Raw genomic sequence first — 72,089 nt, 5'->3', positions numbered from 1 at the left:
CCCCAACATGCCTAGGGCCAGATTTTATGCCACCCAACAGGACCCTCAGTCATTAGGAGGGGTCATCGAGGGTACTCTCCCTGTTTCTGCATGCATTGCACGTGTATTGTTTGATTCTGTGCATCGCATTCATTTGTGGCTGATGATTTCTGTCGATCGACCGGGTTGTCGATGGAGTCTGCCCGTGAGGGTTTGTCAGTATCGACGCCCTTAGGGAAGACTGCAGTGTTGGGCCGATTTTGTGCATCTTGCCCCGTTCTGATTGGGGATATCTTCTTACCTACCGATTTGTTCATATTACCGATGTCCGAGTTTAATGTCATCTTGGGCATGGATTGGCTTGCCGAGTACCATGCCATATTAGACTGCTCCGCGAGGACAGTCACGTTCTATATACCCGGTGTGCCAGAGTTCCAGTTTATTGTCGAGCCCAGAGGAGAGTGGCTTTCTTGCCTGTTATCATGTGCCATTGAGGAGTCAGCTGCTTTGAGTATCGACCACCTGCCGATCGTTTGTGATTTTCCCGATGTGTTCCAAGAGATTTCGAGATTACCACCTCGTCAGCACACTGAATTTCAGATTGATCTTGCGTCTGGTACCACGTCTATTTCGAAGGTCCCGTATTGTATGGCACTGTTGGAGTTACGGGAACTACTGAAGCAGTTGGACGAATTACGTGAGTTAAGCTTTATCCGTCCGAGCAATTCGCGGTGGGGAGCACCAGTACTCTTCGTGAAGAAGAAGGATGGCTCGTTAAGGCTTTGCGTAGATTACCGCGAGCTCAACAAGGTCACGATCAAGAACAAGTACCCGTTCTCGAGGATCGATGATTTATTTGATCAGCTGCAGGAGACATAGTTCTTTTCGAAGATAGACTTACGGTCCAGTTATCATCAGGTTCGGGTTCGAGATGAGGATATCCCGAAGATAGCCTTCAGGATGCGCTACGGTCATTTTGAGTTCCAGGTCATGTCCTTCGGACTGACCAATGCGCCCGCAGTATTCATGCAGTTGATGAACGAGGTCTTTCATCCATATCTCGACCAGTTTGTTGTGGTGTTCATCGATGACATTCTAATATATTCGAGGACCCGTGAGGAGCATGAGCGGCATCTGGAGATTACCTTGCAGACCCTCCGTGCACACCAGCTTTACGCGAAGCTGGAGAAGTGCGAGTTCTGGCAGGAGGAGGTGAAGTTCCTCGGTCATGTGGTGACGAGGTAGGGTGTCACAGTGGACCCCTCGAAGATTGATGTCATTCGTTAGTGGGGTCAGCCTACGAACGCATCCGAGATCCGCAGTTTTCTTGGTTTAGCAGGCTACTACCGACATTTTATTGAGGGATTCTCTTGCATTGCAACCCCGTTGACTAGGTTGACCCGGAAGGGTGTTGAGTTCGTGTGGAGCGACGCTTGTGAGCAGGCATTTATTAAGCTGAAGGACCGCCTCACGTCCGCTCATATCCTCACTCTTTCCTCTGGGAGTGATGGATTTGTTGTATTTACTGATGCCTCACGAATTAGCTTAGGTGTTGTCCTGATGCAGCACAGGAAGCCAGTGGTTTATGCATCTCGCCAGCTCAAGGTCCATGAGTTGAATTACCCCACGCACGATTTGGAGCTGGCAGCAGTTGTCTTCGCACTGAAGCTGTGGAGGCACTATCTTTATGGGGTGAGGTTTGAGCTCTTCTCTGACTACAAGAGCTTGAAATATCTGTTCTCTTAGTCCGAGCTGAACATAAGGTAGAGGTGTTGGATGGAGCTCCTGAAGGAATATGATTTTGATCTTCAGTACCACTCGGGCAAGGCGAGCGTAGTGGCGGATGCCCTCAGCAGTCAGTCACGAGGCCTGGTGGCGCACATGATGATTCAGGAGTGGAGGATGTTCGAGGATATAGCAGAGTATGACTTCGAGTTTGGTTTGCAGTCATCTATCGTTCAGCTATCGAGCCTATCGATTCAACCCTCTCTTGTCACAAAGGTGATCGAGGCTCAACAGACAGATGAGTCATTCCAGGATTACCGAGCAGAGGTAGCATCTAAGAGTCAGATAGATTGACAGATTGGTTCTGATGGTGAACTTCATTTCAGAGGCCGCTTATGTGTCCCGAATATTCCTAAGTTACGCAGAGATCTTATAACCGAGGCACATCGATCGCGGTTCTCTATCCACCCTGGCTCGATGAAGATGTATCGCGATATGAGGCGTCAGTATTTTTTGGGCAGGGATGAAGCACCAGATAGCCAGTTTTGTGGCCGAGTGTGATACAAGCCAGCATGTCAAGGCCGATCATCAGAGACCCCCTGGTCTATTGCAATCGTTGAGCGTCCTAATGTGGAAGTGGGAGCACATATCTACCGATTTTGTCATGGTTTGCCGAGGACTCAGCGCGGTCATGACGCCATCTGGCTTGTTGTGGACCGTTTGATGAAGTCGACACATTTTTTTACGATTCATGAGACCTGGCATGCGGACCGGCTCATTAAGTTGTTTGTTGATGAGATCGTAAGACTGCATGGTGTTCCTGTCTCAATCGTTTCAGACCAAGACCCGAGGTTTACGTCTCAATTTTGGAGGAGCTTCAAGAGAGCGATGGGAACTGATTTGCAGCTCAGCACTGCGTATCATCCGCCGACCGATGGCTAGACCGAGAGGGTCAATCAGATCCTTGAGGATATGCTTCGGGCCTGTGAGATTGATTTCTCGGGTAGTTGGGACGAGCACCTGTGATTGGCTGAGTTCTCGTACAACAACAACTATCAGGCGACCATTGGCATGCTCCTTTTGAGGCATTATATGGCAGACCATACAGATCTCCGAGTTGTTGGACCAAGGTTGGAGAGCGGCGTCTCGTAGGTCCCGAGCTTGTGCTTTAGACATCAGAGGTTATCGATGTCATCAGGCAGAGGATGCGCACAGCTCAAAGCCGGCAGAAGAGTTTTGCTGACCGTCGGCGTCGTCCCTTAGAGTTTGCCGTTGGGGACCATGTGTATCTTAAGGTCTTACCCATGAAGGATGTGGTTTTTTTGGAGCGAAGGGCAAGCTTGCCCCGAGATTTATAGGACCTTTCGAGATCATCGGACGCGTTGGCGCCATGGCCTATCGACTTCCCTTGCCATCTTAGTTGTTTAGCATCCACAATGTTTTCCACGTCTCTATGTTGAGGAAGTGTGGGTCAAAAATCGTGCCTGTTATTGATTGGCAGTCGTTGGAGGTTCGTGAGGATGCTTCTTACATTGAGCAGCCAGTTCGTATCCTCAATCGGAAGGAGCAGGTCCTGCGAATCAAGGTCATTCCCTTGTTGAAGGTATAGTGGAGCCATCATATTGTGGATGAGGCGTCTTGGGAAAGCGAGACGGAGATTCGAGAGTGTTATCCCCATCTTTTCGATGTTTGATTGTATGATGTATTGTGTTTTGATTATATATGATGTTACGTTTGCTATTCCTTTATGAGTTATGGTTAGTTGCGATAGTAGTATAAATTTCGAGGACGAAATTTTTATTTGGTGGGGAGAGCTGTTAGACCTATATCCTAGTCCGTACTATTCCGTCAACTCCCGTGATCCTTCCTGTCGAAGTCTGGCAATCCACAACCTATAATCGATGTTTGCACACGACCTTAAGTCGTATCCTATAGATTTGAGTCGGCTTAATCCGAGACTTATACCATTACGACCGTACCGTCGTCATGGTTCCAACGCTACGACTCGCGCACCGATCCGATACCCTGGCAGAGAGATGTGGGCTCACGTTCAGTTCGAGGAAAAACACCACGTGTTTGCAATCCCAAAAGAATCTCTACAACATGTCCCATCAATTAATCAACCAAAGTACACACCCATACTTTTTTTCTCCCCAAGTCAAGCAACCACCAAGTCAACTCTCTCTCACCCTCTCTCTTACACATCCATACATGTCAAGTACCACATCACCTCACATCCATCACTCCATCACCCATCACCTCCCTTACAACCCTCTCTCTCTCCCTCATTTCTCAACATAAATTCCAAGCTAGCAAGAGAAGTGCACGTCCATGCATTCCAAGAGAGAAAAGTGATTTTGGTGGCCCACCTTCCTATCCTAAAAACCTTCATCCTAGCCATTCATTTCTCATCTTCCACCATCAAAGTGAGACATAAGGAGATAGGCTTTCCAACGGACCAAGAAGATCAAACGGTGGGTGCTTATTAGGCTAGATTTTTCATGTTTTGATGATGGGCCAAGTGAAGTCTTCCAATTGATGGTATGGATCTCACTTTGGACCCTAGGTGTGGCCGATGGCCCACCTTGATCCTCATGATCATTCCATGATGGGGCCATTCTCCATGGACCCCATCATGATATTTATTTTCCTTTCATAAAAAGAGGTCATCTATACCGTCCATTTTGGGTGGAGAAGGAACCTCCACCGTTGATCTTTGATTTGGTGGGCCCACATGTATTGGGACCCACTTGATGTATGATTGAATGCAAGGGAGGGCCCATAGTGTCGGGGTCCCTCCATCACACATGTCCCTTTCTCTCTCTCTCCCTCCATTTTTCATTTGTTTTTGTGGTGTGATGATGTGGCCGTGTGGCTCACCTAGATGAACCCCATCTTAATGTATGTATTACCCACGCCATCCAACCATTTGGTGGCCCACCCTGAAGCATGTTTATGGGTGGGGCCCACCTTAAATATATGTGTAACCCAACCATCCAGGGTCTAGGGACGCTGGACATTGCCAAACAGTGCAGGGTGAGCTGATAGTGGGGTACTAACGGCAACAGCAAGGTAAAAAATGGTTTTTTTGGGAAGGGCTGTCCATGCAGGCCCCAACTTGATGTATGGGACTAATCCACATCGTCCATTCCATTTCCCAAATCATTTTAGGTGTTGAGCCGAAAAATGAAGCTAATCTGATTTTCTGGTGGGCCATAGCATAGAAAACAGTATTTTCGACCGTTGAAATCCACCCTGATGTTTCAATACACCAAAATACCTTGAATATTGGGCTCGTTTGGACGGTCTTGAGCTATGGAATCCAATGGGTGGAGTGGATTTTCTGGATACGGGCCCTGCATATGAAAAACCACAAAAGGGAAAAAAAATACACAAGTAACAGAGGCTGCTGCCGCTGGACAACAGCAGCGTCCTGCGCTGCTATGGGTGGATGGGTAGGGACCCACGGTCCCAGCCATGGGCCCCACAGTGATGTGTGTGGGGCATCCATACCATGCATCTGATGGACCCCTTGGGGCAGTGGACCCCCTCTAAATTTCAGCTGTATACGTGGCTCAGGTGGCCCACATCATAGGAAACAATGGTGATTGAATGGCTGCCATTGAAACCCTTTTGGGTATCATAGAAGTTTTGGATCAGTTATGAAATTTGTTTTTCCTTTCATCCAGGTCAGCGTGACCTTATCAACAGGTTGGACGGCATATAAACATTATAGTGGGCCCCACGTGGAACCACAATGATGTATGTGTTTTATTCACACCGTCCAGGTGGACGGTGGAACCCACCACGTTGTATGTGTTGTATACATGCCATCCACCCATTCTCTGTAGAGATGATGGGTCCCACTGCTGTTGACTTCAGCAAGGTTTGTGGGACCTATGTATGATGTATACCACATTGTCCATATCACTGGACGGTGGGACCCACCATGATGCATGTGTTGCATCCAAGCCATCCAACCACTTGAAAGCTCATTTTAAAGCTTGAGTTCAAAAATGAGACAAGATCTAAGATTAGGTGGACCACACTATAGAAAACAGTGGGTTTGAACCTCCACCATTAAAACCCCTTTCAGGTCAGTGTGACCTCATGATCAGATTGGATGGGAAATAAATGTTATCATGGGGCTTGGGAATTTTAATGGTGGAAATCATCATCGCCACCTATATTTGGGTGTAGCCCATTTGATATGCATGTGGCCCACGTAATTAGGCCCATCATTTTGATGTATTATAAGGCCCATGGGTTATGGCCCATTGCAATGTACATAAGGCCCATTGGTGCGGCCCATTGATGTGGCCCACTTGATGAATATAAGGCTCATGTGATATGGCCGATTTGATGTATTTAAGGCCCAATGGGATGTACCTAAGGTCCATTGCAATGTGTGATTCCACCATGATTTATGTAATGATATTTATGGCGGGCCGTGCTTGGGGAACAATGATGGTTTGACATCCACATTGTAAGTATAATGTTGGTTAAATGTCCGCATTACGACTCTCCCTAAGGCCCATTGATAGGCCCATACTTGTTACGTGTAGGCCGTCTAGGCCCATCTTCGTTGCGAGGATAGTTCATCACTTTATAACATGCTTAGTATAATTCCATACCTCATGCCATACGCATCATATGTATACTTGATATGAGGAATGTTTGATCATAGCACAAGCCGTTGGGCTGAAACATTTAAGAGACTCCTTATAAGACGGAGTGCCCCACATGATCATGCGGTACGCACAGGATTGCTGCATGACTGACGGTGTGACTCATGCATTTCGCATTATGTGTCGTGATCATTGCACGCCCTAACGACATCAGGGTCGTGGCGTCCACAGGCACATCGTGGATGGTTGTAGCGAATACTGAAAATATTGGCTCTAGCATTATGGGCACTTAGGATGTCCTTGGGTGAAAATCTCAAAACTTTTTTGGTATTAGGAGATGCTCCAACGTCTAGACTGAGTGGATACACGAGCGCCCGAGTACCGAATACCAGTAGACCGCTCCTCCCACTATGTCGTGGTCGGTTGGAAGGGGGTGTAGCCTTATCCGCCCGAGTGAGGGGGCTATATATAAGCTAGGCTGAGTTTGACCAGCTCACAAATGAGTCCGCTATCGACGAGCCGAGTAGGTATTGACAGACTACTGATCAGGCGGATAGTGTGGTCTCTTCCACTTGCTTGGCTGTGCAGCTAGGGAAAAGGTAGTCAGTGTGAAGTGTATTAGACCCCGGTGATATCAAGAGAGGAACTGTACTGATATGTGTACTTGATAAGGACTGGCATACTTGCTTTGCATCTCGCATATGACATTTAGCTACATAGGCCTCACATCGCATGGCCTTGGTATGGCCGATAGCATTCATGCCTTGCATCATATAGCTTTGGTATAGCTGATAGCATTCATGGACTTACAGCATATTTTCGCATTACTCTAATATTGTACACTTGGTGCTTGCCTTGCGCATACACTTACACCACCCTCTAAGATTTTGTAAGCTTATACACGACCATTGCATGCAGGTGGCATTGGATCGCAGCAGCGCTGAGCAGAAGCGCACATCAGATCATTTTGGAGTTTTTGATCACCCTGTATTTTCCTTTTTGCATTGTACTTAAAGTTTTTGATATAGTGGATATGTGGTGATGTTGTTTTGTGATTTGGTTATGCTTGTGGTTATGCTCCATTACAAAAAAAAAAAAAAAAATCATACTGAAAATCCTCCTTGTAGGATCCTAGGATCGGAATCGGGCATGTGAGTGCCGGGATTCGAGAATGGAGCACTACGGAGGTTGTCGGCGCCGGATTCGGCGATCGGGAATTTTGTGAGCCTGTTTTCTGAGTTTGGGGCGTGACACCAAAGCCGAGCTCACTGTTGGTGTTCAATCCTCGTGCTATTCGTAGAGATCTTACTTGCTTGTTGAGGCCGAGTTCTTATCTAACCTCCCTTACTTGTGCTTTATATCCTCTCTCATTGCGGTTCTCTTGATCAATCCATTTTTACCCATAACACTAAGGTTTCCTTAAAATATCTAAAAATATCAATTAATTATGGAAAGTAGAGATTGCATAAGTGTGGGGCAGAAAGAGTACTTGATCCCTTTTCGTTCCATGACTAAGGCTAGCAAGGAATTTATGACTGCAAACTATTTTACGAGAGTCATTCGAAATAAAAATTCCTAAGATTTCTAGAATTTGAAATTGTTCTACTATGTTTGGTTAGGCTGTAGATATCGGAAGTTATTTTGGCTAGTGGTGTTGCACGATCAAGAAGAAAAAAGGCAAATGACGCCTGTTTAACTTAAAAGGGATTTTGACCATACTAAGCTCCTCCTATGGAGAAATTCTCAGAATGTTTGGAGGTTTCAAATATTACAAAGAGTAGTCATCTAACAAGCTTTGTATATTTTTTTGGACCAACCTACCCTTGCACACAAAAAATGTTATTTATGATGAACAGAGGACGACGGTTATAAGTCATGTGGTGTATGTTTTTGCCTACTTGTGGGCCCACTATGATTCAAGGTTTCAATCCACACAATCCATCAATTATGTGATTTCATCTGAATATATGTACCAAAATTTGAAGGTTACGTACAAATGAATTGGATCACACCATAACAAAATAGTATGGGTTACGCAAAACCATTAAAAACTACCAGGTGGGCCATACACCTTTCTGATTAATATGATATTTCTACTTTCCCTTCATAGATGTATATGTGATATGATGAATAGGTTAGATGAAATATAAACATCACTGTGGGCCCCACAGACCTAACTTTGTACCATTCTAGTTAATCGCATGTAGGTACAAAAAAATGGCAGAGTGAGAAGCCGAAGAGATTCATGATCCCCGATGCCCAAAACCAATGATTGATCCTATCGTTTTGATCAAGGGCTGCATAAAAAAAATAGATCTAATCTGTTAATAATATTCAAGACTTATGATTTCCTTAAAAATGTGTAATCTTCACACCGTATCGAGCTATCAATGGCCCACAGTGAGGAAAAAGGACCAATGGTTTGCATGTACAATACATATTGTCTTGTTGTGTTGTGGGCCATCAGATTTGAAGATTTTGATCATTCTCTGGACATTTGCCTTCTTAAAAATTAAAAAGAGAATGAACGGAGTGGATTTGACTAAAAGCCCAAAATGAGACTTAGAGACGTCACACAAAGATATGTACATAAGGCCAAAACGACCGCAAGGCCCCATACCAAACCCCGACCCTACCACTGCCTCTTGAAGTTTCTTCTCTGGGACCCTCCATTGCTCCTCACCGTGATTATCTTTATCTTTGTCTTTCCAACTCTAGAATCTTCTAGCTTCCGTAGAAATGGCAAACGAAGGTATGTGGACAAGATCTCATATATGGATGGTCGAGGTTGAGGTATTCTTACAGTGGATGTCAACCTTGATCCTCAGTGTGTGGACAAGATCTCATATTTGGACAAGATCTCATGTTTGGACAAGATCTCATATTTAGTGTATACCAACCTAGACCCAATGCGACCTAATATGGACGAAAACCTCAAACCAATGTGTTTGCCAACCTCAACGCAATGTGGATGAAAACCTCAAACCAATTTGTATGCCAACCTTGACCCTCAGTGGATGTCAACCTTGTAAAGGGTCAAGGTTGTCATGCACAGTTGGTCAAGGTTGTCATGCGTAGTGGGTCGTGGTTGTCATGCACATTGGGTTGTGATGTCATGCTTAATGGGTCGTGGTTATTATGAACAATGGGTCGTAGTTGACAGTCTTGAAAAGTGTCATGGTTGTCATCCACAATGGGTCTTGGTTATTATGAACAATGGGTCATGGTTGACAGAGACTTGAAAAGGGTTATGGTTGTCATGCACAATAGGTTGTAGTTATTATGAAAAATGGGTCGTGGTTGACAGATACTTGAAAAGGGTCATGGTTGTCATACATAATAGGTCGTGATTGTCATGCACAATGGGTCATAATTGATAACATTGACCCATTCTGAATGAACACCACGACCCATTGTGGATGACAACCTCAACCCTTCTCAATCTTCTGTCAACCATGACCCACCGTGCATGACAACCACAACCCCTTTCAAGTATCTTTCAACCACGACCCATTGTTCATAATAACCACGACCCATTGTGCATGAAAATCACGACTCTTACTATCCCACTGTCAACCCCTTCCACTATTGCACGACCATCTTCTACTATTATTAGATAATAATCTCGACCTTTATTGGAATGTAGGTCGAAACTAACCAAGAAGGACTGCCTGCTTGGACTACGAGAAGGTTGCGGTCTCTCCAAAGTGTTTTATCAAGTTCTTGAAGTATTACATGCTAGAAGATTTTGACAACAATCTTACCAGAAAAGAGTTGTTTAAGAACACTTATTTTGGATATCTACTCAACTTTCTTGTGTCTGGGTGGATGGCCCATGCTCAACTCATGCACTACCTAATGCAGAGGCATATTAATGACCTGACCTTCAACGTTCAGGGCACCATACTGAAATTTACTGAGCTTAACTTTGCCCTAATTATGGGTCTTAGGTTTGGATATTTAAGGCAAATGATGATGGAGAGGATAAAACCACAAAGGAAAAGAATAGAAAAATAATTAGGGAGAGATACCTGAAAGAAGGTGGTGTGACGAAGGACGATTTGAAAGAAACTTTTCTATTGCTACTAGGAAAAAACAACATTTGGATGCGGTAAAGCTGGCACTCATAATTTGTGTGGAGAATCTAGTAGTTGCATCTCCACGGAAGAATATTTGTGTAGATAAGTATATTGACATAGTCGATAATTTAGATTATTTCAATAGTTACCCCTGGGGCAGCGTACGGTACGAATATTTGAGGGAGGGAGTTAATATTGCAATTGGCAGTGTTCGCCTGAATTGTAAGTACCCCCATTCATACAACATTTACGGATGCACATATGCCTTACAGGTAAGTTATTGTTTTCCCCAGTTAGAGATTGTGTTTGACTTGTAATTTCTTACATGTCAAATATTCAATATACATCCAAACCGACGTTTAATGCATGATACTGGACTTTAAATAGATATGGGCATACGAGCGATTGCCTACGCTAACTGGTGATAAGGGGTACGCTGTAAGAAGACTACCTATAAGGATTCCTAGAATTCTCAATTGGGATCCTTACAGAGTAGGCTGGTATTGTTCAATCTCAGTCATCTTCAATATCATGCTGATAAGAGTGATTCAATTATTATTGTCTTCTAATAATGCATTATGTTTATAAATAATAAATCATTATTGTTCCTACAGGTGGTGCTTGCTCCAGAGCTTAAACCAACGGTCAAAGAAGAATAGACCGAGGTTGTTAAAACCGTATAAGATAATACCTACAAAAAGGACAATTCTCTACTAGCACAAGCTATGATGGAGGAGAGATGGTGGAGGAGATGTCTGAAAGACATGTTGCTTGAAAGAAGCTAGAGAGAAGAGAAGTCAAAGTAGAAGTGGAAAATGAACTCAAAATATTTAAGAAGAAGAAGTTGAAGAGGAAGGCAACGAAAGTGGAAGATGGAGGAGAAAAAAGACTGGAAGAAGTTGAGGAAGTAGGAATGAAAGGAAATGGGGGAAGTAAAATTGAAGTTGAATTTACTACCTGAATTAAGACACTTGCTTGAAAGGTTTTCAATCAAAATAAGAATTAAAGATTTGCCATAAAAAAAAATTGACCATAGACTTGAGTTCCTCGGCAAATAAGTGCAACAAATGAGAGATGATATGAAATGTATCAATGGATTGAAAGAGGAAATAAATCATCTTAAGGAGGAGAATGCTTCTATAAGTGCAGAGGTGAAGCTATTAAGAGAGGAGTCTAATGTAAAAAAGATATGTGAAATTGCATTTGGTTTGATCTTTAATAAGATATTATGAATTACATATCTAATATATGATTTTAATACAGGTCACCGACACTTCAACGCAATTTGAAGATGAAATGAAGCATCCCAAGGAGGAGAATGCTTCATAAAGTGGGGAGGTGAAGATATTAAGTGAGGAGTTTAATGCAAACAAGGTATGTGAAATTGCATTTGGTTTGATCTTTAATAAGACATTATGAATTGCATATCTAACATATAATTTTAATACAGGTCACCAGCACTTCAACGTAATTCGAAGATGAAATGAAGCGTCTGAAGGAGGAGAATGCTTCATTAATTGTAGAGATAAAGCTATTAAGGGAGGAGTTTAATGCAAACAAGGTATGTGAAATTGCATTTAATTTGATTTTTAATATAAATTTTGAATTACATATCTAATATATGATTTTAATACAGGCAGCCAGCACTTTGACACAATTGGATGAGACTGTTGGTTAGCCTGGTTTGGAGGAAGAGGGAGGACACCCTACAATTATAGAAGATGTGAGTGGGGCAGGATGCTTCTGACTTACGTGTACCCATTGTTACACCGGTTGCGCCTGTCCAGAGGCCCCAACGCAATGCACCCACATCGAAATGAGTGTCCTCTCCTTATACAGCTCCACGTTCTTCTCTTAGACTTGATCATCGTCAGGGATATGTGGATCCACATAGAGCCCTGGCCGATGAGAAGACAATGAGTTGAAACTTATGAGGGAGACAAATGCCCATCAATGGTTGAATAACATGTACGACTTAAATTATTAGGTCGATTCTGAAGTAAGTTTGTATCGCTTCTCTTTTTTTTTATTTAATATGAGTCCTTGTATATATATTATATGACACATTTTTCTCAATACGTAGGGCATGGATTTATACCTAGCTTACTAGTCCGAGTGTCAGGTTAAATTTTCAGAAGCCTATACACAGGACTGCGTATTCGTACCATCTTTTTTTAAGGTAATGTGAAATTGCAGAGTATAGTTTTCTTTTTATAATCATTAATTATTAATGTTTCTAACAATATATAATATTATAATAGCAATTCATGGAGTTTCAACTTGAATTATTGTGTAAATATGGAGCTGGCAACCACGAAGTTCGAAACAGTATAGAGATTGAAAAGGTCAATGAAAATCTTATGACTATGGTTGTAGGTGTCGGTAAGTCAAAGCCATGGTGGAGATATGAAATGGTAAGCTCATACTTACACATGTACTTAGTCAAAATAATATTATTCACTTGAAAGAGGCATGTGTTTAATTGTTGTCTTATTTGTTGTGCTTGATAGTTATACGGCCTCTTGAATGCAAGGCAACATCACTGGTTTATGAAGATGTATAAAAGCGAGAAGCTCAAGTTGAAAGGACAGTTAGAATTGGTTTCCCGAATTAGCCTGACATCAGATTTAATGTTAATGTTGCTTAAATCTCATATTTATTATATGGTTGGCTAATTGTGTTCAGTCATCACTATATCTTAATTATTTATGTTGTCATAACCTAACCAGATATTTTTCTTTTAAAACAAACACTTGTAGATATGTTATCGGAAGATGATACATTGGCATATATTTGATATTATGGAGTCCAGGTCTATTCCCAGGACGAAAAGATAACGTTATAATGCAAGTTGTGTGAAAAACAATTTATAAACAAAACAAATTGGTTGAAATTACATTTGGCTTCTCAGGGAGGAGATACTGCACCATGTAACAAAGCTCCTCGAGAAGTTCGAGATTTATTTCATGTCATTCTCGACTAAAATACAAAGACTTTCTCTTTTTCTACCTCTCCCCCTACAACTACAACCAATACAACCAGCTACAAAAGATATAAAAGTAGGCCTATTATAAATGAAGAATGGTTAAGTAGAGGAATTGCCTCCAGGCCCTCCACAGTTAGTAGAAAAGAACAAGAGAGAATTTTAAGGGAACAAGAAGAACAAGATTATAAAGAGGTCATAAAAGAAAGTTTGAAAATGGCATCTAGTACCAGATAACAACATCCACCCCCTCCAGGACAACATGATGTTGAAACAGGCATGAGTAAATCATTAAAGTTTCTTAAAAGTCTCGCAGTATTTTATAGGCGGTCGGGAATCTTATACAAGTCGGATCATAAAAAGCAGTTAAAAAAAGTTGTTAAATCTATTAATGAGGACGATGGGAATGCATCTCCACCATCCAATTTAGCAAAGGTAAACGACCATCTTTTGGACACCTCCAACTCAGAGTCAGCCCAATGTTCTTCTGCAGTTGAAGCCGTAAAAAGAGAACCAAATGATGATTTTGACGATGAAGGTGGAGGTAAAGGAGGGGGTTATTATTATGGACGAGGTTACTCTGGTTACACACCATAAAGGCATTCATCATACAGAGGTTATTGAATGAATGAAAGCTTTATTTGTCCACATGTGCATGTTAGGTTTATTTACATGTGATTTTTGACAGAGTTTATTTACTTTGTTCGTTTTATGGACGTAATTTATTTACTTTGGAAGTTGGATCTGTGATATTTTAACAGTTGAACGACTTAGCTAAATAGTCCAACGTATTGATATCATACGTCTCACCATGGATGATGCTTCATAAAATCTCTCAATTTGAAAGATCTTACCTTGGATCTGTGATATTTTAACAGTTGAACGAGGACTGCTGTCTAATTTCTTTATTGAATGGCTAGAATTTTCAAATACGGGATATACATCGGTGGACCCTTGGTCCCTGTGGCATGAAATGTTTCAATCTGTCGACATTAAATTGACGGTGAAAACAAAATGTTCAGGTTTGTTGGGTGGAGTTGAGGTCAACTTGTGTCAATACACAACAAAGACCTACATTCACAATATGCTCCCCACACCGCCACACACGCCATAGTTAGGGTTGCAACTCGGGTGTGTTGGGTGGAGTTGAGGTCAACTTGAGCCTAATTTAACCTCAATAGGACCCAACTTGGAAATCCGGCCCAAGGTTTCTAACCTTAACCCCACCTAAATTCCTTCATGCTCAACCCACCATAAGAACCCAACACAGGCTAAGTATTTTGTGATTATTCCTAATTGGACCCAACCCAACATTAAAATGAGTTAATGACCCATTGACCCGATCCGAATCGTAGCTAGCTCGATTCGATTCAGTATCTCTGACTGAGTCAGACTCGGCTCAGGTCAGCCCAGCCAAGATTTAGTTCAGATCGAGTCAGGCGTGCTGGACTCGGTCCCGAGTCAGATCGAGTTTGGGTAAGGGAGTTGGCAAAACCGGTTCGAGTCGAGTTCGTCCGACTCGACTCGATGCCCACCTCATTATTACAAAGATGCCAGTGCGGTGAAAAGTATCCAAATTACATGCGAGCACATGTGCCAAGGAAACCGATGTTCCGTCTCCCACGAGCAGTAGACTTCGCACTCTTCCTCCTTTGGCTGATTACGAAAATACCCCCAGCTTATATAAATTGATGGAGAAGGTAGGTTTTTTCTTTTCTGCTCTTGTTCTCTCTCCACCTTTGTTCGTCTTCTCGGAGGGAGAAAGCAACAGCAGAAGCAGCGGCTGTAAGTGCTATTTCTTCGCCATTTTCGGTTTTTTTTTTCTTTATAATCTATGGGAATTTTAGGACCGGTACCTTCAACGTGGGGCCTGTCAGATCAACGGTCTGGATTGTCGAACCATGGGCCACACTTATACGGACTTGAAATTCTGGGACAAGCCCCATTACCTAGAGCTGAATCATATGATTCCTCTCGATGTTGGTGGCACCCAAGCCATTGACCTGATCGATGATTTGATAGCCCGTTAGAAGCATGCTTTGTTTCTGCCTGTTGCATTGAGAGAAGCTTTCTGATTTCGATTGTTTGACCGATCGCGGGTTTTATTTCTAGTTCTATTATGTTGGGTTTTGTATGCACATATGGTCTCTTGATAGAAATTTGCATTGTTCTTCCACTTAAGTAATTGTTTATCATTTCTTCTTGTATCATGTAAAGCAAGTTATACCTTTGGATGTGTTTGGATGGATATTGAGATATTTTATAATTGGTATTCTGCCTAGAAAATGTTTCTATCATGAAAAGAAGTGGACAGACATGCATCAGAGCCATTAAATGCTTCACATAACCTAGTATGAGATAACATGGGATTTGTATTTTGTGGGTTTGTTACAATCGAGGCATTATCTAAATTAGGTTTGGTGTGCTTTCCTGGGTAGCTGCTCAATTTTTGGTGGATTTGACCGTTTCAAGTCTTTGTTTTGAAAGCTTATTTGTTCTGAGGAGCAAAACCCAACCGACTTTTTATGTTATACCTGGATGTATATTAATGCATGTTGTTTAACATGGGTTACCACTCTTTCTTGGTAACCCCACCTTTGTATACATTCAGCGAATGGACATGCCACTACACATGCCAGCGTTGCATGTAGGCGCAATGTCTAAGCCATCCATTAGAAGGGTACCCCAATCTAGAATCCCTATATCAAGAATCTGGTCGGTCAGTCAGGTGGGCCACAATTAACTGAACAAATTTATGGTTGTGAAAGTCGGCCAAAGTTTTCTAACCCGTCCAATTATTTCTAATATCATGGCACACCTATTGAGTGGACCACCTTTATCTTTAGTAGTAGCATCTACACTGTGAGGTCCACATGATCAATGGCTTGGATACCTCACCTATGTGCCATGTTGGCATATGTGGTGATGCACGGATTAAGTATAAATGTGTCATAATAAAGTTCAAATCACTCAAGTCACATTATCCTTCACCATCGAAATAATGCCAAGAGGGAAGAAAAAAAGCAAATATTATGTGTTTTCAAGAAGTTTACCTTCAGGAACAAATTAAGGAAAAGTGACACGAATCCTTCAATAATTTATGTTATTTTCTACCTCCTTTAAGTGTAGAATCAAATTGGAAAAATAGGAGATTGATTTCGTTGAATGATGGAAAAGTTATAATTTCTTTATTCTGGGTTTTGAATATTAAAATCCTCAAATCTCCTCTTGCTACTCAAAAGACAAAAAATAATGGTTTATTTTAATATGGAGGGCATTTCATATGTTTTGAAAGAAAAAGCAACAAATGAAATCATTAAATTCCATTTTAAAAATAAAATAAAATTGGGGACACCTAAATATTTGTACAAATGAATCGTATGATTCATGCATGATTCGTACAATTTTTACAGGTTTGCTATTTAGGCATACGATACATATCATTTATGCATCGATATGATTTGAATCATATGATTGTAGGATTCAGTTTGTGAATTGTACGATTTTGATAGCATTATAAAACTTTATTGTGTGCACTTAGTTTGTATTAGAATGACTTACATCATCCTACCTCTAGCATTCCATGTATTGTAGGAGTTGGGTACTGTGTAACCTTTCCTGTGCCATGTACCGAAGCGACCCACAATCCAAATAACCTTGATTTGAGGTCTACTTCTCATGATTTCTTGTCAGCATTGATGACTGGTTCCTCGCTTGACATCAACCCTCCTTCAACTCTTAGGAATGTTGGCACTTGGCGTCATCATCATCATTTAAGCCATTCCACTTTATCAAGGGTCATACCTTCAGCTAGACCATAGGTCATTAGGTCTTCTCTTACTACTTCCATCCACGCCCTTTTGAGCCTTCCTATTGCATTTTTAGAGCCTTCAAATTGTACCAACTCACTCCTAACCTGTGCGGTCCTTGGTCTACATTGCGCATATGGCCAAACCATCTAAGTTTGCTTTCCCTCATCTTATTACCTATTCGTGCTACTCCTATGTTCCCTCAAATGTATTTCTTTCTTATTCTATCCTTTCTCGTCTTACTACTCATCTCAACATCCTCATTCCAGCTACAATCATCCTATGGACATGTTGTTCTTTAACTAACATTCTATCTTATAAAGCTCCTATAAGATATCCCTTTTAGTTTGAGTGGTACACGAGGATCACATAAACCCCCACAGGCGCATCTCCATTTCTTCATCCTAGCTTTGAATTCTATGGGCAACATACTTCTCAATCTCTCCACTCTCAAGAATTATCAACCCAATGTATCGAAAATGGTCATTTTGGGAAACTTATTAGTCAACAATCGTAATTAATTCCCCATTTTCATTCCTACTATTACTAAAATAGCACTTCATATAGTCTGGTTTAGTTCAACTTTTTTTATTATTTATTTTTTTGGGAAAGCAAACAAGAAATGACTCTCTTCTTACAAACCTAGGGCAAAAGTCCGAAAGGAGTACAAATCAAAAGGAAGGGGGGAATCCCTTAAAGAAAAGAAAAAGAAGAAAAGAGATAAGCCCATACCTCAAGCCAGGGAAGGAAGGAAAATGAAATAAATTAAGACAGGCACTTGTTGGCAGGGAAATCAATTGACTGCACATAAGGGAGCGTTAGCTAATCTTGCAATAAAAGCCTTTTGGTTCTTTCTAATAATTCAAATTTGACATCCAAGGTGAGAGCTGTAGTAATGTACCGAACGATCAAACAAAAGCATGTCTCATGAAGAAAAGTTTAGGTCAGATATTGCAGATAACACATTATTATGAACTTTACTGAGAGCACTTGAGATATAGGTAATATTTAATCTAGAGATGCCCAGGAAAAAAAGGTTTCAAAGCTTTTGTCTTGTCCCATGTATGTTCATTTCTAAGATAACTCCTCAAATGGCTTCTGAGGAATGATGAGAATAAAGGAGGCTAATTCTAGTATCTCTAATTTCAACATAAAATAGAGCATAACAAGGCCCATGACCTCTTCGATCACATTTTTGAAGCTTAGGAGGCCTTATAATATCCGATGTAGGGACATCTCAAGCAGAGAGAGCAACAGTAGTTGGGCCAAAAGCAAAAATGACTCTAGATCTCAGGTCATTAATGATAATGTCTAAGAACGGCTTCTTTTGGGAAGGATTTAGAATTGAAGATACGGCTATTTCTCTCCCTCCAAACATTCCTAGCAAATGTTGAGATTTGGGAAACAAAGCCTGCTCAGCAAGCTAGAAAACTGACCCATAGAGTTCTCTACAAGATCTCTAACTGATTGGATAGAAGAGGAAAAAGTAGAAAATTGAATGGAGAGCTTTAAGTGAAGGTTTCCCCAAATCCAAAGGATAAAGCCACATCTAAAGAAATGATGCTTAATTATTTCAAGCCTATATGGGCAAAAAGGGTATCTAACATCATCCATAATATTTAATCTAATAAGCATATTCTTTGTTTTGAAGTGTCTCAGAAAAGTCATACAAGCAGTGATGGAGTGTTTGGGAATGCCAAACCAGGTCAACCCAAGGGGGGTTGGGATCCATAGGCCAATAAGCCTCAAGCATTGAAGTAAAGTTAAGGGAGCACTTGGGGCATAAGGTCCAAACTATCTCGTCATCTATGAGAACAATATGACAACGCTTACTTTCTTCAAAGATCCCATCTAAGGTTGTCAAATTTGGGTATGGAAACTGCCATTTAGCATCTTCGATGAAAGTACTAACAAGAATGTTGTGCCCATTCTAAGATCCTGGACAACTTGCGCATGAAAACAGTCAAAGAGACTATTTTCTCCTAGTTAAGGGTCATTCCAGAAGGTAGTAAGATGCACATTTTGAACTAGGAATTTAGTCATGGTTTTGAATGTCAGTATTGGTCGGCATATCGGCCCGGGGGAAAAATGATACGATACGGTGTCGCGTATCGATATCAGGCCGTATCGGCCCGTATTGGTCGGAATTTTTTTAAAGCAAAATAACATGGAAAAATATTAGAAAAATAGGAATCTATCTTCTTTTTTTTTTGACCATGTATTTAATGGTGTATCGGACCATTCTTTAATGAGAATGTAGTCTGTTAATTTGACTTGTTGAAGGTCAACTAAATGGACCCAAATTAAACAAAAATTAAGCATGATTTGGTAAACAATGGCCCATTACATTGAAATACAACAAAAATAAAATGAAAATATAGAAAAGAAAGTGAACGTTTACCATTCTTTTCAATTTTTCCCATAATGGTCTACTTTGCTTTGATTTGTCGAATCCGATTCAAATCATTTGTTTTGATGTCAAAATAGGTTTAGACCTAGCCTAAAATAAGTTTTTAAGTTTCTTTCATGATTTAAATGAAAAAAAGAAGAGAAGACGTGTGAAATTTCGGAAAAAAAAAATCAAAATTGGGCTTTTATAGGCATATTAGCCTGTCTCGGCCTCATATCGGTGCCGATACGCCATGTATCAGCTGTTACCGGTCAATTTTTTCCTGTATCGGACTGATATGACCGCATATCGCATATCGGCTCATGATGATATGGATACGATGTAGCCGTATCGGCCGATACGATACCGATATTCATATCCATGAATCTAGTATGCCTCTTGGCAATGTCGTAGACGTTAAGGATACTTTGCTAGTCCCACAACACATGGGAGACTGTTTAAGCTGCCATGTTGATTTCGATCCGATATATTTAGTTCATACTCACATTTCCTAGAGACTCTTCTTTGGAAATAATTTTCCAAAATTGTTTAAGAAGGCAGGCCCTAGTGGAGTTTTCAAGTGGGATAATTTAAAGCACACCTTTATTCTTAGACTTGCATATTTGGTCCCAACTAATAGAGTGGAATTTAGAAAAATCCCAAAGGAAGTTTCTGATGCGCCTTTGATGCAGGGACATGTGATGACCTAACCTTAGATGCATGTATAATCAGGTTAAAGAATATTCAAATAAATACACTAATTAACTAACTATTTCCAATTAAAGGGATTAGGTAAATCTCAACACAGATGACGTTATTCCATCAGGATCATGCCCTTTAGCATAAGATCACATAAACAGTAAAAAGGGAGGACCTTGGGATATGAGGATATCCCAGATCTAGCACAAGGCAGTCCACAATTAAGCTTGGATCTGATTCTACTGACTAACCATCCCTCTTTCCGTTCGAACTAGAAAGGAGATATCTAGATAGGAACGAAAGGGGTGAAGGATGAGGGGTTCGAGATGAAGAAGGTATATGTCCTTTTGTCGTCAAAAAAAGGAGAATGATTCTCACCTTTTCCTGCACTTCGAAGATCTTAGAAAGAAGGAAACCTGAAATCGGGGTGGAATCCTCAACACCCAAGGGCCAATCCTGAAACCCTAATCTCTTGAATAAAGAGGAAGAAAAGAGACGAAATTCTATCTATTCAATAATAATGAAAATAAGGTTTCTCACAACATATATATAAGCTATGGAAAAAGTAGAAGTGCACTAAAGCCCCTGGAAACAGGAAAAATAACAAAAAAAGTCTAAAACTAAAACACCCGTGTGGTAAGGAGTGAAATTCGACCCATGGATCTATGGTCGGGGTGAACACCCGTGTAGTAGGGTGTGAAATCCGACCCATGGATCTATGGTCGGGGTGTGGTCATATCGCTTATGGACTCGTAGTGCATCAGGGGCCCGATGGACCCATCATCCATCCACATCAACTCCTCCGGTCTGGTACTCTATCGGCGACGCCTCCTCTGGTACACTCTAAAGGGTGCACCACTGATGTCCGCATCAATTCTCCCCGGGTAAAAAGAATTCGTCACTGGTGAAAGTGAACTCCCATCTCTTGAGCAAATCGAGGTCGGTGCGCTACAGCTCTGCCTCTGTGATCCAAGAGTTATCTGTAATGGGCCCGTTCCTCCATTTGACTAGGAATTTCTAGAAACCCCCGGAGTGAGTGGAAACCGCCTCGGAGTCCAAAATTTTCTCGATCTCGTCTCTTTTCGATGCAAGTGGAAGAGAAGGTAAGATGGGTACAGGAAGATCAGGTTGTGGCCAAGGTCCTTAAATAGGGGGGGTCTGGGAAGAGACGGGAACCAGTGGATAGAGGTAATGGCTCGTGAAAGAGAACTAGATCTTCCACATTAAATGTGGAACTGATGCTCATGGTAGCCGAGATATCAACAACATAAGCATTAGACTCCAACCTTTTCACAATTTTATGTGGGCCTATGCTACAGGCATGAAGCTTCTTCATGGATCCAGGTGGAAACCGATCAGACCTATTACGAACCATGACGTCATCTCCAGGTTGAAATTCTCTAAATCTCCTGTGAGTGTCAGCAGAAAGTTTATAATGTTCATTACTTGAATTAATCTTTCTCCTGATCTCACTATGCAATGTATGTATATGCTGGGCGAAAGACTCTCCTAACTCTGACGGACGTTGTGGGATAGCCATGGGGATCAAATCTATGGGGGCTCGGGGTCTAAGACCTGAAACAATGTCAAACGGGCTCATTCCTGTCGACCTGTTCACTGAAGAATTATACGCGAACTTTGCTATGGGAAAAACAGTGTCCCAGGTCCTATGGTGGTCTCCAACCAGACATCTTAACAAATTTCCTAGGCTACGGTTCACTACCTCTGTTTGACCATCTGACTGGGGATGATATGCTGAAGAAAACTGGAGCCTCATACCCAAAAGATGCTAGAGAGTCTTCCAAAAATAACTAGTAAACCTAGTATCTCTGTCAGATACGATGGATCTAGGTACTCCATGGAGTTGCACAACCTCCTAAAAGAATAACTTAGCGACGTGGGAGACATCTGAGGTCTTATAACAGGGTAGGAAATGGGCCATCTTAGAAAATCGATCAACAACCACGAGTATGAAGTCGTGCTTACGAATAGTCTTGGGAAACCCAAGCACGAAGTCCATACTGACATTTTGCCACGGGACATGTGGAACTGGCAAATGAGTATATAAACCTGTATTTTGCTTCCTCTGCTTCGCCAGTTGACATGTCCGACACTGCCCTACAATCTTAGCCACATCTCGCTAGAGATAGGCCAATAGAAATGATCAGACACAAGGGCAATTGTTTTATCTCGACCAAAGTGACCTGCCATCCCTCCAGCATGCAGCTCCCAAACTAGAAAATCGCAGAAGGATGTTCGTAGGATACAAAGCTTGTCCCCTCTAAAAAGATATCCATCTGTAAGGACGAACTCTGCACTCCTCGAGGGCGGGTCACTAGACAATGACGCATAAATGATCCCAAAATCAGGATAGTTGGAGTACTCACCCTTGAGTTGCTCAAAGCCTGTAACTTCAATACTCATGGACCGCAGCGTCATGATACGACGACTAAGCACGTCAACAACCTTATTCTCTTTTCCGGCCTTGTGCTTAAGCACAAACGTATACTCTTGAAGAAATTGTGCCCACTTGGCATGTCTAGGGCTCAACTTCTTTTAAGAGCTCAAATATTTCAAGGCCTCATGATCAGAGAACAGGACGAATTCTTGCGGTAATAAATAATGCCGCCAATGGCGCAATGATTGCACAACCGCATAGAACTCCTTGTCATAAGTAGAGTAGCGTTGTTTAGCCTCGTTCCGCTTCTCACTGAAAAAGGCCACAGGATGTCCCTCTTGGCTTAACACTCTGCCTATGGCAATTCCTGACGCGTCACACGCTACCTCAAAGGCTTTGGTAAAGTCAGGTAGATGCATGACTGGCGCTTCCGTCATCTTCTTTTTAATTTCCGAGAAAGCCCATGCGGCAACTTTAGTCCATTGAAACTCCCCTTTTCGTATGCAATCTGTGATGAGAGCCATAATCGAGCTAAATCCATGGATGAACCGCCGATAGAACGTAGCTAGGTCGTGAAAGCTTCGCACGTCGTGTATGGTACGTGGCTCAGGCCAATTGACAATAGCCTTGACTTTCTCAAGGTCTGCAGACATACCCTCTGACGATACAACGAACCTCAGGAAGATAACACGGGAGGTCAAGAAGGAACACTTCTTGAGGTTCGCATAGAGCTTTTCTACAAGTAAGGCGTTGCAGACCTCCCTCAAGTGGTCGATGTGCTGGTTAGGGGATGTAGTATAGATGCAAATATCATCAAAGTACATAACTAAAAACTTGCCCATAAAGGGTTGTAGTACCTGGATCATCACCCTCATAAACGTACTTGGGGCATTGGTTAACTCGAAGGGCATAACCAGCCACTCGTACAGCCCGTCCTTCATCTTGAAGGCAGTTTTCCATTCATCTCCCGGGCGACCACTCTTGAGGTAAATTTTTGAAAAGATAGTAGAAGTGGCCATCATGTCAAGCATGTCATTAAGCCTCCGGATGGGAAACTGATACTTGACAGTGATCTTGTTTATGACTTTACTATCAACACATGCGCCACATGTCGTCTTTCTTGGGCATAAGAAGCGTAAGCACAACGCACGGGCTAAGACTCTCACAAATGAATCCCTTTTTAAGTAATTCATCCACCTGCCTCTTCAACTCGGCATGCTCGGTGGGGTTCATTCTGTAGTGAGGGAGGTTTGGTAGGGTCGCCCCTGGGATGAGATCTATCGCATGTTGAATGTCTCGCATCGGTGGAAGCTCGTCTGGAAGGTCCTCAGGGAAGATATCCCAAAACTCTTCTAAGACCGGACGAGCCTCTTGAGGTATCCCTATAGCAACCTCAAGTGTACTCTCCCTAGCCAGTAGGCCGTACACCATAGTCCCCGCCTTAATCTCTCTCTCAAACTCCTTAGCATCTATGATGTGGAGAGAATTTGACTAAGGCGCCCTTTGACTCTTAGGACTACTTGGGGACGCTACATCTTTCGCTCCTGTTGACGATTTCGGAGGGAGCGGGCTCAAGACAAGCTTCTTTCCTTCATGCTTAAATACACAATTATTCGTACGCACGAATATTGTGACATCTTTGTCATAGAGCCATGGCCTTCCCAAGATGATATGACCAACGTCCATCGTGACCACATTACACCACTTGTCCTTATATGATCCAAACTCAATCGGAACAGGGCATCGCTGGGTCATGGGGAGGGATGTCGCATGCACCCAAGAAACTCTGTATGGGTTGGGGTGAGGGACTGGCTTCAACCCCAGGTGACTCAAAGTAACTGGGGAAACTACATTCTCACAGCTCCCGCTGTCTATGATCACTTTGCAGCTCTTTTCTCCGCACTTGGTGTAAGTGTGGAAAATGGTGGTTCTGCGCCAATCTTCGCTTTCCTTCATCTGGGTCAAGGCGCACCTCACTACTGCAAGTGGGATAGTCTCCATAGTATCATCCTCGGTATCACTAGCCGGGTCAAGGGAGGGGATAATGATCTCCTCATCACCCTGGTCACCATCAACTTTATCTGCCACTTCTTCTATGGGGTGTTCGGAAACAAAGGCAATGCGCCCACCCTTATTTTAACACTCGACAACGATGTGACCCATGCCACCACAGTGGTAGCACTGCCCTGGCATCGCGGGTCTAGTACTTGGTAGCCATATTATTGCTTCGATTTTTGTTGACTGGCTGGGTACCAAGTTGAGCTCTGGGTTGAATTCCGACCTGGGGTCTCGCTCCCCGCGGAGCTACTCTAGGTATAGTAGGTCGAAAATCAATCTCCCTCACATTGGACTGGCGCACATAGTGCTCCAATTCCTGCACGACTTGGTAAGCATGTTCTAGACTGGTGTCCATGTGAAGCGTGAGCTCCCGCTGAAGCTCAGGCCTGAGGCCCATATGGAAACAAGAGAGAACCACAGCAAGGTCATCATCCACATTGCACCTCATCATATATTCATCGAATTTGGCGATGTATTCCGTCATTGTCATGGATCCTTGGCGCAAAATGTGTCATTGATCCAACATCCTCTACCTGTAAGAAAGGGGAACATACTTCTCTCGCAACAACTCTTTCATCTCAATCCAAAAGAGAATCGGCCCCTCTCCAGATTGCTCATGGCGACACTCCACATTCCCCCAATATAGTTTTGCTTGGCCCACCAATTTCATATTGGCGAACCCGACTCGTCGTGGGCAAGGTGTCCCGTATCGGTATCGGTTGGCGTAACGGTGACCTCTAAAACCGATACGGATACGGGGGCGTAACGGTGATATGGGGGCGTAACGGCGCAAATTTTTTTTTTTTGCTAAAAAAATATGAAAAAAATATGGATTAAATCCGGAATATCCTAAGCATTCCAAATATGCATTCATTTATAAATTGGAACATGTTTATGGTGGTGTAATGGTCCACTCTTTGGTGAGAAGTTGTATCGGACTGTCTGATGAATTTATGAACCAGATAACCTGAATTTGATTACAAAATTCATATATTTAATTTTCTAACTATCTACTATCAATGATAGATATATTAGAATGAATGTAATATAAAAATATCTTACATTTAGGTGTTTGCAATTATTTTTTAGGACCAAAATTCATGCGTAAATAGAAAAAAAATATAAAATGGCACCCTAAATATGTAAAATGCACATTAACATGTTCTACTATGATTAACACATCATATGACATCATTAAAACAACAAAAGAATCATTAAAAAATGATTTTTCGAATTTTCAAGAAAAGGGCCGAAATAAATGCGTAAATAGAAAAAAATATATAAAAAAATATAAAATGGCACCCCAAATATGTAAAATGCACATTAACATGTTCTACTATGATTAACACATCATATGGCATCATTAAAACAACAAAAGAATCATTAAAAAATGATTTTTCGAATTTTCAAAAAAAGGGCCGAAATAAATGCGTAAATAGAAAAAAATATAAAAAAAATATAAAATGGCACCCCAAATCTGTAAAATGCATATTAACATGTTCTACTATGATTAACACATCATATGGCATCATTAAAACAACAAAAGAATCATTAAAAAATGATTTTTCGAATTTTCAAAAAAAAGGCCAAAATAAATGCGTAAATAGAAAAAAATATAAAAAATATATAAAATGGCACCCCAAATCTGTAAAATGCACATTAACATGTTCTACTATGATAAACACATCATATGGCATCATTAAAACAGCAAAAGAATCATTAAAAAATGATTTTTCGAATTTTCAAAAAAAGGGCCAAAATAAATGCGTAAATAGAAAAAAATATTAAAAAAATATAAAATGGCACCCCAAATCTGTAAAATGCACATTAACATGTTCTACTATGATTAACACATCAAATGGCATGATTAAAACAGCAAAACAACCATTAAAAATTGATTTTTCGAATTTTAAAAAAATGGGCCAAAATTCATGCGTAAATAGAAAAAAATATAAAAAATATATAAAATGGCACCCCAAATCTGTAAAATGCACATTAACATGTTCTACTATGATTAACACATCATATGACATGATTAAAACAGCAAAACATATTAAAAAAAAGTATAAATACCTATTTTTGATGAATTTCTGAAAAATGACCCATCGAGCTTTGATTCAAAAAAATCTATAATATAATGTATTTTTATCTCAAATACCTAGCCAAAGTTGGTCGAAATTAGTAGTAGAAGGAGTGAGAAACAGTTTGGAAGCAATAGGTTTCAAAAAAACAGCAAAAACAGAGATTAAAATGAAAAAAAAAAAAGTTACCATTATGGGCCCGATACGGGCCCGTAACGGCCGTTACACCCCGTAACGGGCCCGTATCGGCCGATACGGGTACAAAATCTCGTAACGGCCGATACGACCCCGAAACGCGTAACGGTTCCCACCGTTACCGTTACGTATCGGCCGTTACGGCCGATACGTAACCGTTTTAACACACCTTGGTCGTGGGTCTAGCAGACTATGCCACTCAAAGAAATGGTCCATGTCTGCTAACCAGTCAGAAAAAACTTTGGGGGTCCAGTCTCCCGTCAAAACTGGGGGCAGCAACCTTGATGCTCTTCATGACCCTAGAAACGGTCCTTGTGCTCACGATTTCTCTGGGTGCTGACGACACACCCCATCATGGCCCTCCCATTGGACGGGAAGAACAGGATCACGATTGTGTGTGGGTGGTAGTGGATACACCCCATCGTGTCTGTTGCCAAGCCCACGGGCTTGGTCTGTGCCCAAACCATCCCTAGGCAGATCAGGGCCCACAACTTGGCATTGATCGACAACCCTAGTGTCGGGGGTCGTTTGGGTTCCACCTATAGTGGCGGTTGGAATAGCAGCCTCTAGACGCACAACTCTCTCCTCTAGACTCGTGAACCTACTATCCTGATGTGCAAACTGCTGCGTGATATTATCCCTCAAGGTTCGAAACTGTTGATCCATTCTCTTAGTTAGGTCCTCCATAGCCTTGGTAAATTGATCGAAGTCCATGGTGTAATGGAGACTGAATCCACGACCAGTGCGCATGGGCATACACCAGGAATGACGAGTGAATGGTCCTAGATTTATGTGCGAGAAAGGGTAAAAGCAATGATACCAATGCAATACAACTACCCTGTATGGCCTAGATCTATATGAGGACTCAACAAAACCTAGGAAAAAGGGTTGACTAAACTCAACGAAATATGCCTCCTACGCAGAGCGGTCACGCGGGTCGAGGGTTTCTATAGAAAATTTTTACTACAAAGACGGATTGACAAGAAACTGACCTACACTAAAACCGATCTCTGATACCAACTTTGATGTAGAGACATGTGATGACCTAATCCTAGATGCATGTATAATCAGGTTAAAGAATATTTAAATAAATACACCAATTAACTAACTGTTTCCAATCAAAGGGATTAGGTAAATCTCAACACAAAGATGAGGTTATTCCGTCAGGATCATGCCACTTAGCATAAAATCACGTAAACAGAAAAAGGGGAGGGCCTCGGGATATGAGGATATCCTAGATCTTGCATAAGTTAGTCCACGATTAAGCTTGTATCTGATTCTACCGACTAACTATCCCTCTTTCTGTTTGAACTAGAAAGAGGATATTTAGAGAGGAACGAAAGGGGTGAAGGATGAGGGGTTCGAGATGAAGAAGGTATAGGTCCTTTTGTCGTCAAAAGAAAAGAATGAGGATGATTCTTAACTTTTCTTGCACCTCGAAGATCTTAGAAAGAGGAAAACCTGAAATCGGGGTAGAATCCTCAACACCCAAGGGCCAATCCTGAAACTCTAATCTCTTGAATAAAGAGGAAGAAAAGAGACGAATTTCTATTCATTCAATAATAATGAAAATAGAGTTTCTCACAACGTATATATAAGCTATGGGAAAAGTAAAAGTGCACTAAAGCCCCTGGAAACAAGAAAAATAACAAAAAGACGAAAAATAAATGAAGTTTCAATAAAAGCCTTGAAACAAGAAAAAGAACAAAAAAGTCTAAAATTAAAACACCTGTGTAGTAGGGTGTGAAATTTGACCTATGGATCTATGGTCGGGGTGAACACCCATGTGGTAGGGTGTGAAATTCGACCCATGGATCTATGGTCGGGGTGCGGTCATGCCGCTTCTGGACTTGTAGCTCGTCAGAAAGTGGGCCCGATGGACCCATCGTCCATCCACATCAACTCCTCCGCTTTGGTACTCTGTTGGTGACGCCTCCTCCTCTGATACACTCTAAAGGGTGCACCACTGATGTCCGCATCAGCCTTTCAATAATATCATATCATGTTTTATATCCTTTAGATTCTAAAGCATCCCTCTATAAATCTAGTTTTGTGTTTACGCTTTCCCTTGTCTTGTCAATCAAAACTACATCATTTGCAAACAACACACACCATAGATTCTCTCCCCACAAATGCCTCGTTAACTCGTTCATAACCAATGTGAAGACATACAAGCTCAATGCCAACCCCGGTGCAGATGCCTCATTAACTCGTTGACAACCAATACTTGGCATGTCTTTACATTTTATAGACTTTGTGTATACATATCACATTCGTGTAGCCTCCTTTTTAATGGTAAATTTTATATTACATTTTTCATAGCCCATTCTAACCTATTTCGTTAGATTTTATTTTATTTTATTTTTTTTTTTTAAATTTTTTTGAGTTACTGAAATTTTTTAAGGGAGTTGCCCAAGGGTGGGAAAAGAATACAAACCCAACTCCAAAGCAAAAAACCAAGAATCAAGATTAATAGACTTGGCTACCTTTACAAGAGGGACCCATTCATAGACCGCATATTTAATTAACCAAATGGTCTTATCGACAGAGTTACACTTGCTATTGAAGCACTGGGCGTTGTGGGCCTTCCAAATGTACCACAGAATCCCCAAACAGACAAGTCTCCAGATTTCTTTCCAAGGACTCTAGAAAGCAACAACCCTGTGCAGAACCCATAAAAGAAGATCCACAAAAGTCGGCATCACCCAAGAGACTTGGAAAAGCAAGAAGTGGCTCCACACCTTGCAAGCAAAAGAACAATATAAGAAGAGGTGATCAACCCACTCCGCATCTTCTGTACACATCAAACAAATGTTGGGGAGGATAAGGGATTTCTTCTATAGATTGTCTAGCGTTAGAACCCTTTTCCTACCAACAAACCAACCAAAAGCGGCGATTCTTGGGGGCTCTCCATAAGACCAATGATGGAACGGAAAAGATATCCGAGCAGCTGGCTTGGAGATAAAGCCATAGAAGTATTTAACCGAGAATACTCCCAAGCTGTGTATTTTCCAAATCATTGAGTCTTCTTCCTGAGGCAAGGGAACGTAGATCTTCAAGAAATCAAGAAGACTAAGGAATTCATCGAATTCCGCATCTAAAAGGTTTCTTCTACATGGGGAGACCACACAACCGAACCACTCTCAATGGAGTAGCATCGATTGACGGAAATGAAGTGGTCCGAAGAGATATGAGCAATGCCCAGGAATCTCTCTTGTAAAGTGGTGCCCCCACACCAAAGATCGACCCAAACGTGAATCCGGTTCTCCTTCCTCAACAAGAAGGAGACAGCTTGCTGAAACTTAGACTCCATAGTCCATAGAGACTATCGCCTTCCAAATGTGAGAAGCTTGGTAGAGGGAAGAAGATATTATGCTCCAATCTCATCCCTATGTTCCGTACTTAGTTTCTTACCATTTGACTAAAATATACTGCCAGATCTGAGAATGTTAATTTCTTATATCTATGTGGTTTTTCATTCTCCTAGTCCATCTGCATTCCAGTGTTTTTGTCTTCAGTTATCTTCCGTGGTTTATATAAGAGCCTTTTTCTCTAGCTAGCTATGGATTCCTTGACATGAAGGGTCTGGGTTTTTTTAGAAACACCAAGATATGGAAATGGAAAATGTCCATGGAATACTTAGGAAATGGGGAACTGTGGAATCCAACAATAATTTTGTTATTTGGTTTGGAGTGTTGTTTTCTACGAAATATTAAAAGGCCAATGGCCAAACAGCAAGAGCTGTCCATCGTAAATGTGGAAATCTACATTTTTTATTTTTTATTTTTTTCTGGGAAACGGTTTCACTTGTTTTTTGAGGAAAAGCTTTGTAAATGTAATCATTTCCCCTCTTTTTGGTTTCGCAAATAGGGGAAATTGTCACATCGGTGGAATTCATATTCTTTTCCATGGTTTTTCTATCACCTGTTGATTCCTTGCATGGTATGGTATGGTATGTTGTGTCATATATGTGCAATTATCTGAAAAATTGCATTATTTAACTATGTATTATGCTAAAAGAAATCGTAAAATAAAGAGTTTATCCTCTATTTCAATATCGAAAAACCTGTATTCTTTAGTTCAGTAGATTTCTATCTATTTTAGGCTTGTTATATCAGTTTGGATTTTAGGTTTGCTTCTATTATTCCTCTCCCTTGGTTTGGTGCCTCTTTTTCACTTGTGAGGTTATACTATACAGAGCGACAGCTTCAGCTTCATAATCAGTGAACATGGCAGACAAGGCAGTTACCATTCGAACTAGGAAATTTATGACGAACCGTCTCCTCTCGAGGAAGCAGTTTGTGAGTCTTCTATCCTCATTTTCCTTCACCCTTGCATGCTTTATCTTCTAGGGAGTAGAAAGTAAGGTTTTCAATAACGGAAACAGTGGTTGTAACGGCTACTGTCATTACCATTACAATAAAGCTGTTATGGCCATTTAGAAATTAAAATAAAAAAATTTTAAAAAAAAAAACCTGTATCAGCCCCGTAACGGGGCTGTAATGGCCATGACGACCCCCTTGTGCGTAACAGCCCCCCACATTGCTGTTGCATAACTGTTTTTGAAAACCTTGGCAGAAAGGTGAAATTCTGATATTCTTGGTTGTCTTTTGTGTCACATAGGTCATTGACGTTTTGCATCCTGGAAGAGCTAATGTATCTAAGGTGTGGATTTACTCCTGCTCTCTTTCATGCAGATCTGCAACTGTATTCCATCAAATTTTCCCTTGATTTACGTGTGTTTTCTGTACTTTTCACCTTCTATAGGCGGAGCTGAAAGAAAAACTTGGTAGGATATATGAGGTGAAGGACCCAAATGCTATCTTTGTATTCAAATTCCGCACCCATTTTGGTGGGGGCAAATCAACTGGTTTTGGTCTGATTTACGATTCTGTTGAGAATGCCAAGAAGTTTGAGCCCAAATACAGGCTCATCAGGGTACGTCAATTTCCCTTACAACCTTGCTTTAGTCTGTTTATTCTTTCTTATGAAGTGATTTGCCGATTTTTTGTTGTGCCTTTGAACTCCACATAAGTTACATGTATATGACTGATCCCCTACAAGCAGTTGTATGAAGACTAATTACCTGCACCAAATTGTATGAGGGCTAATCACCTAGAACCACTTGTACGCTACACCTACAAGCTTGTTTTTGCCTTCATAATTTTTGTCTTCCAATTTTTCCATATATTTCCAAGGGCTAAATGGTTGTATGAGAGGGTTGTAACTTAACTTACAACTGGTTGCAGATGAACATGCCTTTCAGCCTTTATTGATGTTGTAGTTGCAGTTTTGTTCATTTCAAATTATCTCGTTTACTTGTTGCCTAGATTTTAGTGAACATGCCTTCCCCGGTTAGTATTCCGAGTGATTATTATATCTTCCACGAATGAATTTCCATTAAAAAAAATGACTTCCTGGGATATAATTGACTGTGTACGCATTGGACGCTAGTTTTTAGTTTAGAAAGCCATTTTTTTATTTATTTATTTTTGGTTATTATGTTTTTGTAATAGATCTGTAAAAATGACTGAACTATCTGTATGCTTTGGCTGCCTTGCATGCTTATTTATTTTGAGAAAGATGTTCATGTTTTATGCCGATTGGGCAGTCCTCTGGCTACGTTCCCTTTTTCTCTCCCTGCTTCCCTTTTTTTTGGTAAATTTGATTTTCATTGATAAAAGAAAAAAGTGTTAGTCTCTGATTTCTACCTTTTAATTTGGTGGTTTGCTTTCTTTCTTGAGTTTACATAATTGCTATATAGGGATTTTGTAAATTTTGTTAGAGCTGCTATGTGCTCTTTATGCAGGTTTTAAGTGGGGCCCACAGTTTGGTAATCCAGACCATTGGTCAGTTGTGCCCCAATGTGGATGAAATATGCCTAAAATATCTCCTTCATGGCACAATCCTAACCTTTCATGTTTGTAGTCTACAGAGAAGATTTTTTTGATGAACGAAAAGAAAAACAACGAAACATGATTCAACGAGGGAGACATGTCCCAAATGACATCAACTGCTCCACAAGCAGCAGACGCCCAACCCACAATGCCCAGCCCCACAACCATAATCCCAGACCTCTACCAGAGATGTCTCATCCCACTATGAGAATCACACTTTTACAAACCCATACCTTAGCCAGCCTATCCTGTAAGTCATTGGCTTAGCGGTCCACATGAGTAAAAGAGATGTCAAAGGCCTTGCTCAGGTCTCTCGCCTCTTTGACCAGATCTGCCACATCTACAGCTGCTGGATGAATGACCCCAATGGTGACCTTGGAATCACCTTTCACGATGACTAGCTTTGCCTGGTGAGAATTTTAATGTCTACGGTTTGAAGGTTAAGAAGAAAAATACGACAATGGTAAACAGTCAACTGAAAAAAGGTCATAATATTGGTGTTTTGAATTTTCTAATCTAGGATTTTTTGGGGCATGCTCCATATACAGTACGACACAACATACAAATGGTGTAGGTTACCTAGCCATGGTCTCACTTGTCAGATTTGAGAAACTATATATATCATACAAAGTTGCCAGATGAATGAAGAGTACCCCGAGAGGGGGGAGGGAGGCAGGGAGGGAGGGACGAGTGAGTTTTTACAAATGTTGTAGGTTACCTAGCTATGGCCCCTGTTGTTAGAGTTGAAAACTTGTGCATAGTGTGCAAAGATTTGGTCAACACACCATATAAGTCCTTTGCAATTATTTACTGATTGGAAAGGTCACGTTCCACATGCAACAATCCATGGAAACTAGTTCTTTATTTGTGTTTATGAGTTTTTATTTATTTATTTTTATTTTTTTGAGAAGTTAATTTGTGTTTATGAATTATGATCAGAAAACATTTTTTTTTTTTTTTTTCTATTTTCAATATGTAAATGGTTCGATACATAAATGTATGTATTTATGTTTATGCTTGCTTTGACTAAATTGATCTTTCTCCAACCAAAAAAGAAAAGAAAAAGCAGAGTATATTTTCTTTCCTTAAAATGTAAGAGAACTCGAGAACACACAGAGTGTGAGTGAGAAAGCGTGTTGCACTATGAAGAGAAGTTTACAACTTTGAAGAGTTGAGTTCCAAATGAGGAGCCTTCCACCTGATATAGACTCGGGGACTTTCTAGAGGTCCTACATCAATGGCTAGGATTATGCCATGTGGCTTTCATGCAACAGCTAAGAACCCTCTATAAACTTTCTAGAATTTTCCAAATTAGTCTGGCTACCAAAACTCTCTAGAGAATTTTGAAAACTTTCAGAGATCTACTCAAACTCTATGATGTTCTATCTATTTATAAAATTCTCTTCACAACAATTCTTTAGTACATTCTCGATTTGTCTACTCTCTTCTAAGGGGCTTTTTGGATACCTGCATTTGCCTGTAAAGGCTTTACAGGTTGTAAACACGCCTTTAGCTGTAATATGAAACCTGGCAAAAAAAGTGATGTTTCAGATTACAGGTAAAGTCTTTACAGCTAAAACGACATTATACATAATAAAACAAAATGGTTGATACACTCATGATGTGTGGGACTCAGGCCCACCATAATGTGTATGGTACATCCAATCTGTCCATCATGTGCTTCCCTTGATGTTCTCCTATGGCCCTAAAAAACAGCTTGATTGATCATCAAATGGACCACACGAGAGGGAAGGATGGGGTGTCCACCATTAAAAACTTCCAGATTGCATTTGGGGCCCATTGTGATGGGCGGAGGACATCCAATCCATCCAGTGCATGCACGCCTTGATGCTCTCCCAGGGCCCCAAAAAAATCAAGTCTCTTTATGTGATTTGCCTATTTTGGTGGGATTTACCGCCCCAAGCTCTGTGTTGTGAATACCTCCTTCATACATTGTAAATGCTCTACAAGTTAGCCAAACACATAATCTGTTTACCTGTAAATGGATCACCACTTAAAAAGCCAAACAGATTAGCATGTAAACAGTTTACACAATTTAAAACTTTACAGGTATCCTAACGACCCCTAATATGTACAAGCCTCACATATGTACAAGTAGAGCTAGAAATGGCTAATTCATGTTACAACGTCTATGCCTATGACATTTCTTCCCTGCCTGCTGCATTGATGCCCTTGTCATGACCTTGTGGATGAGACTTTGGGTGTGATCCTCCAGTCATTGTATTGTCTCATTCTGCTTGTAGCCATATGTGGCGTGAGTGGTTGTTGCTCCTTACTCCAACAGTCCAGCTATGATCCGTAACTTTTCTCTCCCTTGACAACTTCCCCCTGGGTTGCCTCACTTTGGTACAAAGAGCTTTTCCCCTTCATAACAAAGATAATTCTTTCAAGGTACCTTAATCCTTTATGAGCCAATCATACAAGGCCCTTAGTCATTGGGCAATGCCCCAACATTTCCTTAATGTGGTTGGGCATACTCCCCTTCAAGAGGTTCAGTGTAGCCGCCTCTCTTGGCTTAAGTGAGACCAACTCAAATTTTTGCTCTGCACATAGCCAACTCATCTCCGTCACCAGGTTGGTACTCTAGCATCACGTCAGACTCTTCCAAGCAGTCCTGCTAATGTGCACACTGAAGTATAGTCCTTGAACTTCCCAAGGAACATCTCTCTCAAGTTTGCTGTCTTCTCTATCTCTTGTGAAATTGATCCCCTGAACGATCTCCTAATCCCATACTTTTGCTACTTAATGCATGGTTTTATGCTCATTGAGATCCTTGATTGGTTGCATGACCGACACCCTCTCAATCCTGGCCTTTCACATGCATGCCGCCGGTACTAATACCATGGAAGGAAGTTCCCCATCCATGATGTAGAATGCCCTGAGAAAGGGCATTGGGATCACCTTAGCCATGCTTGGGAAAGTCCATACTCAGGATAACTTTGAAATTATCCATTGAAGCAATAGATAGACACATCTTGCCTCTTCACTCACCTATGTGTAGCTCCACATCCTTGGCCACACCTTCGATGGATTTGGCTTCTGAGTTAATTGCCTTCATCCTGCTGGAGTCCTTCACAGCCCCTAGACTGAATTGTTTCACCTCACCTATGATGAAGTTATGAGTCGCCCCCATGTCTATCATGTTTCAAGTGGGCTTCCCATTGATGCGTGCACAGGATGTACACATGTACAAGTAGAGTTAGAAGTGGCATAGTCACTTGACAATCTCCACGCCCGTGACATAATGTTCTCTATTTGTCTACATCTTAAAGCCATTGCTATTGTTATTTCTCTCCTATAATTGTCTTCAATGTACTATCCATGGCAGATAACAATCATCTGTTTCCATCTCAAATTCTTTTCTTTAGCGTGAGAAGTTAAAGATTAATAGATAGATGTGTGCATCTTCTTGTCTATTTGGCTGACACGACCTGGATTATCTCTACTAGGATAAGTTTCTATCTATTTCTTGTTTTAAGTTTGTGAGTAGCTATGTTGACGTTTTGGCAGAATGGGCTAGCTACCAAGGTGGAGAAATCAAGGAAACAGATGAAGGAAAGGAAGAACAGAGCAAAGAAAATCCGTGGTATTAAGAAGGTGAAGTGAACAGTTTTCTTTGCTTTGCTTTTGTTTTGCAAGACATGAATCCTTTGTAGGATTATAATCCCATCAGCCACGTTACTGTGTTATCTCTACTTCTCATCTGTTTTTCCACTGAAATTCTTTCTTGCTTCATGTGCAGACCAAGGCTGGAGATGCGGCCAAGGCAGGGAAGAAGAAATGATGTGGTGTGGTTCTATTTTTCTTTTTTCCTGTGCGGTTTTGGCGTCATTCGCATTCTAGGATCTATGTTTGTTACTAGTGGGATTTTTTATTGAACCCAAGTGAACTTGACATTTGAATGCAGCAATTAGAAAAAGCATCTTGTTCAATTTAGCCGTGCACGTTAAAAAAGAAAAAGAAAAAGAAAAACAACATTCAAGTCTTTAGTAAATCTTTATTTTTCACCAATTTTACAATTGAAGGTTATCTGTCTCATTTGCATGATAATGCATTTCTATGGACAGCTGCTTTGGAAAGTGGACCTTGTTTGATCAACTTGGCAGTGGAGCTGGTTTAGATGGGCATGGTTTGTTGATGCAATTCCTGCAACCATTGGTTTTTTTTTTTTCCGTAGCCCATACTGCTCCTTGAACATTCAAGTTACTGCAGGCATGGTTTGCAATGCTCTGGTGGTGTCTGCATGTCTTCACCCACACCCATTCCATTACATGTGAATGCACGGTCATGTATTGGTGCATGGTCGTCCTGTGGTTCCTAATGATATCTGGATAGTTAATGGGCAAAATGGTATAATTTATGAGGCCATGCTGGCCACTACCACGCTGCTATATCACCACCATAGCTTCTCAAGCACCTAACGCTCTACCAAGGAAACCTGTTTTTAGAAGCTAATGCGACTCTCCTATCCCGTGACCAAGTCTTCCAAGTTTCAGCAATATTTTCTGTATCACCACTTCAGTGATACTGATAACACTGTTTAAAAAATTTCAGGTGTTGGGGATGTATTTCCTGTACTGGTAATGTGGATTTGAACACTTATTCATTTCTTGTGGATCGAATCTTCCGTTCAGGGGAAATTGCGGATTGGAAGCTCGGTGGGTTGGAATTATGAAAATTACAAAAAAAGAAAATTCAATTTTCCAGATTTTGTTGGGGGTTTGGTTAGGGACTGGATTTCAACACTACAGTTTTTGTGAATCAAATTTCTAATTTGAGGGAAAATTTTGAGAAGGGAAAAAAGCCTGGGTAAAATACTATGAAAAAGAAAAATTAAAAGCAGAAAATTTGATTGGTTTTTAGGATTTTTTTTTTTTTTTTGGAGATCCGTTTGAGGAGTGGATTTTGACAACTATTTCATTTTTGAAATTTTCTTCAATATTTAAAATTTTGAAAATGCAAAAAAAAAAAAAAAAAAAAACATTTTTACTTTTAAAAAATGATATTGTTTCATGTAAAACATAATATTATTTTTGTCTATTTGTGGATGAATTTTAATGAATGATGCGTCACAAATTTTGATTATTTTTTTTCAAGTTATAAAAATTATGAAAAATAGAAATAATTATCTACTTTGAAAAAGTAATTATTTCATAATCATGCATAATCATACATGCACCTATAGATGGATGTAGGCTATATGTATGTGTAGATGTGTGCATTTATGTATGGATGTATTAGAGTATAGATAGACATGTATACATGGGTGGGTGGATGGATGTATTAGTGTATACATATGCATGGATGGATGGATCCTATATATGTGTATGTATGAGTGGATGGATGTGTGTGTAAAAAGAAAAATAAAAGATAAAAAAGCACACATGTACCATCCACACTACCCAAATTGTGTAGCACATTATGGGAAGATAATATGGAAAATCATTTTCTTCCATCATTCCTGACCATTGAATTGATGTATATCAAATGGCATTCTAACCATCGAATTGATGGATATCTAATGGATTGTTGTGGTCAAATTTAAAGAGCAAAATGAAATGGTAAATATCATGTTCCTAAGTGATTTTGGATTGGCCTGCAACTTTTTAAAATAGTTGTGATCTATCATAAGAGTTTGACGCCAAAGAAGAAGGCACTTTTAACCGCCTGCAACTTGACTTGACACGAAAATCACTGAAAATCACTCTCCTCTAAAAGTATAAAGGCACAGGCTTATGTGAAAATATGAAACAATTGAGTGAAATTTTGAGTTTCCCCTAACGTATTAAGAAATCCTTAAAATCAAATAATTTCATTTTTCTTATAAAATCTTTTTCTATACATTCTCAATTGTTTTGAGACTAGCCCACCCCAGGTTTGTAAAGGCCTCATTTATTTTTTAATGCCAAAACATCTCAATAATGTAATTCACTTGATGGAAAGCTCACATCTCACACAGGAACTCTACAGTTTTCTGACATATAAGATTCAATGCATGGTGGACCATAGTTTGATTATCCCAACTGTCCTGCCTTGAAAATTTCCATATTGGAAAATCACAACCATATTAATGCAGATTGGCCCACTTAGAAAATGTTACATGGATTGTAAAATCACAGCCTGATTTTCATACATGGAATATTCAGTGGGGCCCATCAGATGAATCTGTATATAGCTCGGCCTCCCACACAGTTTGTAGGATTTGACAACCAATACACATTCAACATACATGTGTGGCAGCCCACCCAATGACCAATCTAGCACCATTTCCAGGGCATTATAAAGGACCAACATTTCGAACGCTTTGGGACATTGGTATCCACATAAAACCAAGAAAATCAGAATCAGGAAATGCAGTGCCATAAATGAGAACAGGCTGTAGTCCTTTTTGGATACACCTTCAAAATTGGCATTCTATGCCTAAATGCCTTTCTAAACCAAACCTCAGTTCCAATGCTGCTTTTGGATGCACTTTCACAAACCCCATTTTCATCCTCAGCTATAACCACTAAAAAGCCAACTCAATAAAAACCAATTTGGTATTTTTAAAGTAGATTGACAAAGTCAATACATACTAGGCTGTTGCAAGGAACTCCCTTCTGCAAAGGAGGTTGCGTCCAAAAGGCCCTTTGAGTAAAATTATAAAGTACCCGGGTTCAAGTCTTGCTTTTGTTCATGCCGAACCCACCAAGCATACATGTATGTCAATCCAGATAGGGCACACTGTGGATGGAGCTAACCCTGAAAATCACACTGATTGAACAAATATATTCATTCAATTGGTTGCTGTCAAATGTGCAGCGGAAACCAAAAATAAAATTTAAAAAAATGGTCACTCTCCTAATTCAACGGGTTAAATCCGATGGCTAAGATCCCCCAATCAATGCAATTTTCAGGCTTTGCTCCATTCACTTGACACTTGACTTATCCCTTAAAAGAAATGCAATCCAACCTCAAGGAAGAAGAACCTTATAATTCAACTTCTCTCTCTCTTTATCCTTTTTTTTTTTTTTTTTTTCAATTTTCTTTTTTACTTAATTGACAGCAACTTTATTTTTGGTGGAATTCTAATGATCAGTGCACGGTCTTTTGATACAATGGCTTCATAAATGTTATTCAAGACAAAGAACTTTAAATGAGAGCCACAAAACAACCAGAAAAACCAAACCAAGAGCACCTCTTTCTTTCATGGTTCGAAAACCATGTTCTGTGTCTCCTGCTTCACTGACTGGAACAGCACAGAAGATAGATAACGCTCTCCGAAACTGGGGAAAACCACCTGCATAGAGATTCTCAGTTATAAGCATAGCTCTAAAACTCGATGACTCAATTCAAAACTCAGAAGAGTTGATGACATATTGAGCCAAGTAACTAGGGAACTCAAAATCAGTGTTGCTCAGTCCCGAATTGACAAGAGTCACCAATTTAGTTCTCTAACTCAAATCAACTTGATGCAACTCATGATGACCCTAACCATGTCAGTCACCCATGGAAAAAAAATTTCCTTATAATAGAAGTAAAAGGAAGCTGGTGAATTTTAAACTAACCACCGACACTATAGAAGAGAATGTCTATAACCAATGCTTTCATCAGGGAACTATTTTAAAAATCTCTTACTACTTTAATTTAAAGGAATTTGTATTTAAAAACCAAGTCAAGCCAAGTGTAGGCCCAATCTATCCTTTGAGTTCAGGCTTTGAGGCCATGGTTACAAGTAACATGAAGCTACCTGAGCTGATTTCTGATGGTAGAACTTCAACCATATATAAAATCATGCTGTCACTTGAAAACATTAGTTTGACACAGCCCACACACTCTTCTGCACATGGCTATGTGCATAAGACATTGGAGACATGCACCAGGTGAGCCGCACCATGGAGATGACCTTCTCCAAAATCAGGTTGGCCACACCATAGAAAACAATGTCATCACCTGGTGGGTGTTGTCCTAGTGAAGCCTGTGAAATGTTACAGCCAGTAAAAGAAGCTTATGTAACTATCTTTTAATAGAAAGGGCATTTCATTTTTAGCATCTGTAGAAAAACCCAAAACTGAAAAACAACCAATATTCTTATTTGAATTAATGTCTTCCTGGAAAGTCCAAAGTGAAATTTCTGAAGGACGAGACAAGGATATGAAAAGCAGAATAGAAGTAAATAACATCTGATGGAAGAAACAAGGGAATAATAGGACTTACAACAATGAGCTTTCCAGCATTTTCTGGCCTCTTTGCAATCTTAATTGCAGCAGCAGCTGCTGCTCCAGATGATATCCCAACCTGTATGTTCACCCTCAATCATCGTAGATAAGTAAAAAGAAAAACTGAAAAAAAAAGGCAGGCTTTCACACCCCAGATAAATATGCAAAAACAAACAGCAGGAAAACTCACCAGCAATCCTTCTTTGAGAGCAAGAAGCTTTGCAGTTTCAATAGCTTCATCACTTGAGATCTGGGAATTACACAGAAGTATGAGTTTCATTAAAAAAGGGTATTGATGTAGAGCGGGTCGCAGACACTTTCATGTCCAAGATGGACCAGAGAAGGCCCGATCGGAGGAGGAAGTGATCAGGGCCATCAGAACCCTAAAACAGGCATATCTCGCAAACCGGAATGAGTTATTCAACGTACCATTTACGATTTAGAGGTAGGAGAAACTACTTTAGCCACCCAACCGGCTATGCTGAGTTGCCCACGCTGGATTTGCGAGATTCCATCAGATCGACAGTCGAAAGTCCTTTTTAATTCCGTTTTTACTATTTATAATAAGTTTTAGTTCGATCACAACTCTTGATCCTTTAAGCTTTAGGAGTCGTGCCCAACATGAAAAGGGCTTAGAAAAATTAGGAGAATAATGTGGTTAGGCCAAATTGGACACTTACTATTTTTGGCCGAAAACCATGAAGTCTAGTAGAAATCATGACAATCAATAAATAGTAAGTTTACTATTTAGTAAGTCACGTTTTTTAGGGAGTTTGAGTTGGAGTTTGATTCTGAAACTTCTTCCTAGGTTTGGTATCACTATTTAAAGGATTGTAAATTTGTTTTTATGAGGAGTCAATCTATTTTCGAATTTATTAGAATTTATTTTATTTTATTTTATTTTTCTATTTTTCCTTGTGGATTCCAGGAATCTCTGTGAGGAGTCCAGAGAAGCTCCGTGAATTCGGAGTAATTATCCCATTGAGGAAGACAGTGACTGACTCATCACGTCCATCCCTGCGTCAATTGGTATCAGAGCGAGGACTCCCCTCAGACCGATGGCAAATTATGAAGGAATGGACCAAAATCTCGTGGACGGTGATCCAGGGATTCATTATCCTTTGGAAAAAATGAAAGCTTTCCATTGGGAGAGTCAGTTGACCATGCAAGGGTTGCAGGCAACCCTCGACCGTCTTGTAGATACGTTAATTCCACCCCGAGCTTAAGGCAATGTTTAGCTGCTCGTGGTTGCTATACGGCACAACCCAAATTTCCATAGGGCACTACCGAAGGTGAATTGTAGGGCTTCCCCAGATGAGTCGAGCTCCAGCAACGAGGACATCAATGGCGACTTTGCCCGACGACCAGTCCATGGAGGCGATCGAGTAGATCGTGCTGAAAGAAACTATTAAGGTAAGGTCGAACTTCCCAGTTTTAATGACTTATTACGTATAGAAGATTTCCTCGATTGGTTAGCCGAAATAGAACGATATTTTGATTACATGGATGTGTCGAAACATAAAAATATGAAATTAATAGCATTCAAATTAAAATCCGATGCTTCTGCATGGTGGGAGCAATTATAACTCTCACGTGCCTAACAGAACGAGGCGCCCATCCGATCATGGCCATGGATGACATGCCTTCTTTGATCACAATTCCTCCTAGTGATTACGAGCATGTATTGTTCCAGCAATACAAAAATTGTCAATAGGGGAATCGAACCATCACAGATTACACCGAAGAATTCTAGTGGTTGGCAATGCAAAATGACCTGTCAGAAACCGAGTTGCAAAAGATAGCATGATTTATAGGTGGGTTACGATCGACAATTCAGGACCGAATTCAGATGCACCCAGTTAGAACTGTGGATGAAGTGGTTCAATAGGCAGGTAGGGCAGAAATGTAGCTTGCACGAGTCCCTACTTGGCCTTATCCTTCAACTTGGCCCCCCATGACGAATCCCACACAAAATTCAGTGCTGGCACAAGAAAAAGAACCAGTAGGAGGACGTCCTTAACCTCCTGCAACCGCAGACCGTGAAACGGGAAGCGGCCCCGGCCCATATAGGCCTCAACATGTAGCACCCACAACAGCGGGTCCGAGTAAGATTCCACATCCTTATGGTGGGCTAAGGCCGAACACTTGTTACCGCTATGGCTAACTAGGCCACTTATCAAACACCCGCCCTCAATGCCCCGCAGCCCACTTGACCATTAACGAAGGAGGCACTGAAGGTGATGCAGCTGAAGAAGACCCTGGATTTAATGAATATGAACAAAGAACTAAGGAAGGAGCTGAAGACGAATAATGGTTGGCCGAGGATCAGGGTGAATCCTTGGTCGTGAAACAATTATTGTACACCCCATGGAAGGAATTGCATATATAACATCACAATATATTCCGTACGCGGTGTACCATCAACAGCAAGGGCTGTTATGTAATCATAAACAATGGCAGTAGCGAGAACATCATCTCGAAGGTGATGGTGGACAAGTTGCGGCTATCTACATCAAAACATCCTTCCCCTTACTCGATTGGCTGGATAAAAAAGGTAAACGAGACCAAGGTGAACGAGACCAAGGTACTGTCTCGTTTTCAATTTGTAAAAATTATAATGATCAAGTACTTTGTGATGTTGTCGACATGGAAGCATGCCATATGTTACTCGGTCAACCATGGCAATCGGATCATGATGCGATCCACCGAGGATGAGATAATGTTTACGTCTTCGTCAATGATGGTCGAAAAATGGTCCTTGCCCCTATGGCACCAAAGAACCACCTTGAAGCTTCTAAAGTAGAGGGGAGTTCCCTCCTAACCATTTAGGATTTCATGGAGGAATCAAAGGAAACTGACAAGGTGTACGCCGTGGTGGTAAAGGGCGAGGAATTGGAGCCCTTAAACATTCCTCCAAGTTTAAGGCCATTGTTGAATGAATTCAAAGAAATTTGGCCCGATGATCTTCCCAATGGATTGCCTCCCATGCAAGATATTCAACACCATATTGACCTTGTCCCGGGGTCCAGTTCACCCAATCGTCCTCACTATCGGATGAGTCCGAAGGAGTGCGATATTCTGCAAGGGTAAGTGGATGAATTGATCCGTAAGGGTCTAATCCGAGAAAGCATGAGCCCATGCGCCGTATCGGCCCTATTAACTCCAAAGAAAGATGGGAGTTGGTGGATGTGTGTCGATAGCCTGGCGATCAACAAGATTACCATAAAATACATATGTCCCATACCAGGGCTGGACGATAGGCTGGACATGCTTGATGGTGTAAAATTATTTTCTAAATTGGATTTAAGGAGCGGTTACCATCATATTTGAATACAATCAAGTGATGAGTGGAAGACAGCTTTTAAGATCAAAGAAGGGTTATATGAATGGTTGGTCATGCCCTTCGGTCTTTCGAATGCGCTTAGTACATTCATGAGGTTAATGAACCAAGTTTTAAAACCATTCATTAGGCGTTTCATAGTAGTCTACTTCGATGTCATTTTGATATACAGTTAGGACGAAGCAAGCCATATGTAACGCCTCAAACAGGTCCTTCAAGTACTCATCGAAAACAAGCTGTATCTCAATTTTTTTCAAATGCAACTTTTTGACCGATAGGTTGTTGTTTTTGGGCTTTATCGTGACATCCACGGGCATCCGGGTGGACGACGAAAAGGTGAAAGACATAAGGGAATGGCTAGTTCCAACAAACATCCATGAAGTATGGAGTTTTCACGGCTTGAATTTTAGCACCATTATGTCACCAATTACAAATTGCATGAAGAAGGGGCCATTTCAGTGGATTAACGAAGCTGACAGGAGCATTGTTGAAATCAAGAACAAATTGTCCACAACCCCGATTCTCATACTTCCCATCTTCAACAAACTGTTTGAGGTCAAATGTAATGCTTCATATGTCAAAATTGGGAGAGTTTTTATCTCAAGAAGGCAGGCTAGTAGCCTTCTACAGTGAAAATCTCAGTGATGTAAGCAAAAAGTGGTCGACCTATGAGCTCGAATTGTACGCAGTAGTCCAGACATTGGCGACATTACTTAATTCAGAGGGAGTTCATTCTTTACACATATCATCAAGCTCTCAAATTCATTAATAGTGAGGCTAACGTGAATCGTGTGCATTCTAGATAGGTTGCATTTTTGCAGGAATTCATGTTCGTTCTGAAGCACAAGTCAAGGCAACAGAACAAGGTGGCTGATGTACTTAGCCGTCGTGCTTCACTAGTTACAATAAGCAATGAGGTAGTTGGCTTCGACTATCTCAAGGAGCTGTATGCCGAGGACGGAGACTTCGAAGATGCATGGATGAGGTGCCAAAAGGGTCATTCCAGTGACCTACATATGCATGACGGTTTCTTCTTCAAAGGGAATCGACTGTGCATCCCCTAAAGTTCTATAAGAGAGCATATTATTTAAGAGCTACATAGAGGTGGCCTTAGTAGATACCTTGGGCGAGACAAGAAGCGGGCTCTTGTGAAGGAGCGGTATTATTGGCCACAATTGGTACGTGACGTAGGTAAAAAAGTGCAACGCTGCCATGTTTATCAAACCTCCAAGGGGCAATATTAGAATACAAACTTTTACACCCCGTTACCTGTGCCCAATGGTCCTTGGGAGGACTTATCTATGGATTTCATGCTTGGTCTCCCATGAACACAGCGCGGCATGGATTCATTGTTCGTGGTGGTAAATCATTTATCAAAGATGGCGCACTTTATCGTATGTGAGAAGACCACCGATGCAACACACGTGGCGAACCTACTCTTCAAAGAGATCGTGCGGCTACACGGGGTTCCCAAGACCATTACTTTTGACCATGACACGAAGTTCATTAGCCACTTTCGACAGAATTTGTACAATCAGTTCGGTACACAACTTCAATTCAGCAGTGGCTACCACCCATGGACCAATGGGCAGATTGAAGTTGTGAATCGTATGTTGGGAAACCTCGTTGTATTTCGAGTGACAAACCGAAGCAGTGAGATTTAGCCTTGTCTCAAGAAGAATTTACATTCAATAACATGGTGAACTGCACGACAAGGAAGTCCCTATTCCGAATTGTTTATGGTTGAGTGTCTCGCCACACACTTGACTTGGTCCATTTACCCAAGCTCTCGAGCACGAGTATTACAACAAAACATATGGTGGACCGAATCGTGGGCATCCATGCAGATATACAAGCCAAGTTGTATGCCTTGAATGACAAGTACAAAGAGCAAGCCAACAAGCATTGACAACAAAAGGTGTTCGAGGTGAGCGACCATGTTATGGTCCATCTACGTAAGGAGAGATTTCCGACTGGGACCTACAACAAGTTGAAGAATAAGAAGATTGGACCGGTACCGATCCTCCGAAAAATCAATGACAATGCTCACGTTGTTGATCTTTCGGATGACATGAAGATCTCACATACTTTCAACGTCGTAGACCTGACCGAGTATCATGAACCGAAGCGGGACGAGAACTCGAGGACGAGTTCTTTTAAAGTGGAGGAGACTAATGTAGAGTGGGTCGCGGACACTTTCATGTCTAAGATGAACCTGAGAAGGCCCGATCAAAGGTGGAAATGATCGAGACCATCAGAACCCTAAAACAGGCATATCTGGCAATCCGGAATGAGTTATTCGACGTACCATATATGATTTTGGGTCAGGAGAGGCTACTTTAACCACCCAACCCTGTTATACCAGGTTGCCCACGTCGGATTTGCGAGATTCCATCAGATCGACGGTCGAAAGTCCTTTTTAATTTCGGTTTTACTATTTATAGTAAGTTTTAGTTCGATCATAACTCTTGATCCTTTGAGCTTTAGGAGTCGTGCCCAACATGAAAAGGGCTTAGAAAAATTAGGAGAATAATGTAGTTAGGCCAAATTGGACACTTACTATTTTGGCCGAAAACCATGAAGTCTAGTAGAAATCATGACTTTCTATAAATAGTAAGTTTACTATTTATAGTAAGTCTCGTTTTTTAGGGAGTTTGAGTTGGAGTTTGATTCTGAAACTTCTTCCTAGGCTTGCTATCACTATTTAAAGGATTGTAAATTCGTTTCTATGAGGAATCAATCTATTTTCGAATTTATTAGAATTTATTTCTATTTTTCCTTGTGGATTCGAGGAATCTCTGTGAGGAGTCCAGAGGAGCTTCGTGGATTCAAAGTAATTATCCCCTTGAGGAAGACGGTGATTGACCTCATCACGACCATCCTTGTGTCAGGTATTCCTAATACACCCCCACTAACATACTCTGATTACCATGGCACACACTATAACCAAGCAAGAGCCACAACTAGCATGACAGGTGAGCTAAGGCCAGTTTGGTACCAACGAAATGAGAATGCGAATTTGGTAAATTCATGGATTTACATTGGATTTGGATTTGGCAAATTCCAAAATCTATTGTTTGGGAATCAAACTACAAATCCATGGATTTGGGGAGCATTAACAGAAAATGAAAATCTCTTCTTTCAAGATTTGTGAGGTGAACTTTAGTAGATGTCAGACTTGGGTTTACCCCTAAATCTCAGGATCAAGGTAAAACGAGTTATATTTAGTTTGTAAGTGATTTTAACTAATATTAATATCTCATTCAGCTACATTTTTATCAACTTTTAAATATATTGATAAATTGTAATTATAATTTTAATATGAAATATTTGGTTATGGTCGGCATGGATCACGTACCCATACCCTCTTTAAACTCATAAACTCAAATTAACTCGAAAGTCTGTCGAGTTGAGCAACTCGGTCCAGTATTTTCAACTCTTGAGCACCAAGACTCATTAATATTTAATATTTATAACTAATAAAATATTTTAGTCTTGGCTAGTCGCGTTCTGTAAAGTCAAATCATGAGAACCGAGTCTTGACTGAGTGATGCAGGAACATATGATGACTTAATCTAGATGCATGTATAATCAGGTTAAAGAATGTTCAACTAAATACACGAATCAACTAACCGTTTCCAATTAAAGAGATTAGGTAAATTTCAACACAAAGATGAGGTCATTCTGTCAGGATCATGCCCCTTAGCATTAAATCGCGTAAACAATAAAAAAGGAGTACCTAGGGATATGAGGATATCCCAGATCTAGCATAAGTCAGTCCACAGTCAAGTTTAGATCTGATTCTACTGACTAACCATCCCTCTTTTCCGTTCAAACTAGAAATGGGGTATCCACAGAGGAGCGGAACAGGTAAAGAATGAAGGGTTCGAGATGAAGAAAGTACAGGTCCTTTTGTCGTCGGAAGAAAAGGAGGATGATTCTTACCTTTTCCTGCACCTCGAAGATCTAGAAAGAAGGAAACCTGAAATCGGGGTGGAATCCTCAATACCCAAGGGCCAATTCTGAAACCCTAATCTCTTGGATAAAGAGGAAAAAAATTACGAATTTCTATTCATTTAATAATAATGAAAATAGGGTTCTCACAACGTATATATAAGCTATAGAAAAAGTAAAAGTGCACTAAAGCCCCTGAAAAAAAGAAAAATAACAAAAAAAGACGAAAAATTAAAGAAAGTGCAATAAAACCCCTGAAACAAGAAAAAAGAACAAAACGTCTAAAACTAAAACACCCGTGTGGTAGGGTGTGAAATCCGACCCATAGATCTATGGTTAAGGTGCGGTCATGCCGCTCCTAAACTCGTAGCGCAAAGGAAAATGGGTCTGATGGACCCAATGTCCATCTACATCAACTCCTCCGCTCCAGTACTCTGTCAGCGACGCCTCCTCCTCTGGTACACTCTAAAGGGTGGACCACTGATATCTGCATCAATTCTCCCCGGGTAGGAAGAATTCGCCACTAGCGAAAGTGAACTCCTGTATCTCCCGAGCAAATCAAGGTCCATGCGCTGTAGCTCTACCTCTATGATCCAAGAGTTATCTGTAATGGGCCTGTTCCTACATTTGACTAGGAATTTCTGGAAACCCCCGGAGTGAGTGGAAACCGCCTCGGAGTCCAAAATTTCCTCTATCTCGTTTCTTCTAGGTGCAAGTGGAAGAGAAGGTAAGATAGGTACAAGAAGATCAGGCTGTGGCCAAGGTCCATATATAGGAGAGGTCCGGGAAGAAACAGGGGAACTAATGGATAGAGGTAATGGCTCGTGAAAGGGAACTAGATCTTCCACATTAAATGTGGAACTGATGCCCATGATAGCAGGGATATTAACAACATAAGCATTAGACCCAACCTTTTTACAACTTTATGTGGGCCTATGCTACGGGCATGAAGCTTCTTCACAAATCCAGGTGGAAACCGATCAGACTTAATACGAACCATGACGTCATCTCTAGGTTGAAATTCCTTAAATTTCCTGTGAGTGTCAGCAGAAATTTTATAATGTTCATTACTTGAATTAATCTTCCTCCTAATCTCACTATGTAATGCATGTATATGTTGGGCGAAGGACTCTCGTAACTCTGAAGGACGCTGTGGGGTAGCCATGGGGATCAAATCTATGGGGGCTCGGGGTCTAAGACCTGAAACAATTTCAAACGGGCTCATTCCTGTGGACCTGTTCACTGAAGAATTATACGCGAACTCTGTTGTGGGAAGAACAGTGTCCCAGGTCCTGTGGTGGTCTCCAACCAGACATCTTAACAACTTCCCTAAGCTACGGTTTACTACCTCTATTTGACCATCTGGCTGGGGAGGATATGCCAAAGAAAACTGAAGCCTTGTACCCAAAAGATGCCAGAGAGTCTTCCAAAAATAACTAGTAAACCTAGTATCTCTATTAGATACGATGGATCTAGGTACTCCATGGAGTCGTACAACCTCCTAAATGAACAACTTAGCAACGTGGGAGGCATTTGAGGTCTTATAATAGGGTAGGAAATGGGCCATCTTAGAAAATCGATCAACAACCACGAGTATGGAGTCATGCTTACGAATAGTCTTGGGAAGCCCAAGCACAAAGTCCATACTGACATCTTGCCATGGGGCATGTGGAACTGGCAAAGGAGTATATAAACTTGTATTTTGCTTCATCTGCTTCGCCAGTTGACGTGTCCGACACTGCCCTACAATCTTAGCCACATATCGTTGGAGATTAGTCCAATAGAAACGATCAGACACAAGGGCAACTGTTTTATCTTGACCAAAGTGACCTGTCATCCCTCTAGCATGCAGCTCCCAAACTAGAAAATCGCGGAGGGCTATGCGTAGGATATAGAGCTTGTCCCCTCTAAAAAGATATCCATTTGTAAGGACGAACTCCGCACTCCTCGAGGGCGGGTCACTAGACAATGACGCATAAATGATCCGAAAATCAAGACAGTTTGAGTACTCACCCTTGAGTTGCTCAAAGCCTGTAACTTTAATACTCATGGACTGCAACATCATGATACAATGGCTAAGTGCGTCAGCAACCTTATTCTCTTTTACGGCCTTGTGCTTAAGCACAAACGTGTACTCTTGAAGAAATTGTGCCCACTTGGCATGCCTAGGGCTCAACTTCTTTTAAGAGCTCAAATATTTCAAGGCCTCATTATCAGAGAACAGGACGAATTCTTGCAGTAGTAAATAATGCCGCCAATGGCGCAATGATTACACAACCGCATAGAACTCCTTGTCATTAGTGGAGTAGCATTGTTTAGCCTCGTTCAGCTTCTCACTAAAAAAGGCCACAGGATGTCCCTCTTGGCTTAACACTCCGCCTATGGCAATTCCTGACACGTCATACGCTACCTCAAAGGCTTTGGTAAAGTCAGGTAGACGCATGATTGGCGCTTCCATCATCTTCTTTTTAATCTCCGAGAAAGCTCATGTCACAGCTTTTAGTCCATTGAAACTTCCCTTTTCATATGCAATCTGTAATGGGAGCCATAATCGAGCTAAATCCACGGATGAACCGCCAATAGAACATAGCTAGGCCGTGAAGCTTCGCATGTCGTGTGTGGTACGCGGCTCAAGCCAATTAACAATGTCCTTGACTTTCTCAGGGTCTGCAGACATACCCTTTGACGATACAACGAACCCTAGGAAGATAACACGGGAGGTCAAGATGAACACTTCTTGAGATTCACATAGAGCTTTTCTGCGCACAAGGCGTTGCAGACCTGCCTCAAGTGCTCGATGTGCTGGTTAGGGGACGTACTATAGATGAGGATATCATCAAAGTACACAACTAAGAACTTGCCTATAAAAGGTCGTAGCACCTGGGTCATCACCCTCGTAAACGTACTTGGGGCATTGGTTAACCCGAAGAGCATAACCAGCCACTCGTACAACCCGTCCTTCGTCTTGAAGGCAATTTTTCATTCATCTCCCGGGTGAACATGAATTTGGTGATAACCACTCTTAAGATCAATCTTTGAAAAGATAGTAGAGGTGGCCATCATGTCAAGCATGTCATCAAGCCTCGGGATAGGAAACCGATACTTAATGGTGATCTTGGGCGTAGAAGCGCGAGCACAGCGCACGGGCTCAAACTCTCATGAATGAATCCCTTTTTAAGCAATTCATCCACTTGCCTCCTCAACTCGGCATGATCTGTGGGGTTCATTCTGTAGTGAGGGAGGTTTGGTAGGGTTGCCCCTGGGACGAGATCAATCGCATGCTGAATGTCTTACATCGGTGGAAGCTCGTCTGGAAGATCCTCAGGGAAGACATCCTGAAACTCCTCTAGGACCGGACGAGGCTCCTAGGGTATCACCATAGGCAATGTTCAATTTGTCGACGATAATATCAATAATATTACAATATTATCGTTATTGCAACATGGGCAACATCAAGGCCACAAGCTTTCGTTTCTTTTTCAGTTGTTAAAGATTTCTCGGCGAAATATCATGTGCTATCAATATTCTGAAATATTGATGGATGTTTGGATGGATAGATGGGATGGTTGGATGGATATGATGGTTGAACTGATTCTTAAGACAACATATGCTTTTAGGTCCCCATAAAATGGAAAGTTATTATGTATGCATTCTTTTTACAATTTTTTAATTTCTAAATATGCAAATATGTGCTTTTAGCATCACCTGAATTTTCACTGAAAAATTCCACCATTTTCCCCATGTTTCCCCAATGTTTCCAGTTATCAGCGATATCGATATTGTTTCCATGTATCTGGCCAACGAAATTTGTAGCGATATCGATACTTCAAACACTGGCTGTAGCATGCTATGATAGAAGATTGCATTATTGGTGCAGTGCATCATTCTCCCCAAGTGGGAAAGAACTCATCCTCCAACTTAAAACTAATATCAATCCACCCCAACGACACCTTTGTCTCAGTCCTTCTAGGACTTTGGTAGGAGTTGATGATGGAAACCTGTCCACTACAGACTTCTTTCACTAGTAAGAAAGGCTGGACTTTAGAGGCAAGTCTAGGTGCAGTTTATGGGGTTTTAGGTGCAGGTTTGGCATAGTTTAGGGGCTGTGAGGGGTTGGAAAGATGGTTGTAATAGGACAATCTTTTGGGCAGGAATAAGGGCTGTTATTTAACTGAAGTGGGAGTTGGAATTAAGGCTGAATTAAGGTTGTGTTTGGCTGAGACGAGTGGTCAACTTCAAAGGCCAGATTTGGTGTTGATTTGGGAAGATTACAGGCTGGTTATTGAACTAATTGTGGAAAAATTTGGTCAGAAATCCAGCAGAATGGTTGCAGATTTTAGTGCAGGATTCTAGGACTGTTTTGGGGTTAAAGGAGGGTCGGCTCAAATTATGGACTGGATTGAAGCCGAATACTGGACAGATCTAAGGAGTGTAACTAGGATTGAATTGGTGCTAAATTTAGGGACTGACTAACAGTAACCAGAGCCAGCTTTATAGAAGTTGTTTAGGGACAGTTTGTGATGAAAGATTGATTTAGATTTGGCACAAAAGATTTCTTTGATTGGGCTGGTTAAAAGCTGTAAGAAGGTTTTCAGAACTGTGTAGCTTGTTCTTGGGTTTGGGGTTGAAAGCTACACAAATAAACTGAATTCTTAGCAACAAACTGCAAAGGAAAAAAGACACATGCCAGAAAACTGCAGAAAGCATGTAGAAAACAGCAGAAATATTCTGTAATCAGAACTCGTTACTGCAGCAGTTCAATTCAAACTAGTTCCTATTGGTTATAACACAACTTCATATAAAATCCTAATCATACTCAACTACCCATAAACTAAAACCAGGACTTTCAAATTTTTTTCTTCTCTAAAGGATAAAACTAGAACTTCAATAATCTGTGTAACAAGCAAAAACAATTAGGACTTATTAAGTAGTTAACAAAGCTATGATCATTGTAGCTTTTACTAATTAAGGAAGCTTGTTAGAGCAATAGTCACATGTAATCTCATTAGAATCTTTCAACTTCAGCATCTTTAAAACCTCCAAAATATTCACAATAATGCCTAAAAAGGAAGAAACACAAAAAAGAAAGGAAAAAGTGTTGGGTTTTTACAAAAAAAAAAAAAAAAAACTTTGGAAATCAAATAAAACCAAAAGAAAAGTTTTATTGAATATTACTATATATCCTTTTCTACCATTTTGACGAGAAAGTAGAAACACATGGGAAGAAATGTCGTTCGATATCGTTGAGAGATGAGAAAGATACCTTGGGTATTCACAAACCCAAGTCCTCTACTTTAAAACCCGTGAGAAGACAAAAGTAAAGCAATATTTTAAGAGGGATAGGCCTCATATAGCTTTTTAAAAAAAGGGGAAAAGAAGCAAAATATTGAAACAAAAGACCCTTTTTATTGTAAGTGGGACGCTCAAAATGTGTCACATTCAAATTGTACGATTCATAAGAATCTTAAGATTCACAATATGAATCATAAAATTTGGACGATTTGTATGTGATTTGAGATTTTAGTATACAATTCATATTGTATTTTTGATATGGAACATATGATTCATATCGTGAATCAGACAATTAGTCAGCCACTAGTCTTGAGTTGTCAAGTTAATCCGACTTGGACATCAAGTCGAGTTTTGAGTTTTTGAACTATACTTTGAACGGACGATCCCAACAATCCTACTAATCATGGTTTTAAATAGAGGTTTTGGCGTGTGACTTGCCTAGAGACTGAAATTGGTATGACTCACCCAGACCCATTTCATCTTTAGAAGATATTTAAAACAATGCTACAATGCTACCAATAGTGACGCAGGACAGCCCTAATTATGATGCATGCTCATGGAGATAATTAAACAGCGGAAATAAAAGGAATAAATGATCTAAAATTCTAACAATAATCATCATAACTGAGAAAATCATAAAGGAAACATGCAATGGAGCGGGCCATCACTACAACCATGGAGTATGGAATTCAATTACTACTTAGGTTGGATCCGGCGAGGGATGAGACCTCCCGATCTTGCATGGTCACACCCAATCGATCAATGAAGATCACTAGTCCGAAGAACCAAGAAGTTTCTCGGATTAGGGATTTGAGAATTTGGGGATTTAGGGTTTAGATCGGTTCTCAAGATTTTGATCGAAGAGGAATTAGCCAAAACAAAAAAAATAGAAGAAAGAAAGTTATTACCTTGAGGAAGTTGGAGAGGCACAAGAAGAAATTAGAAGAAGAAGATCAAGGGGAGAGAAGAAGCACCATTAGAGAGAAGAGAGGAAGGAGGCAACCAAAGGGTTTGCTTTTCATTCATCAATAGTTGAAATTCGTGTTTAGGGCTTTACCCCACTTAAATAAGCACATAAAGACATAAAATTACTAAAATACCCCTAGGGTAAGCAAATAAAGATATAAGATTACTAAAAGACCGCTAACTAAGTCAAAAAACGTGCAAATAACATAAGTATGGGAAAGTTTGGGCGCTCGGTCCTCTTTCTCCAATCTTCCTTCACATGTGTCTTCCCTAAGTGGGGTCTTCTATATGTCCAATCACATGTGAAAGGTCTTCAGCTCCTCAATATTCGCCTATCCACAAGGACGGCACTTGTGGTTGGCGCTTTCTTCGTTGGTACACCTTGAATGCACCCGTGTCCGCATCAATTCCCCTCGGGTGAGAAAACTCGACCCCGACGAGTTGAAACTTTTGTAACGCTCAAGTAGATCTGGATCAATACCCTGCAATGCGTCGCCCGACAGCCACGTAGATTCAGACGATGGTTTGTTCTTCCACTTGACAAGATACCTTTGGAAACCCCCATCTCTCGTGGATACTATCTCGTCATCCAAGATTTCCTCAATTGCTTCTTTATGGGTAATGGGTGGAGGAGGGGGTGGAAGGGGTTGGGTAGCAAACTTGAAAAAGGCCATGAAAGGGATGATGTATCAATAATGGGAGTATGGGCACGGACTAGATCTTCCACATTAAAAGTTGGATTAATGCTCATTTTAGGTGGAAGGTCAACCCGATACGCGTTGGACCCAACCTTTTGTAATATCTTGAATGGTCCAGCACTACGCGCTTGTAATTTCTTTGCAGATCCTTGAGAGAATCGCTCTGGCCTTATTCGCACCATTACATAGTCTCCTTCTTGAAATTCTTGCACTCTACGATGAGAATCAGCTGAAACTTTATAATCATTATTGCTCTTATTTAACCGCTGTCTAATATGTGTATGCAAATCATGAATATGACGTGCGAATGCATTGGCTGACTCAGAAGACCTTTGGGTAACAAACATAGGTAAGAGATCTATGGGCATTCTAGATTTATAACCACTTACAATTTCAAAAGGACTCAACCCTGTAGATCTATTAACTGACCCATTATAAGCAAGTTCAGCAGTTGGTAAAATTAGGTCCCAAGTCTTAACATGTTCACCCACTAGACAACGTAGAAGATTTCCAAAGCTACGGTTTACCACTTCAGTTTGACCATCTGTTTGTGGGTGGTAAGCAGTAGAAAATTGCAAATGAGTTCCCATAATGTGCCACAGTGTCTTCCAAAAATAGCTAGTAAATCGAACATCACGATCAGACACTATGGTTTTAGGTAACCCATGGAGACGCACCACACCATCAAAAAAGAGACGAGCAACATGAGACGCATCTGAAGTCTTCGAATATGGGAGAAAATGCGCCATTCTAGAAAAATGGTCCACAACGACAAAAACGGAATCGTGCTTTTTTATAGTCCTGGAAAGCCCGAGCACGAAGTCCATACTAATGTCCTGCCACGGAGCATGTGGCACTGGCAATGGCGTGTACAGCCCGGTATTTTGCTTTCTTTGCTTTGCCAGCTGACATGTTCGACACTGCCCTAAAACTTTGGCTACGTCTCGCTTGAGGCTTGGCCAATAGAAATGATCTTCCACGAGGGCAATGGTCTTATCACGACCAAAATGGCCAGCTATCCCTCCTGAATGAAGCTCCCAGATGAGGAATTCACGAAGGGACATACGGGGAATACAAAGTCTGTCTCCCTTGAAAAGAAAGCCATCTTTAAGAACATATTCACCCATAATATGCTGGTCATTAGAGAATGACGCGTGAGTACTCCCAAAATCAGGACATATGGGGTATTCATCTTTCAGTTGCTCAAATCCGACTACTTCTACACTCAAGGAGTTGAGCAACGCCACTCTCCTACTAAGGGCATCCGCTGGTTTGTTTTCAACCCCGGCCTTGTGTTTCAAAACAAACGAATATTCCTGAAGAAACGCTACCCACTTGGCATACCTTGGGTTGAGTTTCTTCTGAGAATGCAAATATCTCAAAGCCTCATGGTCAGAAAACAAAACAAATTCTTGCGGTAGGAGGTAGTGTCGCCAATGTCTCAGGGATTGCACTACCGCATAAAATTCTTTGTCGTAAGTGGAGTATTTTTGTTTTGCCTCATTCAGCTTTCTCACCGAAATAGGCCACCGGGTGTCCTTCTTGACTCAACACTCCACCTATACCGACACCAGACGCATCGCACGCTACTACAAAGATTGTAGAAAAGTCAGGTAGACGCATGACAGAGCTTCCACCATCTTGCCCTTAATTTCTTTAAAAGCCTTGACGGCGGCTTTAGACCACACGAACTCTCCCTTTTTCATGCACTCGATAATGGGAGCCATGATCGTGCTAAAACCCCTAATGAACCGACGATAAAAAGTTGCTAGGCCGTGAAAACTTCGCACCTCATGAATGTTCCTTGGTTCTGGCCACTCAACTATGGCCCTGACTTTTTCAGGGTCTGTCTGCATCCCTTCAGATGACACTATAAATCCTAAGAACACAACTTGGTTAGACATGAATGCACATTTCTTAAGATTAGCGTACAACTTTTCCTTCCTAAGGACACTACACCTTCTTTAAATGTTCAAGGTGTGATTCCTTAGTGGTACTATAAATAAGAATATCGTCAAAGTACACCACTAGGAATTTTTCCATGAACGGCCTCAAAGCTTGGGTCATCACCCGCATGAAAGTATTGGTGCGTTAGTCAAGCCGAAGGGCATGACCAACCACTCATACAACCCATCTTTCGTCTTAAACGCCGTCTTCCACTCATCTCCGGGGCGTATACGAATTTGGTGATATCCACTCTTGAGGTCTATCTTAGAGAATATAGTGGACCTCGGCCATCATGTCAAGCATATCATCAAGTCTAGGTATAGGGAACCTATACTTGACAATAATTTTGTTTATGGCACGGCTATCCACACACATGCGCCACGTGCCGTCTTTCTTAAGCATAAGAAGCGGTACGGCACACGGGCTCATACTCTCTTGGATGAAACCCTTTCGTAAAACTCATCAACTTGCTTCTTCAACTCGCATGCACCGCAGTGGTTCATCCCGTGGTGAGGAAGGTTCGGTGAGAGTAGACCCTGGACAAGATCAATGGCATCTTTGTATGTCCCTCATAGGTGGCAACTCATTCGGTAAGCTTCAGGAAATACATCACCGTATTCCTTCAGGACCGAGGTCACCTCACAGAGCAACTCTGATGGAACCTCAGGTGTAATTTCTCTAGCCACAAGGGCATACACCATAGAATCCTCCTTAGCCTCTTTTCCAAACTCTCTTACACTGATTATATGTAAAGACTTAGGTTTGGATTTCCCATTTCTCTAGGCTCACTTGCCTTCTCATCCTTCTTCTTTCCTAGTGTATTCTCAGTGGCATGGGATTAAGTTTGATCTTTTTACCATTATACATAAAAGTACACGCATTCGAACGGCCAAAGATCGTGACATCATTATCGAATAGCCACGGTCTACCTAGGATAACATGTCCCACATCCATAGGTAAAACATCACACCACAGGGACTCTTTGTATGACCCAAACTCGATGGGGACTAGACATTGCTGGGTGACAGGTAGGGATGTCTTGTCAACCCAAGAAACTTTATACGGGTCTGGATGAGGTGTGGATTTCAGTTTTAAGCGATCTAAGGTGCTAGTGGAAATCACATTCTGACAACTTCCACCGTCCACTATCACCTTACAATTCTTTTCACCACACTTGGCAATAGTGTAGAAGATAGTGCTTCGACGCCAGTCAGCACTACTTCTAGACTGAGCTAACACACGCCTGACTACTGCAAGCGTTGCTTCTCCATCCACTTCTTCATCAGTAAGTCCTCCTTCAGGGTGATACTCTTCAACTTCATAATTACCCTGGTCATCTCCACCCTCGTGGGATTCGCCTATAACTAAGGCTCTCCCACGGCTCTTCGTAGGACACTGATTAGACATGTGGCCAAGGTTGCCACACTCATAGCACCTCACTTGGCTCATGTTACTAGGACCGGCACCAAGAACCCCTTTGCCCTTGTCCTCCCTAGGCCTAGGCGGAATGGTCGCCTGTGCCCTAGGTTGATTACCAATATTAGGTCTAGTTCCTTGGGAACTAGATCTAGTATTGGAGTCTCGGGACTCAAAACGACGAACGACAGGAGCCTTCGGATTGCTCTAACTCCCGCACGACTTGATATGCTTCATCTAAGTCCGTTAAGGGCCGAGTGATAAGCTCGCGCAAGATCCGCACAAAGGCCCGTCTTAAAACGCGAGAGCGTTACTAGAGGGTCTTCTCGATATCACATCGCATCACATACTCTTCAAATTTAGCGATATAGTCAGCGCATCGACCCTTGGCGTAAGGATTGCCATTGGTCAAGGAGCTTCGACGGTATGAGAGAGGAAGGTACTTCTCCTTCAACTTCTCTTTCATCTCATACCAATGTGTGATAGGGGCTCTACCAACTCTCTCTACCCTACGCTCGGTGTTGGTCCAGAAGAGCTTGGCTTGACCCACAAGCTTCATCTTAGCAAACCGCATTTGATGGTTTTTCGACATGCCATACCACTCAAAGTAGTGGTCCATGTCAACAACCCAGTCAAGGAATGCCTTGGGATCCAAGTGCCCATCAAAACTCGGGCCTCAACTCTCACACTCTTCATCGCACGCTCATCTGGATCATAACGGTCTTGATGACCACATGTGGTTCGTGCCTCTCGCACCACACCACGACCGTTACCACGATCTCTATCCTCACTACCACCACGTGTGGCAGCACGTTCTTCAATGATTCCTTCCACTTGGGAGTGCGCATCTTCCCCTACAGCGGGGTTTTCCTTTTGGGACGCCTCTAGTTGCTCCACTTTAGTCATGGTGGTGGTAATTTGGTTCTCAAGGCGGGCAAACTCACGCCTTTGACTCGCTTCTAGGGCGGTTATCTTTTGTATCAATTGAGCAAGTTGCTCAGATAACTGCTCGTTATTCATGGTAGGTTGAAGTCCGAAACCTCTACCTCTTCTCGTGGGCATACAATGAAGACTTGAACCAAACTCTACCTAACTAGACTACTAGGTGTTATGACTTTCAAGATGAATGCGATGAATGCAAAACTACTATGAACTGACACAATTAAGTTGAAACAGGAAACAACTCAAATCTGAAAATTTTCCAGATTAGAAACTTTCTAAAATTGGAAAGTTTCGAAAATTGAAAACTTTCTAAACTTGAAACTTTCCCAAGTTAAACCTAAAAATCAAAACCCTAATTTGATAACTCGATCTAGACAAAAACCATGCAAGCCTAGGCTTTGATACCAAATTTGACGCAGGACAGCCCTAATTATGATGCATGCTCATGGAGATAATTAAACAGCGGAAATAAAAGGAATAAATGATCTAAAATTCTAACAATAATCATCATAACTGAGAAAATCATAAAGGAAACATGCAATGGAGCGGGCCATCACTACAACCATGGAGTATGGAATTCAATTACTACTTAGGTTGGATCCGGCGAGGGATGAGACCTCCCGATCTTGCATGGTCACACCCAATCGATCAATGAAGATCACTAGTCCGAAGAACCAAGAAGTTTCTCGGATTAGGGATTTGAGAATTTGGGGATTTAGGGTTTAGATCGGTTCTCAAGATTTTGATCGAAGAGGAATTAGCCAAAACAAAAAAAAATAGAAGAAAGAAAGTTATTACCTTGAGGAAGTTGGAGAGGCACAAGAAGAAATTAGAAGAAGAAGATCAAGGGGAGAGAAGAAGCACCATTAGAGAGAAGAGAGGAAGGAGGCAACCAAAGGGTTTGCTTTTCATTCATCAATAGTTGAAATTCGTGTTTAGAGCTTTACCCCACTTAAATAAGCACATAAAGACATAAAATTACTAAAATACCCCTAGGATAAGCAAATAAAGATATAAGATTACTAAAAGACCGCTAACTAAGTCAAAAAACGTGCAAATAACATAAGTATGGGAAAGTTTGGGCGCTCGGTCCTCTTTCTCCAATCTTCCTTCACATGTGTCTTCCCTAAGTGGGGTCTTCTATATGTCCAATCACATGTGAAAGGTCTTCAGCTCCTCAATATTCGCCTATCCACAAGGACGGCACTTGTGGTTGGCGCTTTCTTCGTTGGTACACCTTGAATGCACCCGTGTCCGCATCAAATAGGTTGGAAAATGTAGGGTCCATATTTGATTGTTCTTGAAAAGATCCTATTATTGACTTGAATTGTCCATCATATGCAGTGACCCAGCTTTGATGGCCCATCCATCTAAAATATCACTTCGATCCAATAAACCTAACCATGTGATCAATGGGTAGGAGAATGGATTTGTCCATGTTGATGATATTAGAGAATGTCTAATCATTGATCTAAGTTGTCCATCATGTGCAGCCCATCTTTGATTGTCCCTACCGCTCAAAAACCACTTCAATCAGATGATACTAACCATTTGACAAATGGCTAGGAGTGGATGGTCCATATTGACTATACTGTAAAAGGTCCAATCATTGATCCATCTATTCATCATGTGGGGACCCACCTTTTATTGCCCATCCTTCTCAAATTACTATGACTAAATGATCCTAATCATCTGATTGATGGATAGGAAAATCAACAATCCACATTGATTGTACTAAGATAGGTCTAAGCATTGACAAGGACCTTTGATCATCTGGAAGATGGAGAGGGAGAGTTTTTGGATGGAAAGGAAATTTCATAGAAATTTGCATAGGTTTTTGGATTGAAGTTATACTACGTGCTTTTGTGGAAGCTTCAATGAGAATATGGTTTCCATCTGAATTAGGCGTGCCAATCTACAGAAAGGTCCTGGTTCCATTGAAGATGGTTTCCACTCCCCATAATCCACACATCCAGACGACCCCTAAGGACCCAAAAATACCAGACAAACCCTTGGGTCGACAATCGCATAGTTCCTCTACAGGTTTATATTCACATCTCAGAAAAATAAGAGACCTATTTTGTGAAAAAAAGAAGAAGAAAAGAAATAAAAGAAGAAGCAGCAGCAGCAGAAGAAGAAGAAGGTTCTTGCACGGTCCAGTCAGAAAATTTGCAAAAAAAAGACAGAGAGAGAGAGAGAGAGAGAGAGAGAGAGAGAGAGGGGGGTGAAGGTGTACTTAAATCATCTCAACCATAATTGATAAAAACAGAATTTAAATCAGAAGCTCAAAAACAAATGCAACAAAACTAATTGTGAACAAAATGACTTCAAACAATACACAACACTCATAATAACTCACCAGGCTTCCCTCCAGACAAAACTGCACTTTCAACCGGTTCCACGCCATGTAGATAAAAGAAAGAAAAATGGACCCCAAACCAACGAAATAAGAATCATTTGCTCCAAATAAAGTAACCAAGAAACAAACTTGGTGATGGTTATCATTCATATCCCTAATCCCAGGATGCACAGAAATGCATTAGAACGTTGGATAGCAGTAAAAGATCATACTAACCTTAATATCGGGATTTTTCTCTTTTAGGAATTTCCCTGCACCTGTTATTGTACCGCCTGTACCAATCTCTGAAACAAAGGCGTCAACTTTCCAAACCGATCCTTGCCAGATCTCAGGTCCAGTTGTCTCATAATGAATCTACACAGACGACACCAAACCAATACTTGTCTTTCCAACTAGCAGTGTCTATTAAATGAGAAAACTAGGGAGATCTGCATCACACTGAACATGCCCTAGCCCAAAAATCAGGTGGGCCATGTGTATGTTGAATATGGACCCTCTGATTTTTAGTCTAAGAACCATCCATTTCTCTCGATTCTCATATGTGTGTAGCTCACCTAATGAATTGACCAAGCCTGAGTTTTTAGGCCAGTGAATGTTCCAGAGAGGAACCTATCTAAGGCCAGGATCTAGCACATCCGTGTGCTTCAAAGAAAACCGTCATCATGTGGATCTCGGATCTCCATAGTACTTCTTGCTGTAAAAGAGCAACTCGTAAGGATACCTTCGGGTTTGCAGGATTTTCAAACTGCTGTAGAATATAAGCATCAGGTGTCTTTTCTAGCAATTCCTCAGCCTTCTGAACAGCACCTTTCATGCCCCTGGCTGGATCGGTGAGGACTAATTTGGCTCCGAAAGCTCGAAGAATGATCCTTCTCTCAAGCTTGGCTCATTGAGGCTGGCATGGAATGATGAGCCAGTACCCCTTAGCTGCTGCCATAAAGGCCAGCCCTATGCCGGTGTTACCACTGGTTGGCTCGATCAGGACACTCTTCAGCAATCAGTGTAGCACCCACAAATCAATGAAAAAGATGTTAGTTGGAAACCTTTACCACCAAAGCAAATCATTTGAAATTTAAATGATAATGGAACAGATCACAGTAGATTACCACATTGGCAAATGCCCTCTTGTTTTGTCAATCAAATATGAGAAGAAAAGTGAAATAAATATAAATAAAAATAAAACACACTCCCAAATAGAACCTTGCTGTGAAATTCAGAGTACATCAAAGAGAACTTAAGCGCAATCAAAAGGAGGAAATAACCAATGAGAGATTGAATCCTGAAAAACATTGATGAGAGACAGAAGATCTTGACATGTTTCCTTTTACCATTAATTGCATTCATTATCAAATTACATGGACATGAGACCAAGTAACAGGTTGATGTGTGTGTTAAATAGGTTTGGGTAAGAACAGTAGTCTTATTTTTATATCATAAGGTATGATACTAAATGAAATGTGGGTTTGTTAGCAGTCAGTGGGACTTCTACCATGCAAACAAGGTATAATTTCCAGTTGGAGCTGTTCACCTCCAAGCTGCAAGCAAGATTCATATGGAAGGTCCTCCATATATCCCAATTGCTGTCTGTTGACCACATGGGAAAATGAGACTTTCAAATGTTCATTCTAGATGCACATTGCAATCCATCATGTAATCATGCGATGAGCGAAGACAACAAGATCGTTCAGACCTTCTTGACTTCTTGCATGCTATTGCCTGTGTCTGATCTTTTAGTAAAGTCAACTAACCTTCCCAGGGGTGATAAGGCCTTTCTCCTCTGCATCAGTGATCATGCTATACCCAATCCTGCCAGTGGGAATATGTGAATGCAAAGTCAGAGAGTATTTGGTCATATTCAATTGGAGGTAAAGCATCACGGTTTTAAGACTCGGACTCATCCGAGTCGATTCTGATTCGGTAGTACCCAATCTGGTTCAATACCAGAGTCACCCCCAACTTGGGTGAGTCGCGCTGACACATCCTCCCTGACTCCAGCGAGTGGCAACACGACTTAAGACCAACTGAGTCAATCAGAGTTGCGAGTCTAAAAACATGTAAAGCATCATATTCTACCATTACCCTTCACGTACAATTCCCAATAATTCCATATAAGAAACAACGACAACATGGTAGCAAGTGCGGCGAATTGAATTATCTAGGATAATGGAAACATTGAGGCTCCATTTCGAATAGAGTGCATATTGCCACCTTGTGCTATTTTAAAAATGTTGACTTCAAATTTTAGATAGTCATTTGTTTGGTAAGTGTGAAAACCCCATTCCACAGCTCAAGTTCCAAATGGCAAGTATGCAGTGTCACGAAGAGCTTAATGTCCAAAAGAAACCTAAAGTGTAATGACCCTGAAATAAACTACCTGTCTTTGACACTTGAGCAAGGCTCCATCATCTCGAGCTTAGCAGCGATCCGAGCAACGCAGCCATCCACAACTTTGTTCAGATATACCAATGGGGTATCACCAATCAACTGTTCACAAATGAAGAGAAGTATTCAAATCAGAAGGAAGCTATGGAAGAACTGATTTTTTTTTAAAAATTAAATTTAAATTTAAAAATTTTAAAAATAAATAAATTTTAAAAAATAAATAAATAAAAAGAAGAAGAAGAAGAAGAAGAAAGGAAATATTGCAAATCATTTTGAGGCATTGATTGCAAAACTTACTTCTGTAACATCTTTTGCAATTGCAGTACCTTCTTCCCTCATTTTCAGATCCCTGAAACCAGATTACAAAGCAATTATTAGGAACAAGATATTTGATAACAGTAATGGCCAGAGGTATGACTGTTTTGATACGGGATGTACTGGTTATGGCCCTTAACGGTTGAAATTTTAAAAAAAGAAAAAAGAATCAATCAGCCCATTATGGAAAACGCATTTTACGTTTTCCAGGGAAATCACCCAAAAGCATTTTCTTTCCTAAAACCCAAGAAATGGGATTTCCACGAGATTAGCAAAGGCGGAAAAAAGAAAAAAGAAAAAGAAAAGGAAGAGTAAGCCGAAATGAAATAGTGAGTGGAAACGGAAGATGAAAATAAAACCTTATGAAATCTTCAAAAATATAAAACCGATGAGAATTCCAACAAAAACAAAAATAGTGAAGACGGCGAAAATGGAATTCAAACTCCCGAATACTCACCACAAACACCCAGCTCGATTGATACTTCTCTCTAAGCGTCGGGCGGCTAATATTTAGTAAGGAATAAAAATTCTCAAATATCAAAAAATTCTAAACACGATAACTATAGAAATTATTTAAATCACCGTTCAATGCGTGCATCACGACCCTAATAAACAAAGAAATCGTAGCTTTGAATTGTACATTTAAATGCAAAAAAAAAGAAGATCACAACGCTCCTAAACAAAGAAATCGTAGCTTTGACTTGTACGTGTAAATGCAAAAAAGATTTTTATATTTATTTTTTCTTAGAGAAGAAGAAAGAAATATAAAAATGTTCTTCCAAGGTTACCAGGCAGAGGTGGTAATGGGCCGAAGAAAGCCAGAGAGACCCAAGGCGTAATCCCAGCCCAAGAACGAAATGAGCCTTGCACTGCAGGCCAAAGCTTGAGCCTGAAAAACTGACCCGGCTCAAAAATTGATAAAATCCATATTTCTCACTTGAATTGATTAAAGCGGGCAACTGCACAAAGAAAGAGATATTTTAGAGAAATGAAACCAATGGCTTTAGTTCAATGGAAATGTTTAGGATTGAAATGGCATATTTATATAGAATATAACATATGTACGAGTGAAGTCCGGTCAGATGAAAATGACTTTAGTTTAAGCATGTGAGCCCCAGCTGGCCCACAGGTCCAGACATTTACCTCACCCATTGCCACCCTTGGTCATGGCTTTTCTCTCTTCCAAAAATGAAGTTATCTGCTACTCTGCCTAATTATGATGCTTCATATGCCCGGAAGAATTGGTACAAGTTAACTCATAAAATTACTAAATTATGGATAAGTCACAATTGTAAAATCAGATTGGTTGAATAATTCTAAGTTAGAATCATGTTTTTTCTTTTTTCTTTTTTGAAGTAGGACCATTATATATTTTTCATTTTTGACGGTTTGCCATCCATCACAATTTGCCAAAGTATTGAAGTTTTTCTCATATGAGCAATTGAAGGGTCCTTATATTTAATAATAATATGCACAAACGGAGCCACAGTTTTGAAATCCAAGCTGTTCATCTGATTAAGCTACCTTGGATTGGGAAGACCCAAAAAAAACCTCAAAGATTAATTGTTCTTAAGCAATTGATCTTCAAATCTAGAAACCTTTTTTAATTATCACCCATCTGCAATGTGTCCCATGAGATTGGAAAAAAAAAAAACATCAGCCTCAGGCATATTTAATTTACTACTGCATAACAACACTGTAAATGTTACAATGCAGCAGAACTATAGGGTTGCTAGAACATCGTGATATTTTCCCCATTTGCTTTCTAGCATGGGATTCGGTGAAAACTCGTGGCAAAGTAATTGGATCATGTTAACCATTAGATTGGCGATCATAAAATGGATGATCGGTAAGGTCTGGAATATCCCATGTATTAAATGCCTTAGAGATGTGCAACGGCATATGCTTTTCCTGCCAATCAGTCTTACGTTGATAACATATTGAAATGGTTTTTTAAATCGAAGACTCAACAAAGGACCAGAATTTCAGGCATTGATTATTTTGTCAAAAATAAATAAAAATTGTTCAAGACTCGGTGGAAAAAAAAACAAAGAAGAAGAAAAGAAGCTAAAGTTAAAAAGGGTCCATCTAAAAGTAATATCCAGCTATTATTGAAAACCTTATATAAGTCATGCTATATACAAGACTAGATATATGTTAGTCAGTATCATGGTTAGTTGGTGTAGAGTATTTGAGGAGATTGGATAGTGGTGAAGTAGATCCTTTCAAGTACACGAGGAGAAGTGGCAATGATTCATTGGTAATTTGGTTGGCAGTAACAGCAAACACTTGGTTTCAAGTATGGCTTCTACACTCGGTTATATCATTATTGTTGGTAAAGAAAATGCCAGTTGAAGGAGTTTAAAGCAAGATGTTGGAAAAATGTGTAGAAAATATCGAAAAGTAAAAAATAAAATAAGGTTAATTATTTTCGTTTCACTAAGCTGAATCACATAAAATATACGTTGCCCTTAAAGCATGATTTGTCCTCTTATCAATTGTTGATGGGTTACAAGCGAATTACTTCCAGGATAAGATAAGCCTATCTGGATCTTGCGTACAACAATCACGAAGGGTCTATTTAGGAACAATTCAACATAGTAGATCTTCTGGCAGACTTAAACTAAGGACATGTTTACAATATTCTATGATGGAGTTGTTATCTGGAGGAGTGCAAAGTGCGCCAACTAGCACTACTACAGCCACACTGCCCGTGCCTGAGCACATGCGTGCGTGCGCGTGTTCCAGTGCTACACAGTACTGGAACAACCAACCCGAGCATCTTAATCTCTAAAGCTCTAAGTAAGAATACTACACACACCTCCACATATAAACCATGATTTTTCTCTTTTCATTTTTGATGTAGGACAAAAGCACACACCGCACTTTTCATTTGAAATTTTTAAAAAGCGTTTTAGCGACAAAATGAAAAACCCAAAATTTTTGAATATTTTGAATTTTCAAAAACCACAAATTTCAACAATCCCCCACTAGTTTTCTAATATATATATGCCAGAGCTAAAGAACAATTATTATGTATAGATAAAGATATATTACAATTTGAATCTTTCCTTAGTGTAAGTATTTTAAAGTTTTTGTCGAAATTTCTGATTGCCGTAGCATTAAACCAATTATTCCTAAATGACATAACCAAAAATACTACACACATAATAGCTTCTGTATTATGTGAGTTCATTTATATTACTTGTTTAACACTTTTAATAGTCATGTGCTTATTGTTCACAACCTCAAGTGCAGGGTCGCGATGTAGTAATAATTCGGTAAGAACGAGGTCAAATCCACGAGAAATGGGGAACACGGTCTATAGAACTAATCTAAGTCTAACTTGGTTGATTTGGGTTTTTAATCCAGTTATTTAGAAAAAAGTTTTAAAATAATAAAAATAAAAGACTAAGGATTCAGGAATCTACCTATAGAAATCTCAATATTAATTTACTTGATTCAATGATAACTCGATTGGAATCGAAGTCTTATCCTATCCAATCAAATGATGGAGCAATTAAAACAAAATCTGAACTTTTTCTTAATTTAGTTTCCAAATATACGTCTAATTGCAATGATCGCAGGGAATTCAATCATCCACCATGCCCATAGACGATGGTGAACAATGATTTTTATGAATCACACAATTTCAAATCCAATAAGATCATATTTAAAGCTTTCAGAACATCTACTGTAATTTCAGTCAAATAAACCATAGAAAACCATTAATATATCTTAATTCAAACTATAAACTTAATGGAAGTTCAACATATACTTAAATAAAAGCAAACTAAACATCAAAATAAATACATGTTTCATCTATTAGCCTTAGCTAAGAGATTAGCCTGAGAAGACTAACATCCTAGAAAAAAAATAAAAGATCAACTAGAACTCGTGAAAAAATCGAAGTGGAAGAACATTGCTGACGCTCCACCTTGGCCTTCTCTCCCTTTCCAAACTCACGAAGATGCTTTGGAACGTCAGGGACTCCTATTTATAGTTGTGGAACTCCAACTTTCGCACCGACTTTAAGATTTCGCAAACCGATCTTAGATTTGTGCACTTCTGTTACACTTCGGTCGGATTGAAGTCGCATATGAAAAAGCTATGCAGAATCTGTCAAATTTAGGTGGGACCGAAGCTGATTTCGGTTGGACCGAAGTTGGCTTCGGTCGGACCGAATTAAAGTTGAAAATCCCACTTTCTCGATGGACTGTTTTGCGCGATTTTGGTGGGACCGAAGTTGAACTTCGGTGGGACTGAAGGCTGTTTTTAGAATTATTTTAGGACTTCTCTTTTTAGATTCAGAATTTTAGAATATGATTTTTCTGGTTAATTTTCAGGATTCTTTTTCTTCACTTCAAATCTTCGATTCTCTTCATTCCTCACTTAGTTTCCTTAGATCTTTGGTATGTGAATTCTTCATTAATGATTTACAAATCTCCAATTCTTCATTATCTTCTTTTGAGCTATAAATCAATCCTTTTAAGTGCATATTCATCATAGGCTTTTGAATCACCTCGCATGACTAAAATATATATAATTAAATCGAATTAACACTTAAATGCTAAGAAAACTAATGTGAATGGAGGGTTAAATATGCAATATTTGAGTCTCAACACTTATCTTGTTTCATGAACGATCTCGAGAAAACTCTTACTCTCATGAGAAGTATCACCACTTCTACGTTCACATAAGTGAAATCCTTCAAGTGTTTCCATTATTTAAAACACTTGTCCTATTTGACTCGATTTCATTAAGAGTTCTAAGACTCAACCCTCTTGTTATAACGATCAGCACTTTCCATATTAGATGAGGTTATTTTTAGATTTTAGTATTGAAACTTTCCACATATTGGTAATTTGTTGTTACCCATTGAACCCAATCTTTAGAGATTTTTTAAGTCTGGGTTGGGTTTCTATCACTGGTGGAACTTTGATTAAAGAGTTTCAATCACATCCCTCTAGACATTGTCCTTAATACCTCTCTCGCCAGAGGTTTAGTAAAGGGATCAACCAAGTTATCACTTGACTTCACAAATGAGATCGCAATGATTCCATCCTGAATCAATTGCCTTATATAATCATGTCTCAAACTTATGTGTCTTGATTTCCCATTATAGGTACCGCTATAAGCTCTCACTAGAGTGGCTTCACTGTCGCGATGAAGTAAAACAACTGGTGTAGGCTTCGCATAGAACGGGATTTCTAATAGAAGATTTCTTAACCACTCATGCTCTTTGCCTATTACAACCAATGCTATGAACTCAGATTCCATTGTTGAGTGCATTATGTAAGTTTATTTCTTGGATCCCTAAGATACAACTGCTGAATATCCACCCTATAGTGGACTTGTTGTCCCTCTCGATATCCAACTTGCATCGGTTTATCCTTCTAACACTGTTGGAAACTCTGAGTAAAATAACCCTAGTTCTTTGATTTCTATTAGATTACCTAGAACTTTACTTATAGCTTTCCAGTGTTCAACACTTGAATTACTAGTAAACTTACTTAGTTTACTCACAGCTTATGTTATATCCGGTCTTGTGCATTGCATAACATATATAAGACTACCTATAGCATTAGCATACTCTAGTTGTGCAACTACTCTTCCGCTGTTTTCCTTCAACTTGATACTTGGATCAAATGAGATTTTTGCTTCTTTAATTTTCAAGTGGTTAAACTTATTCAATATTTTCTCAATATAATGAGACTGGCACAACGCATAACCCTCACTATGCTTTTTAATTTTGATACCTAATATAGTATTCACTTATCCAAGATCCTTCATTTTGAAAAATGGAGGAGAGAAACTTATTTGTTTCAGTTACACATTTCATTTGGTTATTGATTATTAACATATCATCTACATACAAGCATATGGTTACAATATAATCATTACAAACTTTTGAGTATATGCATTTATCAGCAATGTTATGTGCAAAACTATAAAACAGAACTTTAAAATCAAATTTATCATACCATTGTTTTAGTGCTTGTTTTAATCCATATAAAGACTTAACAAGTCTACACATTTTCCTTTCATTACTTGGTAGAACAAACCCTTCCGATTGCTCCATATATACCTCCTTATCGAGGTCACTATTCAAGAATGTTGCCTTCACGTCCATCTGATGGATCTGAAGATGATGAATGGATGCTAGAACAAATAAAATCATAATCGATGTTATTTTAGCCACTGGTGAATATGTGTCAAAATAATCGATTCCTTCTTTCTGTCAAAAATTCTTAACAACTAATCTTGCCTTAAAGGTTTGAATTATACCATCAGTGTGATATTTTTTCTCAAATACCCACTTATACCATATTGGTTTAGAACCTGGTGGTAGATCCACTAGTTCATATGTTTGGTTTGATATAATCGAATCCATTTGATCATTAATGACCTCTTTTCAAAAAGCGGATTCTCTTAAAGTCATTGCTTCATTAAAGGTTTTAGGTTAATCTTCTATAGTTAAAACCATAGGTATTTTTCTAATGACCTTCTCTCTATCACCCTCTACTAAATGAAAAAAGAGACATTGAGAGCATATTTGATCAGGATCAAGACTCTTCTCTACTCTTGCTCTTTGACTCTTACGAGGTTCACTTGGTAATTCAACTTCTTGTTGTGTTTCTCCTATAGTTTTATTAGAAGATTGAATCTCAGTATTCTTTTTTCTCCATGAATAAATAATTCTTAAAGAACTATACATCTGTAAACTCTATTATTACATTGGAGTCTAAGTCTAAGAGTCTATAGGCCTTACTATTTTGTGTATATTCTACAAAGACACACCTGATAACTCTTGGTCCTAACTTAGTTCTTTTAGGTTCAGGAGTTCTACAATATGCGAGAGACCCCTACACTCTAAGATACCCTATGTTTAGTTTCCTTCCTTTCCATATTTCGTATGGAGAGATCATGGTTTTCTTAGATGAGATTATATTTAGAACATGACATGCAGCTAACGGCACTTCTCCCCATAGGTGTGATGGAAACTTTGCTTGTATTAGCATTGAGTTGACCATTTCTAGTAAAGTCCTATTTTTTCTCTCTACTACACCATTTTGCTGTGGTGTATAGGATATTGTGCACTAATATACTATGCCATGTTCTTCACAATAGGTAAAAAATTCATTAAAAAAGTATTCTCTTCTTCCGTCACTATGAAGGATTTTAATCTTTTTAACTAATTAATTTTCTACTTTGGATTTATAGATCTTGAATGCATTAAATGCTTCATCTTTTGATTTTAACGGATATACATATACATATCTTGAACAATCATCTATAAATGTTATGAAGTACCTCTTCCCTCATCAGGTAAGAACGT

The 72,089-nt window shown here is 40.3% G+C and overlaps 1 protein-coding gene, 1 long non-coding RNA gene and 1 pseudogene across 3 annotated transcripts; 2 read left to right on the top strand and 1 right to left on the bottom strand.

The window, feature by feature from the left end:
- Window positions 1–15,019: 15,019 nt before the first annotated feature.
- On the top strand, window positions 15,020–37,509 carry LOC131233999 (small ribosomal subunit protein eS24z). 2 transcript variants are annotated; one of them, XM_058230945.1, is made up of 7 exons: window positions 15,020–15,179; window positions 31,222–31,324; window positions 31,647–31,688; window positions 31,791–31,961; window positions 36,452–36,538; window positions 36,684–36,729; window positions 37,009–37,509. In XM_058230945.1, the coding sequence occupies exons 2-6, from the start codon at window positions 31,253–31,255 to the stop codon at window positions 36,723–36,725; spliced, it is 414 nt and encodes a 137-aa protein (XP_058086928.1). In that variant the 5' UTR covers window positions 15,020–15,179; window positions 31,222–31,252; the 3' UTR covers window positions 36,726–36,729; window positions 37,009–37,509. The 2 variants fall into 2 exon arrangements, with proteins under 2 accessions (XP_058086928.1, XP_058086927.1); XM_058230944.1 differs by lacking the exon at window positions 37,009–37,509 and having other exon boundaries at window positions 15,021–15,179; window positions 36,684–36,952.
- LOC131234001 (uncharacterized) lies at window positions 31,968–34,702 on the top strand. The gene is made up of 2 exons (XR_009165457.1): window positions 31,968–32,872; window positions 32,952–34,702. It is a non-coding gene; the product is annotated as an uncharacterized LOC131234001 (long non-coding RNA).
- A 2,431-nt stretch (window positions 37,510–39,940) lies between the features above and the next one.
- On the bottom strand, window positions 39,941–65,413 carry LOC131232870 (cysteine synthase-like; annotated as a pseudogene).
- Window positions 65,414–72,089: the final 6,676 nt, after the last annotated feature.

The sequence above is a fragment of the Magnolia sinica genome, chromosome 18 (assembly GCF_029962835.1).
Source record: "Magnolia sinica isolate HGM2019 chromosome 18, MsV1, whole genome shotgun sequence".
In the NCBI taxonomy this organism is placed as follows: domain Eukaryota; kingdom Viridiplantae; phylum Streptophyta; class Magnoliopsida; order Magnoliales; family Magnoliaceae; genus Magnolia; species Magnolia sinica.
The sequence above is the reverse complement of the archived record's forward strand: the minus strand, read 5'-3'. Positions and strand labels throughout refer to the sequence as shown.

What these genes read in the sequence shown, in the direction of transcription:
- LOC131233999 (XM_058230945.1), top strand. Translation starts at nt 31,253, where the DNA reads ATGGCAGACAAGGCAGTTACCATTCGAACTAGGAAATTTATGACGAAC. An exon ending in GAAGAGCTAATGTATCTAAG is followed by an intron (nt 31,689 to 31,790) that starts GTGTGGATTTAC and finishes CACCTTCTATAG; the next exon opens with GCGGAGCTGAAAGAAAAACT. An exon ending in AAATCCGTGGTATTAAGAAG is followed by an intron (nt 36,539 to 36,683) that starts GTGAAGTGAACA and finishes CTTCATGTGCAG; the next exon opens with ACCAAGGCTGGAGATGCGGC.